This window comes from Tetrao urogallus (assembly GCF_951394365.1).
Source record: "Tetrao urogallus genome assembly, chromosome: 6".
In the NCBI taxonomy this organism is placed as follows: domain Eukaryota; kingdom Metazoa; phylum Chordata; class Aves; order Galliformes; family Phasianidae; genus Tetrao; species Tetrao urogallus.
Window position 1 is genome coordinate 58,311,712 of NC_136819.1, and position 60,737 is coordinate 58,372,448.

General features: G+C 51.0%; 2 protein-coding genes across 2 annotated transcripts; one reads left to right on the top strand and one right to left on the bottom strand.

Annotated features, from left to right (window-relative positions):
* Nucleotides 1-9: 9 nt before the first annotated feature.
* Nucleotides 10-9,080, top strand: PTGER2 (prostaglandin E receptor 2; the record flags this gene model as incomplete). Its single annotated transcript, XM_079537503.1, has 4 exons — nucleotides 10-831; nucleotides 2,313-2,544; nucleotides 5,849-7,032; nucleotides 8,850-9,080. The coding sequence occupies 4 exons, from the start codon at nucleotides 10-12 to the stop codon at nucleotides 9,078-9,080; spliced, it is 2,469 nt and encodes an 822-aa protein (XP_079393629.1).
* A 14,754-nt stretch (nucleotides 9,081-23,834) lies between these two features.
* Nucleotides 23,835-60,194, bottom strand: TXNDC16 (thioredoxin domain containing 16; the record flags this gene model as incomplete). Its single annotated transcript, XM_079537301.1, has 19 exons — nucleotides 23,835-24,124; nucleotides 25,528-25,718; nucleotides 27,249-27,409; nucleotides 27,964-28,102; nucleotides 31,662-31,746; nucleotides 36,836-36,972; nucleotides 37,638-37,806; nucleotides 44,820-44,879; nucleotides 47,226-47,372; nucleotides 48,477-48,618; nucleotides 49,990-50,050; nucleotides 51,379-51,545; nucleotides 52,717-52,873; nucleotides 55,419-55,509; nucleotides 55,668-55,789; nucleotides 56,133-56,207; nucleotides 57,589-57,662; nucleotides 58,710-58,792; nucleotides 60,026-60,194. 19 exons carry the CDS (start codon nucleotides 60,192-60,194, stop codon nucleotides 23,835-23,837), a joined length of 2,520 nt encoding a protein of 839 aa, XP_079393427.1.
* Between the last annotated feature and the right edge of the window lie 543 nt (nucleotides 60,195-60,737).

The following is a 60,737-nucleotide window of genomic DNA, read 5'->3' on the forward strand; positions in this document are numbered from 1 at the left end:
AGCGGGCGGATGGCGGCCGATGGGTACCGCTGCCGGGAGAGCCGCTTCATCGCCAGCGGGCAGTCGGTGGTGCCCAGCTCGGCTCTGTTCGCCGCCGGCCTGCTGGGCAACGTGCTGGCTTTGCTCCTCTTGGGGCAGCACCGACGGCGCTCCCGCTCCGCCGCCGGCCGCGCTCCGCGGGTCTCCGCCTTCTACGTGCTGGTGAGCGGGCTGGCGGTGACCGACCTGCTGGGCAAGTGCCTGCTCAGCCCCATCGTGCTGGCCGCCTACGCCTACAACCGCAGCCTGAGCGAGCTGGGAGCGGGCGGCCGCGGGGAAAGCGAGCCGGGAGCGCTGTGCCAACTCTTCGCCTTCCTGATGGCGTTCTTCGGGCTGGCCCCCACCGTGCTGCTGCTGGCCATGGCCACCGAGTGCTGGCTGTCGCTGGGCCACCCGTACTTCTACCGGCGGCACGTCACCCGGCGCCGGGGAGCGATGCTGTGCGCGCTGGGCGCGACTCTGTGCGCCCTGTTCTGCGCGCTGCCGCTGCTGGGCTTCGGCGCTCCCATGCAGTACTGCCCCGGGACGTGGTGCTTCATCCGCATGGCGGGCGGCGGGCCGAGCCAGCTCGGCTTCCCCGTGCTGTACGCCAGCGTGCTGGGCGTGCTGGTGTTGGCCATCGCGGCTTGCAACGTGTGCAGCATGCGGCAGCTGTACGGCATGGCCCGCAGGCAGCCCCGGCGCGGAGCGCAGCCCCCCGGCCCGGCAGCGCCGCGCATGGAGGAGCTCGACCACCTGGTGCTGCTGGGGCTCATGACCGCTCTCTTCACCGTCTGCTCGCTGCCGCTCATCGTGAGTACGCTGCGCGTCCCTCCCCCCCTCACCTCCCCGGACCCCCCCGCTTCATCGCTTCCGTTGCCCCGGCGCTGCTGTGCCCCCCCCGACGTGAAACCCCGTTCGTCCCGCTTGGGTTCACCCGCCTCCCCCTCCCCTCCCAGGTTGTCCCCTTGGCGCAGCCCCGTCCCCACTTGCTGCAGGGTCACGTTGCGTCCTCGCCCTTTGGCACAGCTCGGTGTCTGGGGTGGGGGGTGGGGGGTCGTGCCGCTGCTTTGCCCCCCAGCACCGCAATGCACACCTCAAGGTATCTGGGGGGTTCCTTGCTTTACTGCCTCCACTGTCACCCTGTCCCAGAGGGTTGGGTTGTTGCTTTATCCCCTTGGAATAACCCCCCCATACCATCTCTCTGTCTCGTTGGTGCCAAGGAAGGGGGGGGGAGAGAGGGGGGGGGCTCAGCTCGTTGCTTTAATCCCTTTTAATGACCCCCCATCGTCCCCAGCCCAGCGTTGTCAGAGGGAGTCAGGTCCTTGCTTTAACCTCCTTGGAACAACCCCCCCTCCCCGTTCCACCATCCCATCCTAGAGGGTCAGGTTACTGTGTAGCCGCCCCCCTCTGAAAACCCCCAGCATCACTTCGTGTCCGATGCACTCCTTCAGTGCTTTCACTTCTATGGAATAAAACCCCATTACCTCACCCCCCCCACACCCCATCCCAGAGGTGCCAAGTTGGGATCAAGTCATAACTTTCACCACTTTGGAATAACCCCCCCCCCATCACCACCACCTCGCTTTGGAGGAGGAGGTCAGGTTATCCCGTGGCTACCAGACCCTCCCTGGGCAGTCCAGTCACTGCTTTAGCCCCTTTTTAACAAGCCCCCATCATCCTCATCCTGTCCCAGACGTGCTGGGGAAGCCACCTCATTGCTTTCACCCCTCGAGATACCTCCCCCTGCTTTGTGCATCCCGGGGGGTCACTGTGTCACTCCCATCGATGCCCCAACACCGCTGCCCCCCATTCCCCCCCATCCCAGAGGCATTGGTCCCTTCCAACCACACCTGGGGAAACCAGTCCCTGAATATTTCCCTTTGTTCTTTCATGGGGTTACGGGTGTCCCACAGGTGGGGTTGGCCAGCGTGTCCCCACGATGTCCCCAGGGTGTCCTTGGGATGTCCCCAAGTTATTCCTGAGCTGCCCCCAAGGCGTCCACTGGGTGTCCCTGAGTTGTGTCCGAGTTGTCCCCAAGCTGTCCCCTGGATATCCCAAAGCTGTCCTCAGATCGTCCACAGGGTGTCTCCAGAGCGTCCCCAAGCCATTCCCAGAGTGCCCCCAAGTTGTCACCAAACTCTTACGGGGGTGCCCTCAAACTGTCCCCGGAGCGTTCTCAAGCTGTCCCTGAACTGTCCTCAAACTGTCCCCAAATTGTCCCCAGGCTGTCCCCAAATCCCAGGACGGTTCCCACAGCGCCGCACCTCTCATAGCTGCTTTATTTTTCCCAGGTCCGTGCCTACATGGGGGCGTTCGCCGCCGACTTCAACGAGGACGCCGACCTCAGCGCCCTGCGCTTCCTCTCCGTCAACTCCATCGTGGACCCGTGGGTCTTCATCATCTTCCGCACCTCCGTCTTCCGCCTCTTCGTGCGCCGCCTTTGCCGCCGCCTGGGCTCCCGCCGGGCCACGCTGAAGAGCACGGGGCCGGGGGGGGACGGGCAGTTCTGTCCCCAGGGATGGCGTGGGCCAGGCACCCCGCAGCTCGTCTTCCCCTGAGCGCAGTGCTGGAGGAGCTGGGGGAGCCAGGAGCGAGCCGTCGGCCTCGGGGACTCAGGGGTGACGGCGCCCAGATGGCGACGGAGAGCGGGCGGCGCTGTGCCGCATCCCCGGGATAGGAACCCTGGGGGGTGCCTGGAGAACTGTGAATGCTGCCGTGCAGCGGTGCTTTGCGAGGTGCGGGCAGCACCCGGCGCTGGGGAAGCGTAGGGGTCGTTGGCGTGTGGCTTCGGGGCGGTGCTGTGCCGAGGGGCAGTGCCGTGGGGACGTGCTGGGAGGAGGGATGTGTGCCACCCCGTGCGGAATAAAGTGGTTTGGAGCCCGGTGCCATCACCTCGTGCCTGTGGGTTATCCCTGGGGGCTGCCCTAGGGTGTCCCCAAGCTGTACCCAGGGTGTCCAGCAGTTGTTCCAGGGCTGTACCCAGAGTGTTCCTAAGGGGGACCCATGGTGTCCCCACGATGCCCCTGAGATGTCTTATAGCTGTCCCTGAGTCATACACAAGTTGTCCCCAGGATGTCCCCAAGCTGTACCCAAGGTATCCCCAAGGTGTCCCCAAAATATCCCCGGGCTGCCCCTGAGCTGTTCCCAAACTGTCCCCAGGCTGTCCCCACGGTGCCGCAGGGCTCAGGATGGGTGCACCATCCCTGCCCCACCTGAGCTCAGGGCTCAAGGTCCCCCCAGCACTGACGCTGTGTTTGTGCCGCTCAGATGGTGCCAACAGCAATGATTTGAATCCACTAGTTATGATCAGCCCGTTAACAAGAGCAGCTATGGAGAGAAAAAGCAGAGCCTTGGATGGATCACCCGGCGCTGCAGCGTGCAAGCAAACCATCATGGCAGTGAGAGCCCCATTTCCCCTCTGGGTGCTGCCTCCAGTGACAAGTTTAGGACAAAAGATGGCGGCAGCCACCATCCCCATCCACACGGCGTCCTTGGAGCAGACGGAGCCGTACTTCTTCCTGTGTTTATCCAGCCCTGTAAGGTGCAGCCGTGCCCCGCCAGCTCTGCACAGTGTTTACTTTGGTTGTCAAACCGATACTGCGTTTGGAAGAAGAAACCCGTGTGAACGCGGCGCTGCTGGAGGTGACCTGTGGCAGTGTCACATTAACCGTGTCCCCGCTGTCCCCCTCCATCCCCACCCACCCCTCTGCCCCACGGCTGAGCCCGTTCCGTCTCTCCCAGCTCACGCCATCCAGGCACGGCTCTGCCAAAGCTCATTTCCCAGCACTGCTCCCTGTCCTTGTCCCGTTCCACTGCCTGGGCGCATTTTGCAGCCGCTCCCCACGTGCCTGGGCGGGCTGCGGCGCGCAATGCGCGGCCCCACAGTTTCTGTGGGATTCCTGCAGTGCTCCGACAAGCCTGGGGCTTTGCTCCAAGTGGGACAGCCCTGCGAGGCTGCTCCCAGGGAAAGCCATGCCAGCAGCCCCGGGGAAGACATGTGCTCCTTGTTATCCCCGAGATAAACATGGAAGCAGGAGGAGGAAAACAAACGCTTCCCAAGAAACGGACGGGCTGTACCACCAAGCGGTGCGTTCCTGCTGTGGAGCTCAGGAAAAACAAACCACCAAACCCAGCGATTTTCCTGTGATTGCAAAAAATATCCCATCAGAGGCAACCGCTGGTCGAGAAGCCCGAAGCCCACGTGGGTATTTAAGGCTCCATTAGCGCAAGGAAAACGGGCTCCAGGAGTGCCCAGGCTGTGATGCGGAGCAGCAGTGGGAGGCTGGGAGCAGCCCCTGTGGGAACACTGCTGCTCGTAATGCTTTGCCCCGTGGGTTGGCGCCGCTCGCCCAGCATTTACCATCTGGTTTTTGAGGTGCTGTGCAGAGCTGAGTTGGACTCAATGATCCGTTGGGTTCTGCCTGGGAACCGAACCAAAGCGGCGCATCGGAAGTGAAGGTGCTGTCACAAACCGCAGCTCACCCAGCCCTGGAGTTTGCCTTCAGCATATTTCCTTGACGAAGTTCCTGTTACCAAAGGGAACTCGAAAAGCGCAGCAATGAAGATGCGTGTGGCAGAAAGCGGCGTGCCCACGGGAAGCTGGTTGGCACCACTGAGCATTGCTGGGTTTTGGGGACCAAAGGGCACCGAGGTGACCACTGGGGTATGGATAGGAGGCGTGCCTGAGCCCTGCTTGGGCTGGATCCATGGGTAGATCAGAGCATGGCTGGGTTGGAAGGGACCTCACAGCCCCCTCAGCCCCACCTCTGCCATGGGCTGGGTGCTCACCACCAGATCAGGCTGACCACGGCTCCATCCAGCCCAAGCCATCATAGAATGGATCGAGTTGGAAGGGACCTTAAAGGTCGTCTGTTTCCATCCTGAGGTGGGGAGAGGTTGGGCTGTTCCCCATGGGATCCCTCCAGCAGTGCCCAGCCCAATCCTGGCTGCTTTTTTTTTTTCTTCACTCAGGACTTGTGTGGGCTTCGGTGCCTGCAGCACCCACACAGTTTGGGGCTGTGGGGTCCCATCTCTACAGCTGGGACTCCCCCACAGACTGCCTGACACCTCGGGCTGGCACTGGGGCTTGGTGTCTGCCTGGGGCTCCTCAGTCAGCACTGCTACTCAGCCTGCATTGAGGTTCCTGCTGTGAGCCTGGGACTCCCAAATCAGCACTGGGGCTCGTGGTGAACCGAGGGCTCCCAGATTACCACCGGGGCTCCTAAATCAGCATTAGATCTCACTGTGCATGTGGGCTCCTGCAGAGACGCTAGAAGTGAAGCTTGCCATCAGCCTGGGGCTCCTACGTAAGCACTGGGACTCGTTATGAGCCCAGGGTTCCCAAATCAGCCCTGGGGTGCTCTGTGTGTTGGGATTCCCAGCTCAGCATTGTGGCTCACCACGTTCCGAGGCTCCCACCTCAGTGCTGGGATGTGCTGTGCTTTGTGGCTCCCAGATCAACATCTGGGTACATCAGGGCTCCCATATCTCCACAGGGGCTCACCATGAGTCCAGGGCTCCCAGATCAGCACTGGATCTCACGGTGCATTGGGGATCCTTCAGTGACACCACAAGTGGGGCTTACCATGAGCCTGAGGCTCCCAAATTGGCACCAGGATGTAGCATGCACCAGGGCTCCCAACATCTGCATCAGTGCGAGCTGTGCCTCGAGGCTCCAAAATCCACGCTGAGTGGTGTCATGGCTCCCAAATCAGCATCACGTCATGGCTCCCAAATCAGCACTGGGGCTCCCACACCGGCACCAGCACTGGGAATGGCAGCGAGCCTGGGATCCTAAATGAGTGCAGGGGCTCCCTTTGAGCCCAAGGTTCCCAGATCCGCATGAGGGCTCGCCGTGCCCCTGATATCACCGGGACTCTCCGGCAGCAGGAGGACCCACGCTCAGCACCGGGACGCTCGGCTCGTCAGGGCTCCCAGCCCGGCAGCGGGAAGCGCCGTGCGTCGTGGCTCCCCGACCGGCGCCGGGGGTCTCCGCGCTGCCACGCTCCCATCACCGGAGCCCCTGGCCGCCCCTCCCGCCCCTCCCGTCCCTTCCCCGCCGCCCCCGGTTGCGCGGACCCCCTGGAACCGCAGCCCGGCCCCGGGGCGGAGCGGGGCGGGGCGTCGCGGGCGGCGGGCGGGCGGCGACGGCATTCGGGCGGCGGCAGAGGAATGAACGGGACGGGCCGGGAGCCGTGCGGGCACGGAGAGGCGCTGGCGGCCGGCGCTCGGCCGCTGGTCAGCGCGCTGATGTTCTCCGCGGGGCTGCTGGGCAACCTGCTGGCCCTGGGGCTGCTGCTGCGCTGCCGCCGCCCGCCCCGCGCCCGCGCGCCGTCCCTGTTCCACGTCCTGGTGCTGGCCCTGGTGGTCACCGACCTGCTGGGCACCTGCTCCGTCAGCCCCTTGGTGCTGGCCTCCTACCACCGCAACCTGACGCTGAACGCCCTGGGGCGGGGAGGGCACATCTGCCTCTACTTCGGCTTCGCCATGAGTTTCTTCGGCCTCGCCACCATGCTCGTCCTCTTCGCCATGGCGCTGGAGCGCTGCCTGGCCCTGGGGCGGCCCTACTTCTACGAGCGCTTCCTCAGCCCCCGCGCCGGCCTGGTGGCCCTCCCGGCCATCTACACCTTCTCAGCAGCCTTCTGCTCCTTGCCTCTGCTGGGCTTCGGGCGCTACGTGCAGTACTGCCCCGGCACCTGGTGCTTCATCCAGATGCGCGTGGACGACGGCCGGCACAAGGCAGCCGGTTTGCACCTCACCTTCTCGTTGCTTTACGCCACTTTACTCCTCTTCCTCATCCTGTCGGTGCTGCTGTGTAACCTCAGTGTCATCGCCAACCTGGCCCGCATGCATCGCCGCGGGCAGAGGACGCGCCGGCTGGCCGCGCTCGAGCAGCCGCGAGCGGTGGGGGGCTGCAGCCGCCGCATCTTCTCCATGGCTGAGGAGATCGACCACCTCCTGCTCCTCGCCATCATGACCATCACCTTCGTCATCTGCTCCTTGCCCTTCACGGTGAGTGCCGCCCCCTCTCCCCGTTTCCCAGAATCGCAGACTCATAGACTTGTAGAATCGTGGAATCGTAGAACGGTTGGGTTGGAAGGGACTTTAAAGATCATCCATTTCCAAGCCCTGCCGTGGGCTGGGTGCCCCCCAGCTCAGGCTGCCCATCCACGGCCTCGGGCATCTCCAAGGATGGGGCACCCACAGCACTCCGTGCTGCCGCCCAAAATTTAAGGGCTGAGTTCAACGTGATTTTTCTCCCCAAACTTGGGAGACCCCAAACTTTTGGCAATCGAAACGAGGGATTCCCAGCAGCAGCAGTGGGATGAGCGGATGGCAGCAGTGCCCTCCCACCCTGCAGAGGCACACCGGTGTCTCTTGGACCAAATGGTTCCCAAGCCCAAGGGCTGGGCGCTCATTGTGGCAGATCAAGGAGCTGGACGTGGGAAGATTGGGTTGGGGTTGGGGATGGGAATGGGGTTGGGGTTGGAGATGAGGTTGGGGATGGGGATGAGAATGGGGTTGGGGTTAAGGATGCAGATGAGGAAAAGATCTCTGTGCTGGTCTGGATGAGGATGTCACGTATCAGTGCTGCATAAGCAGACCCTGCACCACTCTCCCCCCTCTTGGGGCTGCTTTCAGCTCCCCCATGCTATGTTTCCCCAATAGCACCTCATTCTCCTCGTCACCTCCAGCACCCACCTGTGAGCCCACGGCTGCAGGAGGAGATTTTGCCGTTGTTTTTTTCCCATTAGAACCAAGCCCCGCTAGGGTTAGGCGTGCTGCCAGCACTAATTTTGTGCTCGTGGGCTCAGGCGGACGCTACCTTCCTTTTGCACTCACAGAAGGAAGAGTCCCGGGGGAAGATAATGTAACCGCAGCCTGCAGCCCAGCCAGGCTGTCTGGATTTTAAGAGAGAGAAAAGACAAAACAGTGACGGCCGGCAGCTCGCGAGCATCCCAGGATCCAGACTCAACATCCTGAGATCTCCCATCAATGGGCCCACGGGCTCCATTGCAGTCTTCAGGGAGTGGGACCCCGGGGTCTGCTTAGGGTCGGCGGGTGGGAAAGCGTGGCCAAAGAGGATCCCATGGCAGATGTCAGCCGTGCCCAAAAATGTGTCGGCTTTTCCTTTCCCACTGCCCGGCCCGCATGGGTTTCATTGAGGCTGCCTTTTGGCAGCTTCTCAAACCAAGCAAAGTGACACTTTCTCTTTTCAGCCACCCCTCTAATAGGCTGCCCTGACATGTGAACCTTGAGGTTGCTGTACCACAGAGCCACCAAACCTTCCTCCTAAAAAGCCCCAAGCCCTGGCGGCATCGCGGGGGCACCGTCCCCATGTGGTACCCCATGGATCTGACCCACAGGAGGGATGCTCGCACCCCACAGCCCTCAGCATCCAAGCATCCCTCGTGTTCTGGAGTGAGGGGGAGGCAACGGCCCCGTGTGAGTAAGGCGTGCTGAGTCACCCTTCCAGGAAGCCCCATAAGCTGCTATGAGTCGGCACATGTCAGGGTGCACCGCCGGGGCGGACACACACTCCAGGACCTCTCCGTCCCGTGCCTTCAGCCCACTCAGTGAGATTTGTCCACTGCTCACCGCTTCCTTGAGCAGCCATTGGGTTAATTGCGTTAGGGCCGAACAAAGCATGCGAAAACGAGAGCGCGGACCTGGCTTTCATTAGCAGGAAATTCGTTTAAGCCAGTGGAAGCAGACCGTGTGCTGTGACAGCACTCATTTCCCCGTCACCGCTTGAGAAGCACCACCACCTGCCTGCCAGCCTCCTGGCCCACCAAACCCCTGTCATTTTCCCCCGTTGCCTTTTGCAGATCTGTGCTTACGCCAACAAGTTCAGCCAGAGCGAGAACCACGACTGGGACCTGCTGGCACTGCGCTTCCTCTCCATCAACCCCATCATCGATCCCTGGGTCTTCGCCATCCTGCGGCCGCCGGTGCTGCGGGTGCTGCGTTCCGTGCTGTGCTGCCAGCTGTCCCCAGGCAGACAGGATGCGCAGTGCCCGACCCCTGCAAAAACAAAGCTGGAGCCCAGCGGGCAGTAGGTGCAGAAGGAGGCAGCCAACAGGCTGGGCTCACTTCGGGTGGGCTCTGTTTCATGGCTTCAAAAGGGACGTCACTGCCGTAAGGTGGGACGGGGCTGCAGTCGGTGCCACGCCAACGTGGGTGGAAGGTGATGCTGGTGGGATGGGACTGGAACGTCAGGCATCGCTGACGCCGTGGGGCGGGGCGAGTCGTGCCCCATGGAGGGCTGTGGTGGGGGTGCTGTTGAGGATCCCCATCTCAGGATGGTGGAGAGGTGTGGGCACGGGTGCGGGTCCACCACCAACACCCAGCTCAGCAGGGATGGGCAGGAGAGGAGGTGGCAGAGGGAGAAGGTTGGCCCCACTTCTTCCTTTCCCCTCTGTCCTCTGCCCAAGGGAATGCAGTGCATCAGCTGTGGCTCTGTGTGTCTGTGTCTGCTTGTCCTCCTCCTGGCAATGTCAGGCTCTGGATGGTGCCGGCCCAGCACTGATGGCCACTGTGGCCACGTGGCCTCTCCCAGATTCCCTTTTTGCAAAGAACTTTTCTTGTCCCTGTTTTACCATGCCCAGGGCTTTGGGTTGGGGTTAGCATGGAGGAGAAGGTCTCATCCCCACAGTCCTTCCCGTGGGGACTTGCCTGGTGGCACTCGTCCCAGTGTCCCCACCTCCACTGGGATGCTGCAGTCCCACCAAAGCGACGTCTTTGTGCTATTGCCGATGGCGTGGCCTTTCTGTTGGAGAGCTCTGCCCCAAAAAAGCCCAAAGGGGCAGAGATGTGGAGCTCTCCTGTATGGCATCAGTGTAAAACCCCTGTGTAATAAATGTCACTGGAAGGAGCTGTGTGTGGTTTCGTGCCGAGGAAATCGATCTGCTCGTGGCATCGCAGATCAGGAGAGCAACCTGTGAAGCATCATAGAACGTAAGAGCAACCCACGTAGCATCACAGATGTGAGAGTATCCCATGCATCACGGATGGTGAGAGCAATCCAAGCCTTGTAGAGGGGTGGGGAGCCTCAGCTCATCCCCAAGCTGTAGAAAGATCCTCACCTCCAAGCTGCAGAAAGATCCTCACCTCAGGGCTGTGCAGAAATGGAAACTCCAAAACCGCTGTGCCTGAAACCAGGGGCAGAGCACCTACCTGTTTTAACAACAAAAATAGGGGGAAAAAAAAATCCAAAGTCTAAAAAAAGGGCAGAATTTATGTCACTCCTGTCAGCCAGCCAACATCCACAGGAAGTTTACTGGCCTCCGAAGCGCGTGTGGGCAGATGTCAGCATGGGATGCGATTGCTCAAGCCCCGCCGACGGCTTTCTGGCAATCCTGCAGCCCGGGGATGGCTGCAGGGCTGGGGTGGGTTCTGGAGAAGGCTGCTCCTCATCACCCACCCTCCTTCGCATGCAGCTGTGGCACAGCAGTTTCTGGGCCATTCGTGTTGCAGAGAGCGCTTGACAATGAGCCAAAGCACACGTTGGGAACAGCCAGGAGCTCTTCTGCTTTATTTGGTGGTGACACGGTGGCTCACGGTGGAATTTTGGGACAAGTTGCCTAATCCTAAACCAGGCTGCCTGGCATGCAAAGAATGGAAAAACCCCATTGGGAATAGAGGGGTCACATCCCACTGAGGCATGTGGTGGTCAGGGGAGCAACAGGGGAGCATAGAGACTGATGGGGTGGGGTGGGGTGGGGTGGGATGGGATGGGATGGGGTGGAGTTGAATGAGTGAGATGAAATGGAATTGGATGGGATGGGATGGATTTGGATGGGATGGGGTAGAATTGGATGGGATGGGGTGGAATTGGATGGGTGGGATGAAATGGAATTGGATGGGATGGGATGGATTTGGATGGGATGGGGTGGAATTGGATGGGATGGGGTGGAATTGGATGGGTGAGATGAAATGGAATTGGATGGGATGGGATGGAATTGGATGGGATGGGGTGGAATTGGATGGGTGAGATGAAATGGAATTGGATGGGATGGGATGGGATGGAATTGGATGGGATGGGATGGAATTGGATGGGTGGGATGAAATGGAATTGGATGGGATGGGATGGGGTGGAATTGTATGGGTGAGATGAAATGGAATTGGATGGGATGGGGTGGAATTGTATGGGTGAGATGAAATGGAATTGGATGGGATGGAATTGGATGGGATGGCAGGGAATTGGATGGGACAGGATGGCAGGGAATGGAAGGGACAGCTCCATGAATACCACAAGCTCCAGCCACCAGCTTGGCTGCTGACCACTAATTGCTGCTTGTATGGTGTTGGGGAACTTTCTGGCTCCTCAGTGGGATATGTAGGGCTGGGGAAAACCTGCCAGTGCCCATCCTGCTGCATCCACTTGGCCACATCTCAGTGCTGTTCCCACCCTCAGCCACCCCTGGCCGCTGCCGCAGTCAAAGCAGCAGCTGGTCCAGCTCCTTCCATCAGACCAGATAAGCTCCTCAGTGAGAGCTCTGCAAGGCCATAATTAACTGCATCCTGAGCCATGAGCCTGCACAAAACGTCGCTTTTATTAGCGTCAAGCAGGAGCTATTAGAATACCCAAATTAATTCAACCTTCGTCAACTCAATCAGCGTCTGCTCTGCTGAAATGTGACGCACCCGAGCGTCGTGCTGTTATCTGTGGCCTTCCCTTAAGGGTTTCTTATCTCTGTCCCTCTCATTTGCTCCTTTTCTCCTGGTTTCTGGCTCGTTTTGGAACATTTCTGGGCAGGGTTGTGAGGATGCCATAGGATGACAGCACGGTTGGGTTAGAAGTGACCACACAGCCCCCAGCCCAACCCATGGGCTGGCTGCCCCCCACCAGCTCAAGCTGCCCAGGGCCCCACCTGTAATCTATGAGCAGTATATACCTCTCATTTATTGATAAATAGATACAATATAGTGCTATCCCATGATGTATATATTTAACATTTTGGGTGTTTGGTAGTGGATGAAGCCTCCCCCCACTTCCCACTTCATGTTAGCTGCTCGGGGACTTCCAGGTTCTCTGTCCCAGCCCATACCTGGCCACAGCTCCTGGAGCTGATGCATGGGGGAGGAATGTGGGAGGGAGGGGCTCAGCTCCTGCCTGGCTCCACTCTCCTGCAGCCACAGCTGGGGGAAATTGGGAAAGGGGTGGGTGCTGGAGCTGGCATTGGATCCTGTGGGGGGAGAGCTCCTGTGCTGGCCTACATTGTAGAATGCTAGAATCATTAAGGCTGGAGAATACCTCTAATTAGGATCCCCAAGCCCAGCCCAGCCCCACTACTGCCCACTGCCCACGTGCCTCAGTGCCACACACTTCTCTTGAGCACCTCCAGGGACAGTGAGCCCACCACTCCCTGGGCAGCTGTGCCAGTGCCTGACCATTGCTCTGGAGAAGAAATTCTGGCCCTCCCCTGATACAACTTGAGTCCATCATCTCTCATCCTATAGCTGTTACCCATGAGCAGAGGCCAGCAGCAGCCAAGAACTAAGGCACGTACATGGGGAGGAATGGGGACATCCTGTCTGCATGGAGAGCACCCGGGGGACACTCCATGGAGGGAATCGTTGGGATGCCCCGTGAGTATGGAAGAGCTGGGGAGCGTGAGGACGAGCTGAAAACACCACGGGACATTTGTACAGACCCAGCAAGGACTGAGAGCCAAAAATAAAGCTACCAGCACAAGGGTGAGCCCTAAAATGTCCATCTTTGTTGCTCTGGGGATGTGTGCACGCAGCGGGTCTGCACGGCTTTGGCACTTTCCCGTGGAGAGGATCCTCATCTTTAAGAACATCCAGATGATGTATGCGATAATATGATTTCTCCACCGCCTCCCTTTGTCTCACAAATGGAGATAAATGGCTTTTCCTCAGATGGGAAAGCCCAATGGTGAGAGCCATCCCCGTTGGGCACGCGTTGCGGATGCTCGCGGCTGCGCTTCGGTGCCCACGTGGTGAGCAGCCTAAAATCACCAACGGGTTTCCCTTGCGCCCATTGAGCTGCTGGCAGTGGGAAGAGAAGCAGACGTTTCAGCACGGCTCTCACGTGCCCAGCTGCTTTTTTTAAGTGGATTTCTCTGAATCGTGGAAACATCCCATGCACCCGAGCGATGCGGTCCACGGGGAAATGCTGCAGATTTGTCAGCACCGTCGCGGTTCCCAAAGCAATCTGAGTCTTCAGAAACAAGAGCCTCAACAGAGTCAAACTAATGTCAAGCATCTGGCTCTGGAAAGACTATAAAAGTTACAAGCCATGGCTGAGCGTGACCTATTGCTCCCCGCCCTGCTTGCACGCTACAGTCTCTCCTGCAAACCCCTTTCATTGGGCTTTTACCCCTGTTAGAGCATCCTCAGGAGCAGGGCTGATGGGTGAGGGAGAGCAAAGGTCCTGGGATTTCGGAGCTGGTCACGTGCAGCCCAGATAGAACTATGGCAGATCGTAAATCTGAGCACAGCTCGGGTGCAGAGAGCAGCCCCCAGCCGCCCTGCTGGTGCTGTGGTTCAGCTGCAGGAGCTGCCAGCTCGTGGCTGAAAGAAAAACTCCTGGAAAGTGAAAGAAGTTTGTTTCTCCGCTCTGTGAGCCGGGTCTTGCAGCGGTCAACACACCAAGAAACAGTGTGCAGAGGTGGAAAAGAGCTTGGAGAAGAGAAGGCTCCAGGGAGACCTCATGGTGGCCTTCCAGTGCTTGAAGGGAGAGGATAAACAGGAGGGGAATGGATGTTTGTGAGGGTGGGTGGTGATGGGACAAGGGGAATGGTTTTAAAGTGAGACAGGGGAGGTTTGGGTTGGATATGAGGAGGAAGTTTTTCATCCAGAGGGTGGTGAGGCACTGGCACAGGTTGCCCAAGGAGGCTGTGGATGCCCCATCCCTGCAGGCATTCAAGGCCAGGCTGGATGTGGCTCTGGGCAGCCTGGGCTGCTGGTTGGCGACCTGCACACAGCAGGGGTTGGAGCTGGATGAGCACTGTGCTCCTGTGCAACCCAGGCCATTCTAGGATTCTGTGATTCTTTGGAGGTGGGGACATCCCAGAGCAAGGATGCTGCATAAGAATGAAGGAGATTAGCAGGGCACTGCTTTTCTTCCTACTGTCATGGCCCTCCTGCAGCCTGCATCCATTTGGGAAAGCCCAGAGGAAGGACAAAGGCTGAGGCTCATCCTGATGCAGCCACTGATGCAGATACCACTGGTGTGCATGGGGAGGCTCCTGCTGCAGGCACAGAGCTCTGCGAGCCCAAGGATGCTGTTTGGAGAGGAGCCTGGCTGAGCCCTGCACCATTCCTGTCCCTGTCCCTTCCCCATCCCCATCCCCATCCCCATCCCCATCCCCATCCCCATCCCCATCCCCATCTCCATCTCCATCTCCATCTCCATCTCCATCTCCATCTCCATCTCCATCCCCATCCCCATCCCCATCCCCATTCCTGTCCTTACACCTATTTTATCCCCTACTGTATCCCTATCCTCATCCCTTTCTCCATCCCCGTTCCCATTTCTATCCCTATTCTCATCCCATCCCCATCCTCATTCCCATCCCCATCTGTATCCCTGTTTCCATCCCAGTCTCCATCCCTATCCTTGTCCCCTTCCCCATTCTCATCCCCATCCCCAGCCCTATTCTCATCTGATCCCCATCCTCACCTGTATCTCTGTCCCCACCTCATCTCCATCCTTATCCTTGTCCCCGTACCCATCCTCATTCTCACCCCATCCTCACCCATGTCCCTGTCCCCATCTCTGTCCCCACCCATCCCCACTCTCATCCCACCCCATTGCTGTCCCTGTCCCACAAGGCTCGGGCACCCCACACTTATGCTGACCATCCTCAGCTGTCTCACTTCCCCCAGCCTCCATAAACAACCCCTTCACACACAAACCTCTCCAGCCATGTTTTTCCCAGCAAGACCTTCCCGTCTGCTGATCTTACCTCTTACAATCACCACTATTCATTTTTTAAATTATTTTTTATTCTCCCCAGCACCAGCAGCAGGGCACACTGGGCCTGGGGTTCAATCTCCCTATGGGTGGGAGGGAAGGGCAGGAGGGGACGGTGTTGGCCGGGACAGATGTGAGATCTCAAAGCGGACAGAGTCTGGAGCAGAGTTGAAAAGAGCTCTGGCTGTGTTTACACGAAGCCATTCCAGAACTGTTTGCTTCTGCCTGTGTTTATCCACAGACATTCGTGCTACCAGAGTTTTGGCCCCATGGATCACCGAGGTTGGTGGAGTTTGCTGTGCCGAGTGGGTGTACACACGAGAGAGCATTTATTTGCCGTGAGCGGCTGCTATTTCCTCCCCTACAGACCTTTTCCATCCAATTGGGAATGGGAGCGGCTCCTTTCAGGCCGTGATGGCTCTTGGGGAGCCCACATCCAGGGCTCCCTGCACCTGGCCCAGTGTTCCCATGTCCCTGGCACCAGCCCATCACGGCTGTCCCCAGCTGCGCCTCCGCAGCCCCCACTCCCACAGCAGGGCCATGTCCACGGGGTGGATAGGGAATCGCAGAACCAACAAGGTTGGAAAAGATTCCAACCTTGGAGATTCCCAAGCCCACCCCCAGCCTATTCCCACCGTGCCCGCTGTCCATTTCCCCCAGTGCCACGTCTCCATGGTTCTTGGACCCCTTCAGCGCTGCCTGCGCGGCTGTGCCAGAGCATCACCTCTCTTTCAGAAAACGGTATTTCCCAGCATCCAACCTGAACCTCTCCAGCACCATTTGAAGAGCACGAAGATGCTGAAGACGAGGCAAAATGCTTCTTGGCACGTCTGGCTGCTGGGAATGGCTGTGCCAGTTTCCCTGCAGGCAATGCTGCCTGAGATGGGAGAACCGGCCCCAGGAGAGCCAGGGCTGCTCAGGAGGCCACTTCCCCCTCTAAGCATCCTCCCAGTGCCTCTCCCCTCTGCTGAGCCATTGCACAAGAGGGGCACTGAGGCCGCTCTTCCTCCTGTGCGTGACGCTTTCCTGCTCGTTCTCCCCAACAGCAACGGTTACAACTGCCCCGTGCCTCCAGCCCATGCTTTCCCTCAATGATTTCCCAGTGTGTGATGGATGCACTGCAATTATGAATATGGATCACGAAGATTTGCAATGTTTATAATTAATAATCTCTCTTGGACAGGGAGCTGAAGTGAGCTGCTGTGGCACATCCCTTCTGTAAGAGGTTTCCAACTCCACATTCATCATCCAACTGCTCTTTAAGAGAGCTCAGCCCTTCCCAGCCATCACGATGGCCCCAGGATCCTCTGCAAAGGGGACGTGGCTGCAGCCTGCAGGCTCCGTCCTATGGCTCCCATGCTGTTTTCCCTCTCAGGGCGAGCAGCTCATGTTTTCTCACATTTTTCTGAAGTCATTCTGTGTTTTTAGAAGGGTGCACTAAGCTGGGAAGGATTTTTTTGCAGGACTGTGTTTGCTTTGGGCACTGCCTCTGCACTGCCGTGCTCCGAGCGCTGTTCCACACTCTGTTGAACTGTGTTGCCCCCTGCTCAGATTTGCTAGAGCCTAGCTAGAGCCAGAGGACAAGGGGACAGGGCAGGATTGTTTGGCTGATGGAGGGCAGAGCTTTGCCAGGAGCGGGAAGGAAAACAGGGAGCATCACAGCCTTGGCTTTACCCCGGGGCTCGGCACTGGGCACGTGTTTCTAACAGGGAACATCTTTGGGGGAGTCTCCATTCTTGTTGGATGTCAATATGAGGTCCTCATCCTTCCTGAGGGTCTAAGACTCTCGCAGGGTGTTTTTTCAGAAAATGGAGATGGAAATATTCAGCTTTGAGATAGAGATGTCCAGCACTGCGATGGAGATGTTCAGCGGTGAGAAAGAGAGATGGAGATACTCAGCGTTAGGATGGAGATGTTCAGTGTTGGGATGGAGATACCCAGCATGGAGATGGAGATGTTCAGCAGCCATCAGCAGCCTGCTTGCCCACCCCAAACTCATCTGAAGTGACCACCGCCCTGTAGCAAGAGTGGAGGAAATTCAAACCCTTACTTTTGGACCAGGTGAAATGCTCCTTATCATTAAAAGGAGACGGGGTGGGGGTGTCCACTTTTCCCAGCTGGGTGTCCCTACATCCCGCATCCCACCCAGGCTCTGCCGGTGCCATCAGGAGGTGGAAGATGTGGGGGCAGCAGGAGCAGTGGGCTGTGCTCTGGGCTGGGCTGCTGAGCCCACAAGCATGGGGAAATAGCTGGGAAGAGCCAGCTGGCCCTGCTCCTCCAGCACTGCTGCATCGCCTGGCCGGAGAATAGTTGAAGCTTTGCCATGAGGAGCCTGGCTGTGTTGCAAAGCCCTTCCCATTCCCTGGGAATCGGGCAGCAGAGAGAAAGCAAAACGCCGCAGACCTCGCTCTGGCTGGAGATGTGTCCTGTTGTCTTCAGCACAAATTGTGGCGCACATCATTCCAGTGATACGACCCCAGGGCTCTGTGTCCTGTGGTCCAGAACGGTGGGGATAGGTGACACAGCAGCCAGTGCTATGGCCACCAAAGAGCCCAGCTCCTGACCCATACCCAGCTGCAAATAGCATGGCGAGGAAAGAAGGACCCGCAGTGTTTCAGGTGGCTTTCTTCCATAGACCCTGGGTTTTGATGTCATCGTCACACTTTTGGATTCCACCCCCCATTGCACCATCCCAAAAAACAGCTCCCAGGGTAAATCTGAGCAGTGCAGGAAGATGACCTCAAACCAACCCCTGGTGCTCCTCAAGGGCTGCTGCAACCGCAGCGCCTCGCTGCTGCCTCTGTCCTGAGCCATCAGGAACAGCAATAGGTCCCTGTGGATCCTTGCTGACCCCAGCCCCCTGGATTTGTGCTCTATAGGGATGTGAACTTCTATTTGTTGCACTTTTCATTAAGAGCCAGCGGGGTTATGTGCACTCTGGGTGTGAGCTGGGCTCGCGCCCACGCTTGGCCATGGGTTGGGTTTTGACACCTTTTGGAAACCGCATTCGTCCCAGGGCAGCCAGCGGTGGCTTGGGGAAAAAAAGAGGGGTTTTTAGCAGGAGGGAAACACGGAAACATGCAGACTGGAGCAGCGCTCTGTGCTCGTCATCGCCGCCAAGGAACCAGATCCAGATGGCACCGGTGCCTGGTGCCTGCTTGGTGACACAGATCCGGCTGCGTGCCAGGCTCTCAGAGCAGGATGCCTGCCACAGGGATCTGCTGCATCCCTCAGCCTCTTCCCCCTCACATCCCTTAAGCAGCACAGCCAGCAGTGGGTGCGCTGGGGATGTGGTGGCAGGACGTGGGGTCACCAGAGTGCACGTTCCCCCAAGGCTCCAGCTGTGCTCACATCCCGTGAGGGCTGGCAGGCCTGCACCTGGCTGGGTGACTCAGCACAGCCCCGGGGGCCAGAGGGCTGCCCGGCTCTGCATATGCAATAGCTGCCCATGGGAGCGGGCTGAGTCACCGCGTGCCGCACAGCTGGCGGCCGTGAGCACATCTGGCTGCCCTACAGGAGCAGAGCTGCTGTCCTGGCTGCTCACGGCCAGGCAGGGCCGCGGGGATTTGGTGTCTCCAAGAAGCTCAGCCAAAAAAGCCTGATAGACTTTGCACACTGTGCAGGCAGGGCAGTAAGTGGCCAGGAGCTGGCCCTGCTCTGTCCCCCGGGCTGGGTGGCTCACTCCGCTGCCCATGGATGCTGTCACCGTTCCAGCTTTGCTCCTGAAAACATTTGCATTTATTTTTGGGCAATACCTGCCTTTCTAAATATTTGCCTTGCTGTTAGTGCCTGGCCTGCTCGCAGCTGGGGCTCCCTCCTCTGCTCACCTCTACACCGGGATGAGATCCTAGCAGAGCATCCTCCAGCCGTACCCCTGGGGTACCCCGTGCCCAGGACCCCACCTCTCTTCACAGGCCCCACATCCCCCAGGGCGCCCATAGGATCACCACATCCCCCAGGCTGCACACAGGGTTACCCAGAGCATTTCAAGGGTCATCCATCGTTCTGAAGCTCCCATTTGCCAGCACAGGCAGCTCCCAATGAGCCCCAGCTGCTGGAGACAAGACCCCAAGTTAGGAAATTCAACAGGGCTCCAAGGAGATGCCATCCCTCTCCTCCTGGCAGGACAGGTCACAGCAGAAGGCTGGGACAGGGACATGGTGGATTTCATCCCCACCTGAGTGCAAGGAACTGCAGTGACTCCTCCACGGCTTTGCCCCCTTTGAGGTGGTCCTGCTTTTCCTCCATCCCAGGTGCAGATGCAACACAAGTCCATCAAGTCCAGCTCTGCAGTTTGGGCATCTGCCAGCAGCAAGGAACAAGACCGAGTTTAGCGATACAATTATTTGTGTTGCAAGCAAGCCAAGAAATCCATGGCCAATGGAGCAAAGGGCCGTCCCCACCTCTGCTCCACATTGGACATGACCCTCCAGGCCAGGACCCTTCCAGCACAGCTCCTTTCTTACCACTGAGGGTTGAATCATGGTGTTGCAGCCCTTCTTTCAACACACAGAAGGGATTTGGCAACCCTGCGGGCTATTAATAGAGCCGGGCTGTTTTCTGAGAGCCCCGCGTTGTGTTGAGAGCGAAGCAAACTGCAAGAGGCAAAGCATTGAGTTTACCTAAGGAGAGGTCAGGTGAGTGAGGAAACAAGCTGTCGGGGAGCAGGAACCAGAGCAGTGCCCTCTCCTCCCTTATCGTCTCCTGTCCCCGCGCTGGCTCCGCTCAGCCAGGAGGGAACAATGAACAAAGAGCAGCCACGTGGCACTGCAGGACTCGCCACCTGCGCTCCGTCCCCACTTCTGCCTTGCTTGGCCCATTCTGGTTCCTGCTTTTCCAACTTGAGCTCCCCTTCTTCTGGCCTCTCAGGCTGGGCAAGTTTCCTGTATGGACACCTGAGTCGCTCAGCCTGGGGACGGAGCGAGACACCTTAGGGCGATGGATGTAACCCCAGGAGGAGATGCTGTGATGTGGCATCTCTCTGTTGGGAAGGGAAAATAGAGCGAGAAGGTGTGTGGGGATTCTCAGCTCCAGAAGGAAGGAGGCAGAGGGGATCCAGCCCCTGTCTGGCTGAGCAGGACGCACATGAAGCCACGTGTGGCAGCTGCCCTATAGGGAACCGCAGTCCCCATCTCTCCCCTGGCCACGACTGGGAGCACAGCTGTATTTTCATCAATGGAAGCATCAGGCACACAGCAATAAGGAAACCCGGCCCGCCCCATGGCCACTCGTTATCTCACATCCCAGCTCCATCCTGCACACTCCCTGTCCCAGATGTGCGTCAGCACAGCTCCTCTGCCACTTCTGGTCATGCCAACAGCACACCAGCTCCTTCCCTTCTCCCATCCCCTCCAGGGGCCTGGGATTGCAGCCCGATGCTTTTAAAACTGGATGTTCCTGAACGAGGCCCACCTGCCTTGCGCCCCTCACCACAAGGGCTGTTCAAAGAGCCTCAGCTGGTAGCTCTTCCCCAGCCACAGCTCCAGGAAGGCTGCCATCCTCCTCCTCCTTCCCCCAGCCTCGCCAGACGCTCCATCCCTGTGGCACCAGGAACTGATGAGCACAAGTGACACAAGCCAGGACACCAGCTCTTGTCTTGGTTCACATCCTGGCAGCGCTGGCAGCTGCCCACACACAGGCACGTGTCCTTCCCATGACATCTGCTCCTGCATGCTTCCTCCTGCTGCAGCCACATCTTTAGCCATCCTACGGCTGTATTCCCACTGCATAGCCACAATAGGGTCTGTGGCCACTGGTGGTCTGGGGCACCGAGGCAGGGATGGGTTGATAACAGCTGATTTGGAATGTTCACCTTCTATCCCACCTGAGAAAAGCTGTGGTTCACCCAGAGGGTCACAAAGCTGCAAGAAGAGACACAACTGCTTTCATGTCCATGGTCATGCAACCAAACCCCCAGGGCTGGCTTCCAAGGGGATCAGTCTGCTGCCCACCAGCTGAGCCACAGACCAGAAACACTCTGTAACAGTTCTTCTAAAAGCTCTTTAAACGTGAAAAGCTCATCCCACATGCTCCCTTAGTCCCTGCAGTGAGCACTCCTCTCCTTCCCTGCTCAGTCAGACCACAGCTCCCCGAGCACTCCGTACAGTGCTGGGCACTGAGTTAAACTGTTTTGCACTCAAACACAGCCATGTAATCCTCATTTTCAAAGACACCTCAGACACCTCCCAGCTGCCCTGGGATGCAGAGCTCTTCTTTCTCAGCTCTTTTCACTCGAGGCCATTAGCATTTATTATTTTTTTCCATATTGGTCTTCTCAGAGCCACAGCTACTAAAACGAACACAATGCAGGACTGCTGCTGCCAGCGAATGCGAAGGCTGTAAGATGCAAACGACAAACTGCCCTCAATATGCAGAACATTTTCTTTCTATATGCACATATCCGGGTACACGCATGCCTGTAAAGATTTCCTCCGTGCCCAAGCACTGAGGAGTCAAACCCAGAGTCAAACCACGAGACCTGATGCAGCCCAGGACCCTGACCCAGACCTGTGCTCAGGGCCAGCAGCCCCACCTAACGCAGCCCATGGCCATGAGATGTGGCCAAGCATGTCTCCTCCGTGGTGCCTACAGCCGTGGCTGCGCAGAGCTGCTGGCTGGGCTCTGGGCTCCTGGCATCTCCCTGCTGGGAGGCTCAGGGTTGGGGGACCCACTGGTGATATGGGTGCTGAAACCCCCAGAGCTGTGAGCCCCCCAGCCCTTAGGCTTCCTGCAGCCACTGTCCCCCCCTCCCCAGCAGCAAACAGGCCCTCAGCCATCAGCACCCCCACAGGGTATCAGTTTCCTGGACCCCCATTGCTTTGATGGCAGCTCTCCAGGATCGATTAAGCAGCACTAGAGGCAGCAATTCTTCCAGCCAGAACTGAGATGTGGCACTGACCCCTAGTGACAGGCTTCTACTTGGATGCTGAGCAGCGAAGACCTGTGATAGAAAATGACACGCAGCCAAAAGCAGCGGGGATCCGGGAAGGCTCCTGGTATTGCACAAAATCTGCTAAGTCAGTGATCCTCCTGCAACTGCACTCAGCAGCCAAGGAGCCTTCCTGGAAGCGTGCTTCCATCCTAGACATGCTGCTCCAGGACACAAATGCAGATCTCAAGTTGAACTTGAGATAAGAGTTTATTTAAGAGATGAATGAAAAGCCCAAACATTGCACTTTGTCTGCCTGAAGAGTGATGCAGTAAGAGGGAAAGCAGCCACCAGTGCTGGGTTAGTGCTGGAAATTACCCGTGTACAGGTCATGGAGCACAGTGTTACAAATTTGAGTTGCAGAGGAATGATGGGAACTCACAGAGGCTCTGCTTGCACACTGACCTACTCCTTTCCTTGGGAAAATGCAGCTGCATGGAAGACTGTGTACTGCACATTTATTACTTTAAATACATACGTTCTGGCTCTGAGCCTGTCAGAGTCCAAAAATGGTCTGTTTCAATTATGGGCTGCATGGAGGGCACAGAACTAATGGTCTATTGCTTGGCATTTCAAAATATTCCCATCTATGTGGGCTGCTTGCAGGATGAGAGAGACTTCACAGGGCTCTCAGCAGATCCTTAACATCATTTTTTCCCCTCACCAGTAGCTTCAGAGCCACAAACAGGGGGAGGACCTGACCCCCCCCTCATGTCTCAGCAGGGCTGTGGAACAGAGCAGATGTTTACTAAAGGCAGTGGGAAGACTGTTGTGGCCATTAGTGGAATTAGACAAAGCTTTGTTCCTAAAACATTGCTCCGTCCAGGTCATGTCCCATGCTGTCTTGCAGCACGGAATCAGACCGTCCCAAGGAAAGGAGCAGAGGCTGAAATGCCACTTCCCCACGCCCCAGATCTCCCACTCATCACCAGAAAGATGTGAAACAGCTCTGTCCCACATTGGCACCACCTGTCCCCAATACTGCCAGCCTTGCCTCTCACTTCTCCTTATCTCTGCACTGGTCTTTCTGCAGATCTCATTTCCTGCACCATCCTTGGCTCAGAAGGCACCAACCTCACTGCTGTTACCCAGACCAAAGAAAACTAGCAAAAGCTGTAAATAACCCCCTGGGCTCACAACCAAGAAAATGCCAGCATTGAGCAAAGCCACCTTCCAATTTGCCCGCCTTTGGGCTTTGCTGGCAAATCTTTATTTTGGGTACTCGCAGCTGTTGTGATGACCTGAGCTCTTCATAATAAAGCTGCTTTAGCCGGATATGCTATTACCCCTGGGAATGAGAACGCCCGTGGATTCAGTTCACCACTCAGGTGTAAACAATCGCATGTCAGTTTAAACACTTCAGCCTTCCAGCCAGAGGTATGTTTGCCCTCCCAGCTCTGCACAGTTACCGTGCAGATTTAACTGTTTATGGAGAGCAGAGCTTGCCAACACAGGTCTGTAGAGCCTCTGCTGAAACGAAGGGAAGATAAATGTTCTTTATCCCGGAATCACTCGCTCTCTTCCTGCTCAGATATATAGAAACTGTGAAGAAAAGCTGCAGTGTTTCAACTTTTCTGGCATAATTTCTGTGTGGGCAAGCCCTCAGCACGCCAAGTGAGCTCACTCTGCCTCTCCACTAACGAACAGGCAGGCAGAACTCAGCAGCAACCTTCATGAAGACCTGCTCTCACAATTTACTGTGAAATGCAACACGGCCTGCACCCAGGAGGACCAAGCTACGTGTCGTATGGATGTGTTTCTGCTATCAGAAATCACAGGTACCACAGAACTACCTGCAACAGAACTACAGACAGAACTACAGAACTGCAACACAGAATTTAGACCGAAACTTAAGGGCCATTCCTGTCAATTTACAGTTGAACTCACTTCTCTCTTTGCTGCAAAGGCTCACTGAGGGCACTGTCCCACAGCCTCCTGCTCTCACAGCTCACTGTGCCTCCTGGCCTGCTTTTCCCTGCCTGCCAACCTTGGGGCTGTGCCCCGCAGGTCCCTCCCAGGGCCCTGGGCTTTCCCTGCTTTCACCCCGACTTGCTCAATCAGTTCCTCTCTGATTGTGGCTTTTTCTTCAGAGCCTTGCAGCTGCTGCTGCTCCTGTCTGTCCTCTTGGTGAGAGGAGGTATGGAGGGTGAATTCGGGCCCTGCGGCCTCCATCATCTGGAGGAAATCGTAAGCAGGAAGAGGTGGTTTCCAGTCTTCCTCAGACAGGGTACCTGCAAGGTGAAGACAGTCTTTTGTTAATAAGTTAAGAGGCTGTGATGTAACCCACTTTACAGTCATTTCCATTTCAAAGCAAATATGGCTTTTCTGCCCTTCCAGTGAATGCAAAATTAAAGATCTCTTTTTAAAGTTCACTCTTTCTTCTCCACAACTAATAATGCCACCCAAACCAAACCAGCCACAGATGCATTAACATTTACAGGAGCTGGCTGAGGGCTCAGCTCCTCAAAGGCTGGTTCCTGTGTCTTCAGACATCAAGCTGTGAATTTTACAAGCAGCAGCACTCTCTCTCTCTACCAGTGAATGGATGTTTCACTCAGATCTCAAATAACTGTGCTAATGACTTAGCATTACTGAAATGCCATTAGGAATGAGGGGAGACTGCTGTCTCTACAGAGAGGAAGCAGCACCATTAAGTGAGGATGCTCTTTAATTTGTGCTTTTAAGGCTGATCACACAGACCTAAAAGCTTAGCAAGGAGGCTGTGATGGCTGGCAGAGCCCTTGGCCATGCTGCCCAACCATCAGAGCACCCCTCTGGCACCTGGAAAGCTGAATGAAGGAAGGTCCTTAACTGGAGACCTAAATGACATCCATCCTTTGGCACTGGAGATGGGAAGAGCTGTGGGAGAAGGGCTGGGTCACAGAGCTGTAGCAGCCAGGCCACATGTGATGTCTTTGATTACTGAGAACACCTCCATATCCTACCTTGCCAGGCTGCTGCTGCTGGCGTTTGAAAACAATTGCTGTGAAAGGCTTATCTTAAGATTCCACAAGATCAAACCCCCATTTCCTTTCAGGAACCTGAAGCAGGCCATCAACTGTTCCCGAGTTTGTGGCACCCAATGGCTACTCCTACCACATGAGGAAGGCACATTTACACTGCCTTCCTCCAAAGCTTCAGCAGCTGATCAAGGAAGGAAGGGACTTAGTGAAAGGCTTCACAGCAAATGCCAACCGCTGATGTTCCAAAGACCACAGCAAGGCTTCGGCTTCCTCTCACTTTCCTGTCTATAAAAATGCTGGAAGTTGCCTAAAGAGAAGCTATTTCTAACGCTAGGACTCTGGAGATTTTCTTATTAGCAAGCAATGTTTCAGCAGGTCTATTCTCAGCAATCAGAAAGCACAGCCAGGTCTGGGGATTATACAGGGAAGAGATGCCGATTCAGAACTATTCATGCTTGGCTCTGAATGTTAAACAGTCCTGCAGCAAACTCGTGAGTAAGGGTATTCTGTTCTGGCTGGACGATTTGTACTGCTCCAACTCAAACTAGAATAGCTAGTTTTTCCATAATTAAATTCCAGGACAGACAATTTATTGCACGTAGCATCTTCTCATAAACAGACCAAAGCTAACAGTGCATGCTTAGGAACATTTCAAACGCTCATCCACTTACTGCTGGGAATCTCCAGTCCTGCCTTCAGTTTCTCCAGCCAAGATAAGATGTTCATTTCAGTGATTGACTGCTCTGATGGGAACTTGAACACTTGACCTCCAGCATGAAGGTTCACCCAGACAAGAGCAGGCAATGAAGGTATGGTGGCAAAGTATGCCTTCAGGACCCCACGGCCCACTGGAGTGTTCTTCCTGTTGGGGAGATCCAACAACGTGCTCAACAATAGTTTGGCAGCAGAATATGTCCTCAGGGTCAAGAAAGCATTAAAGCTCTCAGGCTACATTCAGCAAAACATGTGTGCATCGTTTTACCTATGGGACAGCTGTAGAAGTTCACAGCTCAAGGACTTAAGCCCTTATTGTCTAATGGACAGGGAGTGGACAGCAGAACAGATGAGTGGACAGCAGAACAGATGAGTTAAGAAATCCTCTAGCAGGAGGAGCAGGGACAAATTCTGCTGGGACAAATTCTGCACAAAGGTGTGAAATCTTCTCCACCACAAGTTTTTAAGAGCAAGTCAGATGGGAATGACACACTGCAGTTAACTCTCGTTGTGCTGGACATCTGCTGTGGGAACTACCAGCTCTTGTCACCAGCCCGCAGCTGCAGCAGCCACCAGCAGGTAGAAGTGCTATGAGCTGGTGCAGAGGGCTGTGCTCATGCAATCCAGTCCCTTGGCATCTGTGGAGTGCAGTCAGTGGGCAGAGACAAGGAGTTGGAATGGCAACTCCTCCAAGAGACACAGGGAGAGCCAAAAGAGGAGATCCAACTAAGATGGAGGGTCAGCAAGGACACAGAGATGATGAGTCCTTCAGGCACTATTTTCAGGCTCAGTGATGCACAGGGGCTGAGTTGGCTTCCACCATGGGAATGAGGTCCTCTTTCTAGGATTATGATGCTCTTTTGAAGCCAGTGACCATTTTCTGCCCTGGTAAAGGACAGCTTATTCTTTCTCAGTAGAAGAGAACAGAGGCAGATGTGTAGGTGGGGAAGTTCCAGGGACTCTCATTTCTTGCGCATTACTGGCAAACAAAGTTAGCTAAACTCCAGCCCACGCTGCTAGGCACTTCCCAGACTTCAAAGCACGCTATGATTAAGACAGTGAGGTGTCTCTGGGCTTGAGCAAAACAATCAGAGGTTAAAAACTGAAAACTTACACAGGAGGGGAGGATTTTAAAAAGTCCCCTTTCCTATCATTTTTTTAAATTATTTTTAGTGCCAGGATTCATTTTGTTTCTCCATTATTTTTCAGGTTTGTCTTACAGAGCTTCTTCCAGAAACTTTCATTTTTCCCCACAGTCAGCAATCACTAATTGGCCCATTGTGTTTCACACTAATTGCTGATGGAATAATTATATTAAGACTCTCTAGGAGGGCAAATTTACTTCTTTTCTTCCACATGTAAAAAAATAGTAAATTCAGGTCCAGAGTGAAGCTACCACGCAGCATCCTCGAGAAATTTTACTCTACTGGCAATTACTTCTGCAATCAATTAAGGTTTTTACTAATTTTACTTTTTTTGTGCAATTTTGCAGCTGCCCAGAATACATACTGAATCACTGCTAAATGATTTGGCCTCCCAACCCACAATGATTTCAGACCCAATGATCACATTGCCACATCGATAGCGTTCTGAGTAATTGCAGACTCTGTTTTTTCCTTGCCCTGCACTGCTAAGAGCAAAGTAAGGGAAAGAAACAAAGAGGTTTTAGCATACTCACAAGTTCAACCAGCACGACACAAATGCTTGCTGAGATCTCCCTTTTGCCAGTGTCAGCATTTCCTTGCTTTCTGTTTGACCAATGTCACCGTCGCTAAACAAGATGAGGAAAGGCTTTCCGAGTTGCAAGTAGTGGGGCAGATTTTGCACGGTGATTTCTGGCTGCAAGACACCAAAACAAGAAGTTGGTGTGTAAGGGGATGAGGGAGCAAGATAAAATTAGACTTTCTGTTCTTACATGAGTGGGTCAGGGGCTGAGCAAAGCGGTGGGGTTTGCGTCAAATGCGAGAATCTCAAAATCCAATGTGGATTTGGGGACTTCAGTGCACTTTGGAAATGCCTACACCCATCCATGCCTATCACAAGGCAGGTCTGAATGAGAAGCTGTGTACTTTGAGGTGAATGGGTGTGAGCAGAAAAGCAAAAAAAGCAAAGCAGGTTTCATCCAGCTTATGTGCAGGGAGCAGGCCTTGGAAGATGCCTACAACAGTAGGTCCAGGACTAAAAGCACCAGCCAGCCAACCGACTCCCAGGGCCTCCTCCCAAGGGACAACACCACAAACAACACATTTCTGGCCAGACCGTTGGCTCCAAGTCATAAAGGATAAAAACAATGGGAGCAAATAATGAGCAAATGTATTTATTTTGCAAGCTCAGTGCTGTAATCAGCGCTTCTGAAAATGACTTCAGTGGAAAAAGGACACTTTTTTACTTACAAAAAGGTCCAGCAGCTCATATCTGATCATCTCCACGATGTCCTGTGCATTCTGCTTGGACAAAGCGATGCCTTCCACGCTCTGACTGCTGCTCCTGGCAAGGAGGAGGGCAGGAGGAGACACTGCGTATTTATGGGACCTGAAAAAAACCCAGCCAACTCACAGCAGGTACCAAACATACACAAACCAAATATTCAATTAAGGCAGGGGAGGTTTAGGTTGGATACTGGGAAGAAGTTTTTCAGCCCAGAGGTGGTGAGGCACTGGCACAGGTTGCCCAAGGAGGCTGTGGATGCCCCATCCCTGCAGGCATTCAAGGCCAGGCTGGATGTGGCTCTGGGCAGCCTGGGCTGCTGGTTGGCGACCTGCACACAGCAGGGGTTGGAGCTGGATGAGCACTGTGCTCCTGTGCAACCCAGGCCATTCTAGGATTCTGTGATTGTATGATTCTATAAATTGAGCTCCATGGGCTTTGATTGTTGGCAGTTTTGTGCAGTTCTGCTGAAGTTCAGCAAACGTTACAGCAACAGACATACCCTGTGACTCACTTTTATCAGAGAAAGCAGCCCCTCTGTTGCTCCTCAACGTTCTTTGGGTGAAAGAGTTCAAGGGCATTAAAAGAAAAGCTGAGCAGGTGGAAATAGCAAAAATAGGAGAAGTCTGAGCAATGAAAGGGCACCACACCAAGATGGGTGAGCAATGTGCTGGAAGTTTGAAGAAGTTCACCCTAAAGACTCCAGATGTCACCGCCCAGAGGAAGGGTGAAACAGAGGAAGTGAACAGCCCCAGCTGTTTCTTGGGGGTGTCTGTAGTTTATCTGTCAAAGGCTGCTGGTATTTCTTCAAAGGCTGTGACACCAGTATTGCTGGGGAAGTCAGCCTGTGTGAGAGAAACTGAGGGCATTCTGGGCTGAGGAGGCCTCTGATTTCCTTTTCTAGGGTAATCTGGTGTGCCTAATCTCCTTCTTTCTGCATGAAGAAGATGCAACGTGGGGGGAGACGTGCTCAAATGTGCTTTAAAGACCTCGGTGTTTGGTGTTTCAGGCCACAAAGACAAAGCAGGTGAAGATGACACCAGATGAGACATTTCCGCGCCCTTCGGTTCAAATGCAGACCTTTCATTTCGCCCCTCACCCCATTTCTCTGCTGGGAAAAAACACACCTACTGCACATCTGCTAAGGGAAAGCCAAGATCTGCACTGGTATCTTGACAAAGAGTGGCAGTAATGACCTTCCTGAGGCTTTCAAACCTTATCAATCCTTTGCTGACCTGTTCTCGTGCTCATCAGAGCTTTTTCACTTTCATTTTTCTGCTTTTTTTAGTCCGTTCTGCTTTGGTTTTCTGTCCATTTCCACACACTCAGGTGTGGGGTTTTTGTTTTGTTTTGTTTTGTTTTGTTTTTCCTACCAGAACCTTCCCAGTTTTCTCCAGATCACAGAAGCACAGCAATTTCTTAACTCCCATCACAGTGACACCAATGGAAAGCCAGACGCTCCAGGAACTCTTGCAGCTCACACCCCAAAGGCCAGGGCTGTACCTCACATGTATTTCTTTCCCCTAGAAATACCTGTCAGTCCAGCCCTGAGCTGTGCTGTGCCCTTCCTGCCTGGATTCACAAGCTCCTTGAGTCCAGCATGTTATTTCACACCTCTGGTCACGGCTGGGAATCCTCTGAGCTGCTGAGAAGATCTGTAACTTCCCTGTCGGTTGGTTTTTCAAGTTAACTTGCATTTGCCTTTGATTGAGAACAGTAAAACCTTACAAATATTTTAAATTCTGCTCCTTTTTCAAAATCCCCAAGTCTTAAAGAGACACTCTGGCAGAGCCACGTCTCCAAGGAGGTCAGAACTCTTGTTCTCTGTGTCTAAAAAGATGAACTCATTCAGCAGCCTTCAATAAGGAAGCTCCCAACACTGCCAGAAAACCAACAAATTCCCCACCTAATAACTTACCCTGAAGTCACCTCTGATTTTCCCAGTAACATGACCAACACCTATCAAGTGGTTGCACTGCTGCTTGTGACAGCTTTCTATTTATGTAGCTGGCATTACATGGGTAATACGAGACTTGCATTTAAATCAAAAACATCTGCAAACAAATGCTTGGCAGGAATCTGCGACATCTAAATATGTGAGAAATAAATGACTTCATTCAAAGTATTTCTTCATTGGTGCTTTGTTGCATTTGTTCCCAACGGACCAGGTGTTTGCTGAGCAAACAGTTTTGTTTAGAACATTCCTTGGTGCATTTTGTATACCTTTTCTTCTGGGGAAATGTGAGCAGGGCCCAGTTTTCTGTGACTTAGGAGCCACAAACATTTCCTTAGTGTGAGCTTAGCAGAAAAACAGCTTTTCTTCTCTCAAGAAGGGAAGTGAGCCCGACTCTTGCATAAGGAATTCCTGTAAGTGTTTACTTTCTACTTACACTTGAGAAGATGACCATCTACAGTAGCTTCACCCACAAATAACAGCTAAAAACACCTTCCACAGCCAGAATCCAAACTTGGCAGAATGAACATCAATACAAACTGCATTAACTATCCCAAGCAAATAGGAGCACTCTCCAGACTATGGCTGGAGCAGGAGGATGGAGATGTATTCTTGAATGCATCACTGCTGACAGGACACAGACTTCTGTTGGTGTCATCAAACACAGCAGGGATGTGGCACGTTCCTAAGAAACTAGCAAAAAGAATTCACTGCTATGTTAATGGCTGTTAAAACCCACGCCAGCAAAAAGGGACGCTTGGGGATTTTTAATGCTGCACTGGTGGCTGATTCCTGATGGGAACGAGATGCTGGGAGAAGGCGAAGACCCCTTCTGGATCTCCCTGCATTTATAAGCACTGAAACGTCCCTCACAGCCTGATTCAAAGCACTTTTCCTGTTGGAGGAGCGAGCACGAGCCTTAAGCTAAATGCACAGACCCATGGACTCTAAAGTCCCATTAGTTACAATTTGGCTTAAACTTAGGGCTGCATTTTCCAGCACCCAGAAACAATTCCTATTCCACTGGTAGCCAAGAACTCCTTGCAAGAAGGCACGGGCAGCACACAGACTCTCTTTTGGTTGCTATTTGCAAACAGGGCCAACCACCAGAGCAAGAGTCAAATTTACACCTCTGGCTTTGCAGCATCCCCCCCTGCACTTCCCTTCCTCACCCATCACATGCACTTCTGCAGCATCAGAGCACGGAAGACAGAAAAAGAAGGTGCAGAGATGGCAGCAATAGGCAGAAAAATAGCAAGTCAGCATTTCTTCTCAAAGGAAAGAGAAGGGCAGAACTCTTTTTTTCTTCCTCACATTCTGATCTAGCTAAAAAATAACATTTTTCCAGCCTGTTTTTTCCCCATATAGATTTGGTCTTGTTTTACATGGAACCCAACAGATGCGTGAGGGACTGGCAGGGCTAGAGGACTAAAAATACCCAGAGTGAACCTGAACAACAGGAAGGGAGCTGACAGTTCATAACACCAGGGTTAAATAGGTCGCTTGTGGAAGGGCTGTAAATCAGCAGCCCAGTCACTGCTCCATCTCTCTTTGGCAGAGTCCTGAACAATCTTGCTACTGGGCTAAGACGTTTGTAGATGTTTGGGTTGCTGATAAACACTCAGCATGGGCAGAGACACTTGCTTTAGGCAGCAGCTTTCACTAAACGCAGGTCAGTCTGAATTGTCACCAAAGAAAAAAACAACTTACAAAGCCAAGCCATCATCTTCGAAATACATCCCTGTTGTTACGTGCCCACTTAAGATGCTTCCTGCCTCTGTGAAGGCTTCCCTGACTGTAAAAGAGACAAAGAATCATAAATAAACAATAGAAAGAGAAGTGTCAGCTTCCTTCTGGAAGTCAAATCACCACATCTGCATATGTAACACCCTCCCACAGCAAACTGTCAGCTGTGAACAAAAATATGATTAGCGGCTGATGAGAAATGGGTGCATCTCATGGCCACAGGCTACACCAGGGAGGAGTTGGCAGCCACTGAAAGGGTGAGAAGGAAGGAGTTCCTATTACGAGAGCAGCCTTTGCTCTTTAGCCACCAGCACTGAGTTTCCAGGATCTGCATGACAGAGATACTGATGGAAAGTGAAATGCCCTTGAGAACTTAAAGACCATAAGTGGTGTTCTTAAAAACAGGAGACCAATTAAAAGGCTAAATAGAAATCTTATAAATCACAGCAACCTTTTGGAAAAGACTACTGCAGGAGTGTTAAGCGGCCAGAACTCTCTCCCTCAAGTGTCTTTTTGTCTTATTGGGCTCCTCCAAACAGGAGGATCTGTTACAACCACCAAGGGTCCAAAGGCACCTTGAAGGCACACTGTGTGCCACTGCTTCTTGCAGCTGCAAGGAGAGGGCTTTCCCTCTGCTGTCACAGTTCAGAGTGCAGCATCAAACCATCGATCCTTAACAGCTGCTAAGGTCTACCTCTCACCTTACAAAACTCACATGATGGGGATAAAAGGGTGTGACTCCCTTTAATCTGTAACAGCTGAATCTATCTGTGCTGAGAGATTGAGAGCAGAGCTCCAGAAGGAGCCAGCTCCAAGAGCTGGTTTATGCCCTAATAAAAACATCCTCAGTTTTAGGCAACTGGATCCATGGAAGAGACAAACTTTGTGAGAATATGCAAGCCACAGTGTGTGAGCTTGTAAAATGCACTAGATAAAGATCAGGGAGAAAAAAAACAACACTGCCTAAGCAGGCTGAAAATGGGGCACATTTCAGCTCTCCCACTCTTTATATCAAGCAGTTGAAGACAACAAAAAAGGCTCTTCTCATTTATGTTAGAGGAGTCAGGTCTTCCCACCAGTTGAAGTTACGATTCAGATACAGCTGTGATAAATGTTGCTACAGAATGCAACTAAAATCTCATTCAGACAGAATTTATTGTTCTTTGTAATGCGGATCATCGTGTCAAAACTGGCCAACCCAGGCACTTGGGACCAGTGACTCAGACCTCAGTAAACTGAAGCTGCCTCAAAGCTCTTCACTTTTTTGTTCTTTGCCTCTCTGCCTTTCCAGCAAAATTTAAGGATGCATTTTTCATTGTGATCCCCTGGAACCACGAGGGCTACAAGCTTTTCTTTATACTGATTTCTTTTCTGAAAGAAAGCTTGGATCCTTAAAGAGTGGCTTGTTGGGAGTTCAGACACTGCAAGAAATAACACATGCCACAGTGCTTGTGACACAGGTTGCCCAATTAGGCTTGTGACCATAGAATGGCCTGGGTTGAAAAAGATCACGGTGATCATCTAGTTTCAACCCCCCTCTGCCACATGCAGGGTCACCAACCACCAGCCCAGGCTGCCCAGAGCCACATCCAGCCTGTGATGTCAAGCAAATCAGGATCTGACATTGGTTTTCAGATTCGCTTGGTCTTCAGTCACTTGATGTCAGTGCTGATGCAACAACCCAAGCGATCAGATGAAGAGGAACAGTGAGAGCTTCGCTCTGAGAGCTTCACCAACAAACCCTCTGCTAATGTGGTGGCCCAGCTACAGGAGAAAAGGCCATGAAGAAGACTGTGAGCTCTGCAAGGCACGAAAGGACCCAGTGTGATACACAAAGAGCAGGCTTAAATCCAAACATCCTCAGGAGAGCACTTCCACTGGCATTTAACTTGAAACACTCACTTGAGACGTAAGTAAGCATGTGCTCAAGTGCTGCCCTGGAGAGGCCTTGGCTGCAGGAATTCTCTCCTAAATCAGGACAACATTCAGCACAGTCCACACTTGGGACTCATAGGCTCATTCCTGCTGTTCCCTCGCCATCATGCTCTGCTTTGCAGCTCCTTCCTATCACAATTCCAAAACTGTCAGCATTTTGGGGACGATTTGTGACAGACCCAGCGTCCCACACAGCAGCCTCGTAGTTCTGTGCAAGACAACCTACATGCACACAGTTCCACAGCAGATACAGAGCACTTCCTAAGAGCTACTTATCCTGAAAACTATATGAGATGGTAGATTGTGTAGTACTTTGCTTTCTTTATTGAGTGAAAGCTTGAAGCTAAGCTGCTTTCTTCCTTTTGCTGGTGTTCACTGTGCCTGCTGGGTGACAATGGACAGGCAACACAAGATCTCAGAAGAAGTGAACGGGGATCAATCCTTCATCATCTCTTCTAACACAATATCCAGCAGCCCACACAATGCTTGGGCAGCAGTTACTGGAAAACAGGAAATTCACAGCCATGTGTAAAATCCTCCACAAAATAAACTCACTGCCAAGGCATGCTGTGGATACCAGGCAGAGATTCTGATTATGCCAACACAAGCCATTAGATACAAAGCAGGAGGGAGATTTCTAGACTAAGATCCTGAATGATGATTCCTGGAGTCTAGTTCCATGCTGCCAGGGAAAGAAATCCCTCTGAACATGTAATTCCATTCCTAAATGTCTGCTGTTGCCATGCTGGAGAGAAAAAAATATGGGTCATGTGGGTCCTTTCTTTATTCTGCCCCAACCTAAGTCTGATCACGAGTTGAAGTGAGCAGCCTGTGCACAGACAAAGCAATGTTTAATGCTTCATTTACACCGATGCTTGGCAAGCCCTACAACGTTACCAGAAATCTGAGGAGCACAGGTGTGTTCTTAAACCACTGCTGCACGTCTTAGGACACAGCCCTAATTCCAAATGTGCTTCTGAGTAGCAAATAAACCCCTGTAAAGTTCTCCCATTTTCCAGGAAAATGCTCATTCCCTGCCCTGGTAATACACTGTATCTCTCTGCAATCCATTTCTATTATGATTTTTCTGACAAAACTCTTCTAGCTCACATCCATTGAGTTTCTTAATATAGTTCTCACACTAAGTGATGGAAAAAATCCAGAGCTTCGTTTAACTGGACTTCAGTTAGCTGGAAATGGCAATGACGTGACATGTTGCTGGTTCAGGTAACAACAGGAATTTTTGCTATGAGAACATAATTATAAAACTTCCAGAGAAGTCTGCAGGCTGTTCAGGACAGCAACGTGGTTTCCCTGACTCCTGGTCTGGGTTTGGTGCCAAACAGCTGGCTCCAAATCTCTGCTCCCTCAGATTATACTGTGTGACACTCAGCTATCCCTCAGGCTACACACTGAGAAAGCATCCCATCTTTCTTCTCCCTTGGCATCTGTGGCTGAGTTACCCAGACTGCAGATGCCATTCTAGATTGCAGCCTGAGCGTGCCCCAGGGGAGGAGGAAACCTTGTGGGTTCCATACAGAGCTGTTTGGAAGCCTCCAAGCCCTGTGTTTCCAAAGACAGAAGGTCTAGAAGGAAAGGAACATCTTCTGTACATAAATAGTCTGAGCTCACAGTGCCATCTGGATCCAGGCAGGTTCCCTGCAAAGAACTCGTCTCACAGATCACATGCTGTCTGCAGTGCTGTCATCTGGGCTAACACAGGCACCACTGCTGCAGAGAATGGAATACATGGAATAAAAGGATGATTCCAGAGCTCAGCTGATGAAAACTAGGGAAAAATGTTTGAAAGTTTTTTTGAGACCAGTAAGATTTTCTGCTAAATTTAACACTTAGACACAGGCCCTCCAGAAGAAGGAAGGCATGCTTGATGTTACCTGGCTTGGTGAACAAAGCCCAAATGTTTACTGCCATTTTCTTCTGTTCTTATCTCTGAGCACAGTGGATTCCCTCTGAACCTCCTCATGCAACTCATTAGATTTACTGCATTTAACCAAAGGTTACAGGCACGCTGGGTCTTCAAAAAGAAAAACAGTCTGAAATTTTGATCTTGACAAAGATCATAAAAACGTCCCCCCCTTTTAGCACAGTGACTCCTAGAGATAGTGGTAAATTGGAGACTGTGGGGCTGGAAGATCCTATCTGCCCACTGTGGATATGATGGAAGCATCACATGACATTCCTTTTCTAGACTGACTTTATTCCCTTTTCCTCATTAACATGTCTGATTGCCATGCTGGTGCAGCACTCTATGTAACAGACAGGAGAGGCACAACTCCAAGTTTCAGCCACCCTGCATTCCTAGCATTGACCAGGATGACACTGACCAAGAATACAATGTGAGATAAATTAAGATAAGTTCAGAACACTCCTTCTAGCAACTGTGCTTAGCACTTACAGCTGGGACCAACCACTGCAGAAACTGGGCTCACCTATTGCAAAATCCAGAGAAGGATTTCAGAGGCTTGGTAGCACATCATTCCTGTTTGATGCAAGAACTTTGCATTTTACCTCACTGCTTTTTTTTATATTTCAGACTCCATGCCAGTTTCAAGTTGAGACTCCCACATTTGCAAGAGGAGGAGTCAGTGAGATAACCACCAATGCAACAGTGGAAAGAGCTTTCTTTCCACTGAAAAGACTGATGAGTCTGGGCTTGTTCAGTCAGAGGCTGAGAAGAGATTTGAGAGCAGCTTACAGCTCCTTTGAAGGGGACTCAAATGAAGAGGATAGAGGCAGCCTTTTCATGGTAAGGGACAGGAAATACAACAGGGACAGCGAAATTGTGGCTAAGTAAATTCAGATTGGCTGTTTGTGAAAACACCTCTTTGTGCAGACAGCTGTGCAGCCCTGGGACAGGTCATCATGGAATTGTTGTTTTGTACTGGTCCAAGCACGCCTCCAAGACCTGTCAGGGCTGTCACATGCCAGCACAGTGGATATAGTAAATACATCCACAGTTGCTGGCTGATGTCAGCATATAAACTTTAGGTGCCACATATGGAATTACCCCAATCTTCTACTTACAAAAGCCAAGAAAGGTGGTGCCAGGTAGGCTTTCACGTGAGCAAACATGATTGGTTCCTTAGAGAAAATGAAACATGGAGAACTTCCCAAGCATCTGAAATCAACCATCTCTGGTCAGCAATTAAATTCAAATGCTTAAGCCATAAAATCACACTCACCTTTACTTGTGGCTGTGTTGAATACTCCCAGAACAAAAGAGTGGCGATAGGATGACAGCTGAGATGGAAGCTCTCCTCTTAAATACTGTTCTGCTTCATCAATTGTTGCCAGCTTCAGAGGGCAAGAGACTTGACTCCTATAGAAAGGCAGACAAACAACGTGGGCTGCCTTCTTCACTTTTGGGATGAAGAGACAAAATCCTCATTACAACTCTTCCCTAACCCAATGTGACAGCCATTTGATCTCAATAGAGAACAAAACCAGCTGCCTCTGGGAAGGAAAGGCAACATCTAGGCACTGAAAGGCACTGGGACTGGTTGTGGTGAAGAGAATAGCCCTAAGCCAACCTGCATGCTCTGAGATCCTTTCTGCACACAGAACAGTCTGGCATCCCTCAGCTAACCTGCAGAGATCACTTGGTTTAGAGTAAGGGCTCGGCTGTGCTTCCAATAAAACCAACGAGGGTTCTGCCATTCATATGGACCATATTCATATATTTTGCCATTCACCTTAGGTTCACACCCCACCCCTGGATGGGGATCCACATTAAAAATAACTGAGAAGGAATTCTGTAGAGAGAGAGAGAGGAAAAGTGACGACAGATGATGTATTGTCCAAGGAGAGATGTTTTTGACAAAGAAAAGCACAGAAAGTTATAAAACTAATTTCCAAATCAGGTCTGTAACAGGATCTGACATTTTTCCAAAATGGAATGCCGTTACACAGGCCACAAAGTATCCAAAACATCATCTGGTAGATGTGCCAGTGTTACAGTGTGGGGACTCATTAAAAGGCACTTACAACACGATGAAACTGGTCAGTTCTTCAGTTCCCAACATGCCACTGTATGTTATTGGTTGCTCTCCCTTCTTGTAAATCTTTATGGTAGGAAACTGAGTGACATTCTCCATTGTGCAAACACCAGGCCAGTCCCAGCAGTTTACTCGAGACAGCAAAATCCCCTGAGTTCCTAGAATGGAAAACAAACACATAGAAATAGTAAGAAAAAAAGAAAAGAGAAAGTGAAATGCTTGGAAAAGGGAGCTATGTGAACTTTTTTGGATGCTACTGTATATGTTTGTATTAACATACCAGAACTCCTATTTGCTTTGGTGTGCATCCTACGAAGCTGGATGCTAGCACACTGCACGTACATGGAGCACATCCAGGTGACCACTGAAACGTTACTCAATCATTCCTGGAGTGAAATGCTGCTCTGTGTAGGCAGGATGTCAAAATCCAGCCCAAAATAAGCAATCCCTTCCAGTCCATGCTGTCTCCCTCTTGAAGTTATCCATGGACATGCCGTACAGCATTGAATATAAAAGCAATTATTTCCAGACTACTACTATATTAAATATTCCAGCAGGTGTGAATGGATTAAAACAATAGACCACAGAGAGATTAAACCCAGGGAAGTGGCAGCTTTCACTTCTCAGAAAGAAATACCCAGAAACATTCACATCTGGATGCAATGAAAGCCTGAGGCAAACATCCAGAAGTATATATGGCAGTAAGAACAGGTGCTGGAAATACTTCATGAATAAGGCTAAGACAAAGAAACCAGGCAGGCCCTTGCTTACAGGAGAAAAAGAGGGAAAGTAAAGCTTGGCATGGAAGAGGCTGATGCACATGGGGAGGAACAGCCCCAGACACAACCACATGCTGGGGACCATCCAGCTAGAAGGCAGCTCTGCTGAAGGGAACCTGGGGATGCTGGTGGGCAGTAAGTCAAACATGACCAGTCCTATGCTGCTTCTGCTAAGAAGGCCAATGGCATCCTGGGCTGTATGACACAAAGCAGGTCAAAGGAGGTCATACTTTCCTCTGCCCAGCACTGGTGAGGCACCTGGAGTTCTGAGCTCACTGCCAGCAAAAGAGGCAACAGGCAAAAACCAGAACACAGGAGGATCCCGATGACCTCCAGAGATCCTTTCCAACCTAAACCATCCTGTCATTCAAGGCTTTTTTATTTAACGAGGTGCCCGGTATTGAAAAGTATCTAATTTACCTAAAACGTGGAGCTAAATACACAGTGAGAAGTTAAAGGTCACATAAACAAACTGCAATGCAATCTGGCAATCTGATGGCTTTCGCTCTATTGTACCTATGCAAGATGCTCATCTCCAAGGCACCAGCAGGTACTTCAGGCCCCTAAGAGGCTGGGGTTTTACAAGTAGGTAACTGGGAAAGGAACTGGAAAAGGAACTTTCCCAATGCTTGGGAACTACAGAGCAGTCAGTCCAAATGTGATTTCTTAGACGAGTACTAAAAAAGCCTTTTAATCATCAGTGTGATAAAAAGGGATCTGTAAGCAATGAAACAGATGAATGCTGTTCTCTTGCATACTTCCCCCGAGCCCAAGACAGAGCACCTGCAACTTCAGCACGTCCCTATCAGCTTCCTTTCATCTGCAGGCTGGGTGAAAGCTGCTGCTAGTCCACTGCTAAGTGTGTGCTAAATGGCCAGCAGGTGATCACTGGCCTCAGTAGCCACAACCTCCTGGCTGCTGCCTTGCCTGACCTGCCTCTTACCTACCTGCAGGTTTGACCAATGACAGCAGGGCTGTGTACAGTCCTCAGGCCATGCGTCGTTCATGCCCACTGCAGGAATGCAGTATCTCAGAGATCTTTATACCTTTGCTAAATTTGTTTGAACAAGATTCAACAGTTGCATGGGAAAGATGGGATGAAACGCTGAGACAGGGACACACGTGGAAGCAGGTCACTGCAAGATGTTGTGTCCTTCAGAAACCAGGGCAAGGGCAGACGATGAGGATTTCTCACGAAGACTACAGCAGATCAAAGCAACCAAGCCTTCTTCTCTGTGTGCCCTGGGTTTGATTCTGATCACTGCTTTCACTAGAGGCCTGGATGATGGAAAAACACACATCCAGCAGATGATCCTAGATTCAGAGGGTCAGAAAGATTTGAAGAGCAAATGCAACACTCTGTAACGAAGAACAGGATTGACATATATCATTAGTGCTGCAGATAAGGGCAAAGCTCATCCTTGGATGAACTCTCAACAGCATCTGCAAAATACGGAAGGAAAAGGATGCTCTTGTATTTTTTTCTGGTGATGCTTTTGCAGGACCCATCGAGCCTTCGTGCAAGCTGGAAAACACGTTTTTGAAAGGTGTACGCAGCTGAGAGAAAATCTGAGCGAGAGAGGTGTTTAAAAGACGTCTCCTGAAGAAAAGGGGTGTTTCTTCCTAACAGAAATTGCCTGGGAAAGGGAAACAATAAAACCTAAGAACATGCAAAGTCTGGTCCTGAGGTGACGGTGGGATCTCTCTCAGTTGCCAGCTGGGAAAAGACAAGCAACAGTTTATCCCCAGGCAGAGAGGCTTGACCAAGTATTAAAATTAGCTCCTGAGAACCAAGCATAGGCAAGTCTTAGGCAGAACACTTACTGAAGGGTTTTAATCACAAGTTAGAAATTTCTGTCAGGGATTGGCAAGGCTCCCCAAAGATGGGTAAAGACACAAGTGACCTCTATGTGATTTCCCATCCCAAAGCTCTGCATCCTTGACATCTCACCAGACCGTTTTATACAGCTTTCTTTTTCGGTTCTGCTTTGCAGCTCTTTCACAGGAGGAGTTCACCGCTGTTCTGCCTTGTGTCAAATGTATGGACAGAAGAAGCAAGTAGCAGCACAGAACTACTGGTCTGCAATTCCACTCAGACAGTCCAGAGCTGTCAAAACACTCCAAGAGAGCAGAAATGGTTTGTGTCATTCTCCAGGCTGTGAAATAACATCTCAATTTAAAAGCCTGCCCTGGGATTTATTTCACACCTCTGATCTGGTATGGCTGGTTCTCATCAACTGTTACCACATAATTTTGTGTCTTGCCCAACACAGAATAAAAAGTGGCACGCAAACTGAGCTTTGATGTCTTGTTAAAACTGCAAGGCTCCTCTGAGGTCCTCCAAATGGGATTTAAAGTATTTGGATACCACCTTGGGGGATTATGTACCAAGAATGACCAAGATCCCCCAAGGAAGCCCCAGCTGGCCTGAGGAATGCTGTGTATGGGATGACCACTCCGCCATCCCAAGCTGCACCGTGTTATTAATTACCAAACACACAGCAGTTTCAGGAGTTGAGTAACTCAGCAAAAGGCAGCACAGCCCTGTGGTCACTGCTGAGCTGCTGGATGGGATGAAAGTTGAAGGAGAAACAGGGGATACTTCCTTTCTATGATTTTAGGTGCTATTCAAACCGGCGACGGAGAGAACTTCTGTTGGAAGGGTCTTCTAAAACAAGGACAAGATGATCATTGAAAGCTACAAGGAACAGTGCAGGATATGCAAAAAATCAAGACTCCCTTAAGCAGTTAGGCCTTTGGAGAGCAGGACTGGCATTTACAACTTTGAGAGCTGGTCTGAAGTCTACAAGATGAAAGAGAATTAAGTTATCTGTGAAGTGTTGCACTTCAAGAGGAGGAATCCAGTGCAGAAAGGGAAATGGCTACCTGCACAGCATCACTGCAGGAAAGCATGCCAGAGAATCTCACAGCCCACCAGCTGTTGATGTCTCACATATCTAATGTATGTGCTAACAGAAAATGAATGGCATTTGGTGTTCTGGCAGATCCTGGGTCAGAGGGCCCCTCTCAGACCACATCACAGCTTTGGGTATGGAAGCAGAGTTCAAAAGGAATGTGACAATCTGATCTCTTCTCTCTGGTGACAGCAATAGGACCCAAGGGAACGGCACAGAGCTGCGTTGGGGAGGGTCAGGTTGGGGCTTAGGAAAAGAACCTTTGGCAGAAGATGGTCGGCCTGGAACATGCTTCCCAGGGCAGTGGTCACAGCCCAAGTTGAAGGAACATTTGCACAGTGCTCTCAGAATATAGGGCTGGGTTTTGGGTGGCTGTATGGAGCCAGGAGTTGGACTCAGTGATCTTTGTGGGTCCCTCCCAATTCAGGATATTCTGTGACTCAATTCTGTGTGCTAAATCACACAGGTCTTTTTTAACATAAGTTAGAACTACAACTTCAGATCTCTGTCTCTGAAGACCCCACAAGCATCAGGAGAGGGAAGGAAAATTGTTTTTCAGCTCAGTTTTTCAGCATATTGCTCTTCTTTTGTAGTGGTTTCCTCCTACCTTTGCAAAAAAGGCTAATGAAACATCTGAGAAATACAGTGACCCTGTCACACCTTCACAGCCTTCTGTTGCAGGGGGGCTGCTTTCATAGATTTACGTTTTACATAAGAAAACAAGAGCTGCCCTGGTTAGCCTCAGTGCAAAGAGAATGGCACACTCTCAGTGCAAGAGCAGAAAATGTGCTCTTTTCAGCAAGACAAAGGTGTTTCTCTTGATCTCTCATTTGATCGGATCTCTTAACAAAGAGAAAACACTTGGAGGGCTGTAAACTTCATTTGATGATGATCTGCTGACTGTTTGTTACTGGATGATTCATGGGGTCATCCCAGCCTCCAGCCTCCTCTGCACCCTCTTTATTTCGATGGCCTATTCTCAGTGCCATTTTCCATGGAAAATTGGCATCAAAAGTGGGACCTCATCCTGTATCTATCTAAAAACGTGCTTCTAGCGTAGCTGACTCATGCCTCAAACAGCTGATCTTGGCTTCTGAGCCCTTGGGAGGGGTTTCACCCTGAACAGCAGATACCTGTACTACTGGGGGAGCTGAGAAATTGCCCCAGAGCAACAGCCCGTGTTTAATTCTCACTGTCCTGCATAGCTCAAGCTCTTCTTCCTGATGCAGACTTCTGCCCCTTGCACTGGTGTATCTTCCCAATCACCTTGCCCAACCCTGCATCACTCTCCTGCTAACCCCAAACCCAGCTCTGGATCCCCTGACTCTGATTCCTACCTGGGAGTTCACAGATTCAGACTTCCATCAGGCTATGCCCCCTGCACTGGGACATTCACATTGATACGGCCTCTGCTCTGTCTGATCTGTTATAACTTCTGGATTCTTTAACCTCTTGACTCCAGCCCACCCTAATTCCCAGACCAGAAACACCTCATCCTGGCCATAAAAAAGAGCCTGGGAATTCACATCCTTTTAGGACTTCCAGGTACCCAGCAGACATCTTTGTAACCAAGACTCTCCCAGCAGCAGATATAAAGTCACATCTTGCAGCAAACTCACTTCAGATCCAAAAGCAACCATTCTCCATCCTTTCCAAGGTCACAACAGGGAGAACAAACAGGAGTCATTCCACAGGTCACATCTGGCCTGGGAGTCTTCAGCTGGACCTCACTGATCACAGAGGAAAGGCTTTGACTTCAATCAGTTCATAATCTTTCTTGAGAATCTGCCTTTGGCTTCATCCATGTACCAAGATTGTTATCAGATGATTAAAGCAACAGATGGTGGGAGCTTAGCCTCACACAGTCAGCCACAGTTTGGCCACTGACTCAGGAAGAGGCAGGGTTTCATCCACCGCCTCTCCCAGTTTGTTACTCTAGCTGGTTTAACAGCTGGAAAGTCTAAAGAAACCCCAAATCATCAATAACCATAACCCCTCTAACGATGATAACCCTCCCTGAGTTTTCCAGTTTATTTCTGGGCTATCAGCTCAGATCAAAGCTGATGATGACATTCCTTTTATGAAAATCAGTAAAGCAGAACCACTTTCCTTCAAATGACAGCACTGCCCTCAGTGTTCCCAGGAGGGTTTCTTGCAAACAGCCACTTCTCAGAAAACTGTCTGGGTCCTCTGCACACTCTATACATTTTCCCTCTGCTGAGAGCTCAGCCTGAATCCTGCCTGAAGTTTGCAGGAAAAGGCATCATCCAGTTCCAGGGGAGCACCTCAAGAAGCAAGGAGCTACTAGGAGAAATCAGCAACTAGGAGAAATCAGCCTTGATGAAGAAGGAAAAAAAAAACAACAAAGAACGCACCAGCTACCTCCAGGGCTGCAAGAACAGCTCAGACTTAGATCCACTCAACTTCCTCACTGTGCTGAAATGAAGGGATGAAGCCACTTGCTTACCTCCTGCAGTTAGAGGGAAGGACAGGCATCTCTAGAACTGAGCCCATACAAGCCTGCTAGCAGTGCAGAAGAGCACACCTCTTTCCACTGATTATAGAGGGGGACAGGGCTGAAGCCCTGAATTAAGCTGAATCAGTACTTAGATCACCCAGGAAGCATCACAGGTGCTCCTGAAGGACCAGTCCCTTCTGTCTTTACTAGTGCATTACCTGATGTGTGTTGCCTTTAAATGTTACTGATCCTTTGCTGTCATCTATTATTTTTGGCATTCTGTGGTTGCCTGTGAGACTTCCCATGTAATTAACCCAGTCTACAGGCCCTGAAGGCATAGTCATTCTAAATTCTTTCTGCCCCATGGATCTGGGCCTGCCCCCGCCTGTCTATTATGCTTCTACCAAAACCTGGGCCAGTACCACTCTGCTACAGATCAAATAACCATCTTGTGATTTCTGAAAGCAGGAGACTTGATGTACCACCCCTCCCTGGCAAACACTGAATTGGCCCTCGAGCCTCACGCTGTGCAACATGCAGTGCATCTTTACCCTGACTGGACACAGTACTGAAGGGCACCAACAGGATCCTGTTCCTCTCATACAGACTACGGTGTCTGCTGCTGGACCCTCCACCTTCAAACCCGTGCTGTGTCGCTCACTGCTTCTGGTGATGAAATGCCTGTGCCCATGAACATCACAGTCCCAGCTGAAGGGTGGTTTGGGCAGCTGGTGTGTGTACCAGTTTACACCAACAGCACCAGGTGGCCGCACAGGGTTGCACTGCCAGTCCCATGACTTCACAGAAGCGCAAAGGGACTGCAAATATTGCTAGAGAAACAAATTCTCTTCCTAAGCAATTTAACATGGGAATGCCTTCCTTAAGAGTTTGGGAACTGAAAAGGAGTAGATTCTAGGTGAGTGAGCAAGACACCACCAATGTCTTTCCAGCTTTTTGGTGTGTACTATCAGGGCAGACGCAGACCAGCTGTACAAGCACTCAGACCTGTGGCACCTTACCTTTCAGGTGATCAGCCACCTCTGTGTAAGACTGTAGCACTGCCAGGGACACTGCCTCCCCTGAAACACAGAGGAGAAGCAGCCCTGAGTTGCATATAGGCGATGAACAACCCCACTGTGCTCTTTGACAGTGTTACATGATGATTTTCTGCATCTATGGCACTTGAAGCTCTGAAAGACTTTGAAAGAAATAAAGAAAATTGGACTTCATGTTTCTGCAGAAGAGAGCAACTAGGCTCCCTAGCCTATCTCATGAAGTCACTCTCATTTTTCTTCTTGTCTCATGTTTGTCTTGCAGAGAAAAAATTAGAAAAGCAAAAGCCCAGTGTGAACTCAACTTGGCTGCTGGGGTAAAACAGAACAAAAAAACTTTTTTGCAAATGTTTTTTAACAGTAAGAGGAAGGCTAAGGAGAATCTCCATCCTTTACTTTTCCCAGTGGTCACTGGGAATGTGACCACTGAGGATAAGGAAAAGGTTGAGGTTCTCAATGCCTTGATGTCTGTCTTTAAAAATCAGACCTGTTATCCTTGGGGTACTTTACCCCCTGACCTTGAAATCCCAGATGGGGAGTAGAATAAAATCTCCGCAGCTCAGATGGAAACAGTTAGAGACCTACTACTCCACCTGGACCACCATGGGGCCAGATGGGATCCACCCAAGGTGCTAAGGAAGCTGACAGAAGTGATAGCCAAGCCACTTTCCAGCATCTATCTGCTTTCTTGGTCAACTGGAGGATCAAAGGCTTGCCAGTGTGACTCTCATCCACAAAAAGGGTCGTAAGGGGGATCAGGGGAACTACAGGCCTGTTAGTCTGACCTCGGTCCCTGGGAAGGTTATGGAGCAAATTGTCTTGAAGGAGATGACATAGCATTGCAGGGCAGCAGGGGATAAGGCCTAGCCAGCATGAGTTCATGGAAGGCAGATCCTGACTGACCAACCCGATCTCCTTCTATCATCTAGTGACCCGTCTGGTGGATGAGGGAAAGGCTGTTGATGTGGTCTAGACTTCAGCAAAGCCTTTGACACTGTCCTCCACAGCATTCTCCTGCAGAAGCTGACAGCCCGTGCCTTGGACAGATGCACTCTTGGCTGGATAGAGAACTGGCTGGAGGGCCGGGCCCAGAGAGTGGTGGGGGATGGAGTTACATCCAGCTGGCGACCGGCCATGAGTGGTGTTCCCCAGGGGTCGGTGCTGGGGCCTGTCCTGCTCAGTATCTTTACTGATGACCTGGATGGGGGCACTGGGTGCAGTAAGCCTGCAGATGACCAACAAGCTGGCAAGAAATGTCAATCTGCCCGGGGGAAGGAAGGCCCTACAGAGCGATTTGGACAGGCTGGATATCTGGGCTGAAGCCAATGGGATGAGGTTCAATAAGGCCAAATGCAAGGTCCTGCACTTTGGCCACAACAACCCCAGGCAGCGCTACAGGACTGGGGCAGAGTAGATGGAAGAGTGCGCAGAAGAAACAGACCTGGGGGTATTGGTCAACACTGGGCTGAACATGAGCCAGCAGTGTGCTCAGGTGGCCAAGAAGGCCAATGGCATCCTGGCTTGCATCAGAAGTAGTGTCACCAGCAGGAGCAGGGAAGTAAGTTTCCTTCTGTACTCAGCACTGGTGAGGCTGCACCTCGAGTATTGTGTTCAGTTTTGGGCCCCTCACTACAAGAAAGACATTGAGGCCCTGGAGTGTGTCCAGAGAAGGGCAATGAAAGTGGTGAGCGGTCTGGAGCACAAGCCTGATGAGGAGCAGCTGAGGGAGCTGGGATTGTTCAGTGTGGAGAAGAGGAGGCTCAGGGGAGACCTTATTGCTCTCCACAGCTATCTGAAGGGAGGTTGTAGTGAGGTGGGGGTCAGCTTCTTTTCCCATGTAACTAGTGATAGGATGAAAGGGAATGACCTCAAGTTGCACCAGGGGAGATCCAGATTGGATGTTAGGAAATAATTCTTCGAGAGAGTGGTCAGGCACTGCAATGGGCTGCCCAGGGAGGTGGTGGAGTCACCATCCCTGGAGATGTTCAAGAGACATTTAGATGTTGTACTGAGGGACAGGGCTTAGTGGAAAATATTGGTGATAGGTTGGACTGGATGATCTTAGAGGCCTTTTCCAACCTTGGTGATTCTATGATTCTATGATTTGGTCCCTGAAAAAGGAAGATGGAAAACCTACAAACACTGACGTGCTTTATACTGATAGATACCATCTTCAAAGAATATCAGCCAATGAAAGGAACCGATCTAATCTACTGTTAGAGCTAACATCTACACCGGGTAGATGTTAAACCCAAAACACTGGGTGAGGGCCCATAGGACAGGATGCAGCACATTTATCATTTACACTTGTCTACAAGTGTGGATTATCACACTGGAAAGTGTAGTGAGCAGCACAAGTACAGTCATACTCACAGCTGGCATAAAACAGCACCACTGTCTGGGCAGCTTCCACCATGGCAGAGTGAAAGGTCTCTTCTGTCAGGGTAAGGATCTGATCCAGGGGCAGCTCTCGCTTCTTGTCCCTGGAAACTGCTTCCACCACCTGATCATCCTGCATGTCTGCATGGAGAAAAGCATGAGCACACAGGACACAGGAAACTGCAGCCCCCTGCCTGCAACCTCATTGGAACATTTTAGGAAACCACCACCTCTCAGCAGACACGTGGTGACTGTCAATTAGAGATTAAGTAATCACCTTACTGGGGGAATGGAAGGAAAAGAGACAATCTCATTGATATACACACAAGCTCATCAAAATGCTCCTATGCCACCTCACACCACTGCCCAGCTGTATCCTCAAAATTGAACACAGGTCTTAAACATGCTGGATATTTGATCTTCCATGCTGCTGTGTCACTTTGTCTTCAAAACAAAAACAATTCTGTACGGGAAACAAATATATTCAAGAAAGCATTGTAGGAGCCACTGTTTTCTCCCTGAGGAATGCAAGTCTGAAACAGCTGTTACAAAAACACGTCTCAAACCTTCCCAAAGGGACTGACTAGTAAATCCTACGCTTCTTCTGAAGCTTGGACAGAAGCTGGACCCGACCAAACATCAGCAGCTCCTCCCTCATGCCGGATCTCTGCAACTGTTCCAATCACAACAGCGTGTTGTGTTTGCTCACGGTGTTTGCCCTAAAAATTACACCTATCTGTCATGAAGCTCCAGTGATCTGCAGAGAATGAAAAAGCCAGTTTGTACAGACATCACGTGACTGTGATAATCATAGTGACAGCATGACAGATCAGTTGAGGCTGGCAGGGACCTTGAGGCCAGCTGGTCCAACCCCTGCTCAAGCAGGGACACCCAGAGCAGGCTGCCCAGGCCCATGCCTGGCTGGCTTTAGAAGATCTCCAAAGAGGAGATTCCACAGCCTCTCTGGGCAATCTGTGCCAGTGCTCTGTCACTCACACTGTAAAAAAGCATTTCCTGATGGATCCTCTTGTGTTCCACTTTGTGCCCATCACCTCTTGTCCTGGCACTGGGCAACACTGAAGACAGCCTGGCTCTGTCTCCTCTGCAACTTCCCTTCAAACAGACAGCTTGCCATGGATTTGCAAGAGTGTTCTCGAATGCTTTAACTCTGCGTGTCTCTAGGAGTTGCTGATTGCATGCCCTAATTATCGGTGATAATTGGCTTTTCACTTTCTAGTTACACACCTTGATTGTCATTCTCTTTTTCATCCTCATCTTCCTCATCTTCATCCTCATTCTCCTGGATTTGTTTAACCTTGCTCTTATCTTCCACCAGAGTTATAACTTCCTCCGTGTCTTCCAAGACCAGGTATTTGATTGGCACTCCCTAAAGGAAACAGGAACAAAACATCACTCTGTGTCTCTTCTATCATCTGCAAATGAAACTCCAAATAGGGAATTCTAATGGAGAGGGATTTTAAAGTTCCCTCTCACCATCTAGCTTCTTGTTTCTGGGATATATCAACAGATTCCCAAAGCTACCAAACCAGGGATGTGGTTCTTTGGCCCAGTTTCACCTGCACATTAGTTTTCTTTTCATTCCAGACTGCTATTTCCTTTTCAGGAAGTAATTGTAGCTATGTGGGATTTTGTGTCTGTAACTGGAGTGGTGAAAGTGAACATGTGCTCCACCTCCCAACACCTTAACACAGAGCTACTGTGTGAAAAAACCCAGAGGCCAAACAGTGAATGAGGGAGCTGAGGTACAAGCATGGTGTCCACTGTGCTGCCTGGTCCCTAGCCTAGGTGGGTCAGGTTAGCCAGAGAAGCCCATCATGGACTGGGAAAACACACAGATGATCTTTTATCTCACGTAGCTCAACAAAGAATGTCCCCAAGTGTAATGGACTGCCAACCCACGGAAAGAAAAGTGCAAAATTTATTTCTCAGAAATGAGGCCGTGTCAGCTTTAAAACCAGTTCTGGCACTGTCTCAGGAAGAGGCACTTCAGAGAAAATGAATTTTATAATGAACTGAGAGAAATGACAAACTGCTGGCACCTCCCATTGGTTCTAAGAGGAGAAACACACCACGCACATCTCTCAGCAGGTCAGGGGAAGCCCTCAGGGGACACTCAGATTCAGGTCTGATCGTGTACATTTGCAATCACAAGTGTGACAGTTCAAGTCATTCGGGGCAACGTCTGTTCCCTGCCATTTGTTGCCTCACAAGGTGGGTCAGGCCCCTCCAGAGTTTAGCTCATCTCGATCAGCCTCTTTTAATTTAGGCCCTGCCCTTTTCCCAGATCACTACCAGAGGCATTTGGTTACATCAGTTCAGCACAGACTTTTGGTTGTTTGCTTTCTTGGCTCTTAGTTTCATGCTCGTTTCCTCTTCCATCTTTTGAACTCCTTTCCTAAGGGGCCAAGAGCCTTTGGAAGTTCAAATCTGGTGGGAATTTACTCTTGCAATACTACCTTCACAATCTCACACTGACTTACTGTACAACAGAGAGATCACTCTCTGATTAGAACCCAAAATAAACACTTCCATTTATCTCCTGCAAGCAGGCACAATTCCTCTGCAGCATCAAGCTCAGGCAGCTCCAAACGCATGCACACAGCTATGGGAAGATACATCCCCTTGAGCTTCTTTGAAGGCCATCAAATACAAGAGGTGAGCAACACCTTAATACACTTTCAAGAGCAGCATTTCCAGATAGGAAATAAGATTTGTATGATAAAGAAATCCATCAAACCTCATCCGGTGTTTTGAGAGCAACGTTGGTCCGCCGCAGAATGTTCAAATTCACCCGGTCCCTTCCAAAATACAGAGTGAACATTAGATGGTGTGATGATACGCAGGGTTTGTACTCTGTAACATGCCTGCCTGACAAACACACGCTTCTCTCCGCTGCACCACATCCCCACAGTCATGTTTCTGGGCCCCAGAGTATGTGCTGGAGCTCAGTCACAAAGTAGGTGTTGGAGAAACATGTTCCAGGTGACCTGGTGGGACTCACCCCACGTGTGCTGCATAACATGCCTATTTCCCGAGGGCTCTGAACTGCCTTTCTGTGACTCACACCTTTGCTCATCCATCGGTAACCACATCCCAGTGCAGCTGCTCAGATGGCAGACTCCAGCTCGCGTGTAAATGCAGCCAAGAAGTGCCTCTGCACATGGAGATACCATGAAGGCAGAAAGCCAGAAAACAGCCCACACCCATCCTTCCCATCCTTCCTCCTCCTTCCTCCATCGCACTGCTGCCAGCAGCACGGGCGCAGAGAAGACATGCCCTCTCACAGCCCTAACCCAAAGCTGCTGGATCCTCCTCTAAGATCTGTAATATAGGAGGGGGCATCTGCTCACAGGAGTGCGTTTCTGACTTGTCACATCCTGCAGGTTTCTCATGTATGCAGCCTGACTCTCCGTGCACAGCTCTGCTGCAGGCCAGCCATGCAGCATGTGTGCACGCCTCCAGATGCTCTGCAAACATCTGCAAACACAAGAAGCACATGGAGGCACCCAGCCCTGCTTATGGGCAGGCCACAGCCAAGATGGGTGTGGAGAGGACGCAAGACAGGATCCGCTGTATGCAGCCCACTTCTGAGCCTGTGAAACAGGGGTAAAGGAAACCAACACATCTTTGCAGCATAACCCTGAGTGTCTCATTCCTATCCTCGTGGGAAGCAAACTTGTTGCCTAACTCTGGTATCCCTCTCTAATTTACTGAGCAGAAAACCACCCAGCACTCACGAGCACATGCATTAGCACCCACAGTTCGTGTCCTTTACTGTATTTCCTTCTGTCCTTAATTTAAGGGCAAAATACAAGCTTTTTGCCTCTGCATTCCAAGTTTCCTTTCTGAAGTTTCCCATAGTCTATTTTTCTACTTCTAAATCAGCAATAGACTTAAATATTTCTACACTTCCAGACAGTCTGAAACCAAACTTACTTGATTCTGGAGAAGTTCTCAAACATTATATCTTTTCACAGGATATAACTTAGTCTTGCTGCTTCTCATACAAATCAGAGTAAGCCCTCTGACTGTGATACCACCGTCCTTGCTGTGCAGTAAACAAGTTCAGAAACAGCATAGGAAAAAAAGAAAAAAGAGAATCCTCCAAACATTAGAAAACAATTACCTGGACAAAATGGCAACTCCTGCTTTCCCCAGAAGTTTCCAGGCCAAAAATTCTGCTGTTCTCCTGTCTGCCTCATAAGTTTCTTTCTGGCTGAGGATGAACACAAGCGGTAGCCCAAGCTGTAAGTGAACAGTGGAAACTTTCTCTGGGTCTTCAGCAACTTCAGTCTGGAAGAGACACACGGTTACACTGCAACACGACTCCACATACCTGAACATACTTCAGCTCTTTTACACCCAGGTGTCAATTTCAACAGAATCTGTTTGAATTTGTTGCTGAAATTGGTCAGCGAGCTCAAAAGAAATTGGAAAGGAAAGCACAGAAGTCTCATTTTTCTCAGGAAAACTGCTGGAAAAACCAATCACCAGATTGTCATCAGTTTAAAAATTGTTGGACATTAAGAGCTGGGAAATACTTCCTCCCTGAACCCAGGAGAGGGTTCACAGCCTGCAATTCCTAAGGCCAACAGGTAACCTGGAAGGCTGATCTCCTGCACAGCCCGAGCCACTGTGTCCTCTGCAGTCACAGAAATAAGGATTATCTCCAGTAAAAGCCTCCAGCTCTGATTCTAAACCATCCACTGAAGCAGAACCAACACAAGCCTGGTTAAATAGTTCTAACCTTTCACGATCCTCTCTGGGCATTCGTATGCACGTTCTTTGTGACCTAGCAACTCCTGATCTCAAATTTCCATTAATTACTATTTGTCTGGCAGCCATTCCTGGGGGCAGTTTGAAAACCCTGTCAAATACAAAAGCTGGCATCCTTTCCCTTTCTTTCTTCGACATGCTGCTTCACTCTAACACACAGCTGCTTAATGAGGTGCCTTCTCTTTACAAGCCTCATCAAAGAGGCCAGCTGAAGGAGTCCTTCCCAGCTCATCTACCCATTCTTTCTGCTGGGCAGAGTTGTCACCAGTGGGAACTGGAGCCCTGCTGAAGTTCACTGCCCCATGGCAGACACTGCTGTCTGCCTCCTCCAGGTGCTGAGCCTGCTGTGAGGAATCCAGAAGTCCCAGCAAAGTTAAAGGTGCACCTCCACCCCATTTTGAACAAAGCACAATTCCACTCAGATTGGCAGTACCACAGGAGGCCTTGGGATTCCTGAAAAGGAGGACCAAAATTTGGAAGTGTAATGAAGTGCTGCTCAGAACCAGGCTCAGGCCTATTCTTCACCTGAACTCAGCCTGAGAGCTTTACCACAACCTTAATGGAGTGGGGGCAGATTCTCATGCTCTGCCTTGTCCTCTGCACACACCTCCCTCATCCTTACATCTGCCCCAGCTGCCCTCACACTGTCCAGCCCAAGTGAGTGCATCATTTCTCTTTCCCATCGTACCACAAGAGGAGCTCCCATGAGTTTGAGGTGTCTGTGGATGTTTAGCACTGTCAGATCCTGCTCCAAGGGTGTCCTCCTGCAGGGCTGTGCCAGGTCCACGGCCTGCTGGCAATGGCAGAACAACAGCTGGGCAGCTGATACATCAGGCTCCTTGCTGCTGTGAGGGAGAAACAAAGATCACACTGAGCTAGTAATCCACCACAGGGTTTTAAAACACCCTAACAAAAGGAGAATTTTGCTGCCATGTTTTACAAGGGAGATGATCCTTCAGTTCAGGGTGTGACTGGCTCTCGGGACTTCAAGAGCCCTGCTACCAAAAGGTACACTTGTGTTCAGGCACTGCTCAGAATTGTGTTCACTATCAAATGAAAACTCAGGCTTACCAAGTATAAATGACCTCAATCCAAGAACAGTTGTCTCAGCTTAAAAGGACACAAAATAAAGCTTTTTTTCAGTCTGACCAGCCATGCTACTGCAGTAAGGACCCTGGCAGGAGAACAGCTGGCATACAAGTTCACTCGTGTATTTTACCTCACTGATGACACCTTACATACTGCATAAGGAATATCTCACCTTTTAATCAGCTTTGGTTTTGGCTATCCCAAAGGAAGCAGTGAAATCAGGTTCCCTATGTGGCTCCCTGGCTTGTGGTTTCTGGTACCAACACCTGCAGAGGGGTTAGCCCGTGGGTCAGCTTTAGGATGTCCTCTGCATTCATTCCACCGTCTCTAAACTAGGGATCACCTTTGTTTGTAAAGGGCTGTGAGATCTCTCCACGGAAGAGCGAGGTGCTGCATTAAGACACCAAAGCCTGACGGCTGTTCTCTCTGCTTTTGGAAGGATAAAGCCACATCCTGTCCAAATGACAACCGTGCCATCTAGTGGCTGCCACAAAACGCCATCCCTGATCACGATCCAGCAAGGATGGGACGTGAAAACAATCGAGCTGCTGTATAAATGTTTTGCTGAAGGTACATCATGCTATCTGATATTCCCACTTTCTCCCTCCCAGCTTCCCGACTGCAGTATAGCATGCCAGCAACTCGCATTAGAATTGCAGAATCATAGAATCACAGGATGGTTTGGGCTGGAAAGGACCTTAACGTTCATCTGGCGACACTCCTTGCCTTGGGCTGATTGTCCCCCACCAGATCAGGGTGCCCAGGACCCCGTTGAGCCTGGCCCTGAATGCCTCCAGGGATGTGGCACCCACGGCTTGTCTGAGCAGCACTGCCAGGGCCTCACTGCCTTCTAACAATTTCCTCCTTACATCTAACTCAAATCTCCCCTCTTTTAGTTTAAAGCCATTCCCACTTGTCCTATCTCTATCTCCCTTCTATTAATAAGCTCCCTTCGAGTACTGACAGGCCGCAATGAGGTCTCCCCACAGCCTTCTCTTCTCCACGCTGACTGACCCCAGCTCCCTCAGCCTCAGTGGTGAGGAGCACCATTCCCATGAGCTGGTGACCCTCTTCCAGATCTGCTCCAGCAGGATTAAAGGATCTGCTCTTCTAACCCAGCTCCTCCTGTTACAGAAGGGATGGTGTGAGCTGACCAGCTCCAGTGAAGCCATCAGATGGGAAGTTTCAACTACAGCACTGCGGGGAGCACCATCTCATGAAGTCAAACTGCAGAACTCACTGCTACTGAAGCTGTGATTACTGGTGACATTGTTTTTTTTAAAAAAGTCTAATTGTTGTTAACATCATGATACACGTTCAGCTTCCATCTCTAAAAGTCCAGCAGCCTTTGACTACCAGAAGGTGTGATGCTGCATGCAGCACACTTGTTTCCTCATATCCCTTGCTAAGCATCAGAGGCCAGGGCATGAGGTAAGAGAGCTGGGAGGGCTTTGCTCAGGCTCACCATAGCAGTTCCTACACTTCTCATCTGGCCAGACTTGTTCAATAAAGAACGAGGCAGACTTGGGGCTGAGTGTGTCTTGAGATTATAACATCAGCTATATATATCAGATCATAACATCAGCAGCCTCTATGAAAATCAGGGAGCTACCAGCCCAGGCCTTCTGGTGTATCCCAGCTGCATGGGGGGAGGATCAAGAAGGTCTCAGTAGGAAAGGCACACCTGTCCTGCAGTGACTCCAGTATGACTTCACCCACTGTGCCAGATTTGGTTTTTATTAAATTTCCAGGGAGTCCACGGCTGAGATTTGACCAGTTAGCCAAGGAAGGGAGATGGTGGGCTCCTCTCCTGTAAAATCCCATTCATGAGCAGTCACAAATGACTTGGCTAGTCCAAATCCAGGTACACAAGCAGCAACTGGCATTGGAAAAGCAAAAGAGATCTGACTGTGCATCCTTAGTTGTTATCCTACCGTTATCCGTGGCAGACTCTTTCACCTTGAGGTGCAAAATGCTTATGTGGGCTTTGATCTCACTGACATTCAAGAGTGCTGAGAACAGTCAATATTGCCAGCTGGATGGAAAGAAGATTTCTAAATACCCTTGAGTAACCCAAGTTGCTCTTTCACTGGAAATGATGTCTCATTCTTTAGCTCAGCAAGAGGCCAGCAGTGAGCCTAATGTGTAACAGGCCTGGCAATATTTAGACACTTTAAACTCAGGCTGAGAGGTTCACTTCTAATGAAAGTGATTTTTCTCCCACACGAGCCAGCAATGATGCCAACCCAAGATTTGATGTGACAATCTGAGAAACCAAGAGCAAGCAGTATTTGGACATACCCAGTGTCTTTCAGCAGCGTTGCCTCAGTTGTTAGAACAAACTGGTGGACAGTTCCATAGACAAAAGCCACCTCCATCACAGCTCTGTGCTCTGCAAAGAGAAAAGCACGACTAATTCACTGCTGCAGCTCACTCCAGAGCTCCCCTTTACACCTTTCTATTCTCCATTTGCAAGATTCTTTCAAAAACTCTCTTCCATCTTAGAAAAAAAAGGGCTCCAGGAGAGCAAAGGTGAAAAATAGTTCATACCTGCTGTTCCAGTAGCTGGTACATATGCGAAGACCATGTTTGATTTCCCTTTCAGTGCATTTTCTATGTTCTGAAGATCCGTCGGTGTTTCAACATACTTAACTTCATTAAACAGCAGGGCACTGAGAAGCCAAAAAACTCGTTACCAACTGTTTTCTTTTAGGAGAAAATATGCAGCTACATAAGCATGACTGGAAAAAAATACAGAGGAAAAGCTCCAGCTTCTTACTTGCAGATGCAAGACTAACAGCCAAACACAGCTGGCCAGATGTGTACTGGTGAGCCATCATTTGGAGGACACAGATTTAACAGGGCCAAACCAGACCAAAGTGAGAAGCCAAGCCTTCTGCTTGGCTGAAAGCAGCCTCAGGAATATGTGGAGTTTCTATTTATGCAGAACTTTCTATCAACAAGTAAAAATAAGCAATAAATGATTTCACAGAGATCAATCTTGTCCATACTCACAAAAGAACATTAGCAACAATGGAGTTCACATCAAACAAGGCGTCAGTAGGGAATTCTCTGATCAGAACGTTACCTCTGGGGAGGGAAGAAAGAGTGTCACCAAAGAAACCACGCAGGATTAGCTATACATACTAAACTCATTCCTGCTGCGTAGAACAACTCCTGGTATCTGCTGGGGAAAAAATGTCAGGACTGAATTTGGGCACTTCCTAGGAGCTGCTCCTCCTCTGTCACGTACAACCATCAATGAGAACTGAGCACATCAGGTTTGCAAAAGCCCCCTACCTGATATATGGAAAGCTTCCAGCTCACAATCCATGGAGGGATCAAGAGCTAAACATTCCCACCTAAGGTAGATGAACTAATCAGACCAATAGGAAGAGCACCAAAGAATGTTTATTTCTTGGACTGGATCTGAAATTTAGCACACTGAATGCAGCCCTGAGGGACTCGGTGGTGGGAGTCCCCAGGATAGAACACTTGACAGAAGATTTGTCTGGTTGTTTCTTGTAACAGAACAGGAATGTGCTGCTAAAAAAGAACACAGGGCAGGAAAGGGGGTTTCGTGATGAGGACAAAGCATCCAATTTCCGTGTTTTGGACCTTCTAGGAAAACTTTCAATTCCAGATATGTTTGCAGACTGGGAAAAGAACTCATTGAGAGCAGCTCTGTGGAGAAGGACGTGGGGGTTCTGGTGGATGAGAGGCTGGAAGGCCAACTGCATCCTGGGCTGCATCAAAAGAGAGGTGGCAGCAGGACAGGGAGGGGATTGTGCCCCTCTGCTCTGCCCTTGTGAGGCCCCATCTGCAGTACTGCATCCAGGCCTGCAGCTCCCAGCATAGCAAAGACATGGAGCTGTTGGAGAAGGTCCAGAGGAGAGCCACAAAGGTACTCAGAGGCCTAGAACACCTCTCCTATGAAGAAAGGCTGAAGGAGCTGGGCTTGTTCAGCCTGGGGAAGAGAAGGCTCTGGGGAGACCTCATTGCAGCCTTCCAGTACTTAAGGAGAGCTTATAAACAAAAGGGAGACTGACTTTTTACACAGGCAGTTAGCAATAGGACAAGGGGGAATGGTTTTAAACCTTCCTTTTAAGAAGAGATTTAAATTGAATGTTAGGAGGCAACTTTTTCCTCAGAGGGCAGTAAAGCCCTGGCACAGCTGCCCAATCCCTGGAGGCATTCAAAGCCAGGCTGGATGGGGCCCTGAGCAGCCTGGTCTGGTGGGTGGCAATCAGCCCACGGCAGGGGTTGGAGCTGGGTGAGTTTTAAAGTTCCTTCCAACCCAACCATTCTGGGACTCTATGATACTACAAACGTTTTCCTGAACTCTCTATGCCACTGCTATCCTCATGGCTCCTCTCTTCCTATGCAGACATCTCTACTCCCTCTTAGCATTTCATCCAAACCTTTGTACTTAAAAGCAATCACATGTGGAGGTCAGACAGCTCCCCCTTACCTGAACAGGTAGGCTTTCCTTAACGCATTCTCTTTTCCACAGTATCTTGAGACATCCTCTTTGGGACACTTGACCTAGACATTAAAAGCATGTCATCAGTCACTCACCTCCACAAATGATGACAAACACACAGCACCACAGCTTTCTCCCATTCCAGAATGTAAGTACTAGCCTTTTCAAACCTGCCCAGGATAGAAAATACAATCACACAGTAAGATGAACAGAGTCCAGTGGTGCGGACTGGAATTTGTATTTCAGTTCCTCAGCCCTTAATTTGGGTCAGACAGCATTAAGAGATCTTGTGATCTGCCAAGTACATTCAAAGGGACAGACCACTACTTGCTTATTGAACTCAGTTTGTACCTGGAGGCAATGAAATACACACACACACACACACATATAAAAATACTTCTTACAAAATCTAACTGTACTTGCCCACATTTATAGTCTGCTCTCCTAAATCTGCATAAGGTTTCACTAAAAAAAAAAAATCTGTTCAGCATTTACTGCACTGTATGGAAAGGAAGTGATCTGATCCCATCCAACACTCTTCATAGCTCAACCTTCTTCTCTCCTAGTGCACAAGCAAGACTGAGTTGTGAAGGTCTCATACTCTGGGTGTATCAGCAGGCTCTCTTGTGTAACACAGTGGGGATCATACTCTTCCCTGTACCATGTTTAAGGTACACAGCAATAACCATGCAACACCACACATGACATACTTGGGAAATCAGATTAGACGAGCCAGCCACGCTCGATACATGAGGCTTCCCACAGCAAAGGCCAATTTTCAAGAAAAATCTGAGGAGTTAAATATTCCTCACATCCATGGATGCTAATCATGGAGTGTGGACAACATAAAGTCTTCCTCAGATAAAGGAATCTGCCCCTGCCCCACAGGCAGAAGGTGTGACACAACCCACAACAAGAAGATGTGATGCTTTTGATTCATCAGCTGTGGCCAAGGCAAGGGAAAAAATTGGATGCTTTGCTGCAGCCAGAACCCACTTTCTTGTGGGGTCCCTCTACTTTCCATCACCCAAGGTAGGTGCAGACAATTTCTGTCAACCCCACAGTCAGCCCTGCAGAAATACTCTGTCCCACTCCTTGTTCTTGTTCACCTTCACCACTGAAATGCCATAGTCGTGCAGAGCCTCAACCGAGTTTTCAATCTGTTCCAAGAAGGGCTGGGCACCAGGAGAAACTGAAACACCAAAAAAAGCTGGTTTTAGTCCCTTCCCATTACAGACAAGGAAGCGAAAGAGCAGAACAACCCTTTTCTCTCTGGCAATGTTAGCCTTTCTGGGAGTATTTCACTCCCTGGTCAGACCAGGATCACAGTCTGCCTGTGACAAGGGGAAGGATGGGCATCAGTGTAGATATCCCTTATGAATGATCTTTAAATTCAGATGGACTGGAGTCCTCCAAGCCACTATAACTTCCAAGATGCCAGAGATCCCTAAGCAGCATGACATCCTTTGCTCTGTGCTGCAGGACACACTGCAAAGCACTACAGCTGCACTGAGCAGCAGTGAGGATGCTCAAGGATGCTGCATGCAGGCTTTTGCAGGTGCCACTAGTAACTGCTCATGTCCCCTGTTACTGCCTGCAGGGCACTGTCTGTGCTCTGGCATGGTAACAGCATGCTGAGGTCCCCTAGCAAACATGATCAGGACATTCGTGCAGGCCTGAGCAGGAACAAATAGGGAGCTGCAGCATGCTGAAGGTGGAGCTGTGTGAAGGGATTTGGCTGGGAGCTGGCCGAAGGAAGACAGGACTGGAAGTGGTTTTGTTAGATGCGCATCGTTCTGCTGGGCAGCAAGTCCTCACAGGGTCCTCAAGAGTATCCTGCTGCCATGCAGTGATACAGCACTCATAATGTGGCCCTGCTCTTACTCAGAATAAGGTGTTTAAGAAACAAAACTGACTGTGGGCAATAGCACGAACGCCTGCAGGCTGCCCACTTTCCTTTCTGACACACCCAGCCTGCCCCTCAGTACTGATGTGGGAGCTGTGTTGGTGTCTCTGCCCACATCTCTGGAAAACCACACATGGGGGGCATGGAGGAGCAGAACAAGAAAGGCAGAGTAATAGATCTCCTTGTAATTACTCTGGGAGGTGCTCTGCAAAAGAAATACAGCCCATTTCAGGGAGCAGCTCCTTACAGGGCATCTGGAAGATTAACGAAAAGGCTTGAAGGAGTGTGTCTAGGGACACAAGCAGGAAAGATCTCAGCCCCAGACACCTTTGTCTATAAGGACTACTCAGGAGCTGTGCAAACATAGATTTGCCAGTGAAGTTTGCCAGCTCTTCAAAATAGCTTTGCATTTAAAAAGTTCAGGAATTGACCCTTCATTATTCCACTTTCACACACACTCTAACATGAGTCTTCCCTGAAAACCCAGGCTCACGTAAATGCATGCTATTGAATACATACCAGTATGGCTGAAATAAGCCAAGGAAGCCTTGCTAGCTTGCAAGCCACTGAAATACTCGTGGGGGCTCAACTCCTGCAGCAGACTTGCACTTCCCAGCATTGGAATGGAGACAGCACAGAAGAGCAGGAAAGAGAAGGAAGAAACCCATCTGTCCTCCTGAGCTGACATGGTTATTATCAGCTACAGGCATAGAAGAGCCACAACTGGAAAACAAACAGATATACAAAACATAAATATATATATATGCACACACGTAACATGTATATGAACATGTATATGGATGTTTTCTGTTCAGATAGGTGGAGCATGACTGTAATTTACAAACCAAATGGCAGAGGGGTTTGTCCAGACTGCTCTGTGTCATGCCTTGCTCAATCCCTCCTTACTTTTTTCTGTCACCAGTGACACTGGAGCAAAATCTATGACACACACCAGGCTGCAGGACAGGCCTGGCAGCCTCCCTCCCACTCCAGGATCCTACATGGAGATGTCTGGGAGGAAAGCCAAGAAAAGTTGTGAGATGCCTGAGAGAATGAAGCCAAGACCAAGTGTGCAAGCCAGCCGCCAGGCTTCACCAGCAGCGTTCCCCAAGGTGCCTTGCCGCAGCTGTGTAATTCCTCCCACTTGGATTAAAGGGCTATGGAGAGATATGGACAACAAGCTCTGACTACAGGATGAAAAAACAACTTCTTGCCTCCTAATTCCCCAGTT